Source organism: Apium graveolens, unplaced genomic scaffold, assembly GCF_009905375.1.
Source record: "Apium graveolens cultivar Ventura unplaced genomic scaffold, ASM990537v1 ctg4599, whole genome shotgun sequence".
Lineage (NCBI taxonomy): Eukaryota > Viridiplantae > Streptophyta > Magnoliopsida > Apiales > Apiaceae > Apium > Apium graveolens.
Window position 1 is genome coordinate 802 of NW_027418613.1, and position 71,520 is coordinate 72,321.

A 71,520-nucleotide genomic window follows, 5' to 3' on the forward strand; every position below is an offset into this window, starting at 1 on the left:
AATAACTGAGGCTCCCGTCCTCGGTCAATAACATATAATATGCTGAAGGAGAATATCTTTGTGGTGGCCTCACACTTTGCTAGATTTACTTACCACAGCATATGGAGTTACTGGAACCCTGTCATCAATATTCTCTGAACTCCCATTATTTCCTGCAAGATCTGTTTCTGTAATATCTTCAAGCAGTGCTTCCTCTTTCTCAGATTGTTCCTTTGTAACTCGGAATCGACTACAAGCTTATCCTTATACATTGTATTCTCAATATAAGTAACATCTCTACTTCTAATGACCTTCTTAGTCAGTTCATCCTAGAAACGGTAACCCATATCATCTGGATAACCAATGAAGATACACTTCTTTGCTTTCGGATCAAGCTTGTCCATGTCAGAATATTTAACACGCACATAAAAACACAACCAAAAATTCGCAAGTGTGAAAGATTTACCTCTTTTTCCTGCCACTCTTCTTTAGGAATCTTGAACCCCAAAGGACTTGAAGTCCTCTATTTATGAGATACGTTTTTTGCTAACTGCATCTGCCCAAAACATCTTTGGCAACCCTGCATGTAATCTCATACTCTTGGCACTCTCATTCAAGGTTCTATTCATGGCTCTGCAACACCATTCTGATGTGGTGTCTATGCAATAGTTGTAATCATTCTAATCCCAAATTTCGCGCAATAACTTTTAAACGCATCACTACTGTATTCACCACCATTATCTGACATCAAACTCTTCACCTTCAAACCGGTCTGATTTTCAACTTCAGTCTTCCATTTCTTGAAAGTAGAAAACGCTTCTGATTTATTCTTCAAAAAATAAACTCATACCTTTCTAGTGGAATCATCAATGAAAATGACATAGTATCGAGATCCGCCCAATGACACATTGTTGGACCATATACATCTGTATGAACTAACTCTAACTTCTTAGCCTTGGGGGTCCTCCCTGATTTTGCAAAAGTAACATGTTTCTGCTTTCCAAGAACACATGGCTCACAGAATCCAACTTCCACATTCTTCAACTCTGGAATCTTCCCCTTCGAAGTTAACAACTTCATACATTTTTCACTCATATGACCAAGCCTTTGATGCCACAAAGTTGAAGACTCAATCTCATCAGCAACTGCATTTGCTTCATAGCTAAATTGTTCAACAATGTATAAAGTCCCCGTTTTCTCTCCACGAGCAATAACTAGATTCCCCTTTATACCTCCCACTGTTCGTTTCCGAAAGTAACTCGATACCCTTCGTTATCTAACTAACCCACAAATAACAACATCTTCTTCAGTCCAGAATGTACCTTACATCTTTCAACATCCATCTAGTTCCCAAAGAGGTCTGAGATTAATATCTCCCATGCCCGCAATATCCAAAGTCTCATCATCAGCAAGACGAACTTTACCAAAATTTTCAACTCTGAAATTTAACGTTAAATCCTTGCAAAGGTAGCATGGAATGATGCACCAGAATCCATAACCCATGATTCAACCGAACAATCAACACAACAAATCAAAGTATCGTCATCCACCACTTCTTCAACTACGTTAGCTGAATTATCCTTTTTACTTTTTCCTTTAGGGGCCACGGGAGCCGTGCACTGATTCCTGAAGTGGCCCTTCTTCTGACAATTTCAACGAACAATATCCTTGCGATCTTTGGATTGTCCTCTCTTCTGTGACTTCGATCTGCTACGCCACTTATTCTGCCCCTTTTTGAACTTTCTGCCTCTACTCTCAGCACTCAATAAGGAACCTAACGACTCTCCTGAGTTTCTCCTACGAATATTTTCCAATAATTGAATCTCGAACTCCATCAAAAGTTATCTTACCGCTCCCAGATAATTATTTATAGTAGTGACAAATCCCGACCAACTGTCTGATAATGAGGATGCCAACAGCAAGGCCTGTACTTCAACATCGAATTTAATATCCATCGATGTCATCTTGCTAGGATAGAATTAAATTCATTCACACGATCAGCAACACAATCGCCTTCATTCAATCTAGTGGCAACTAACAAGCGAATCAAATACACCTTATTTGAAGCAGACGGCTTCTCATACATGTTGGAAAAAACCTTGATCAAACCATAAGTTGTCATTTTCTTGACGATATTGTAAGCAACGTTCTTCGCCAAAGTCAGCCTGACAACCCCAGAGCTGCATGTCCAAAAGCTTCCAGTCTTCATCCTTCATTGAAGTTGGTTTCTTCTCTTGCAGCGGTTCGTGTAGTTTTTTCTGATACAATCCTAAATTTGCATCTTCCAAAACCCATAATCTTTGCCATCAAATTTGTCAATCTTTACCTTCTCGTCTTCTGTCATCGCTCCCACTCGCCTGAAAACCTAGGCTCTTATACCAGTTGTTGAGTATTCAACAACGAAAGCAAAACCCAAAGCGAATGAATAAGAACGAGAAAATAAACGACAATCACACAAGACAAAAATTTACGTGGTTCGGAAATTCCTACTCCACAAGCTGCACTAATTTTGTATTGATCTCTCACAATTTGTTGTATTATGATTTTACAATTACATGAGTATTTATAAGAAAAGAAATTAGGCCTAAATCAAAATTCTAGTCCAAATCTGAAAAGTAGACTAATTTATAAACTAATCTGAATCTGAATAATCTATTTTCATGGATTTAATTAATAGACCCCGCAAAACCAACATATATAAATACTCCCTCTGTCCCTCCCATTTGTTTACACTTTCCTTTTTTGGATGTCCCTTCCAATTGTTTACATTTCAAAATTTTCGAAAAATAGTAAAGTTTTTATAATTTTAAAAATAACTACATCCACTACTTCCCTCCACTTATCCACTTTATAAATAATATTAATCGGTCCCACTACTTTACTCATTTTTTCAACTTTTCTCCACTACTTTATCATTTTTCTTAAACTCCGCGCTCAACCCAAATGTAAACATTTGAGAGGGACGAAGGGAGTATTTATTTATTTCATTTAACTTTTTTTTAATTAGATTCTCCGTCTATTGATGAGCCTTGAGCCTGGAAAGAAAGTACTAGTAGCTTCACAAGTAAGAAAATAAGAAGAATGCAACAAATGGCTACAACCCTCCACATTTATCTCCTTCCGGTAGTTTCTAGTGCTGGCTATAGATCACTTTAACCCGTTTGCAGCTCTGCCACATATAAGCTGTTGTTTCGAAACTTGGACCTTTTTTTGCTTGATATTCTCCAGCTTTCTCTCTAAAAATTCTGATCTCCTTTTCTGTAACCGCTTTCTCAAGTGCTGCACGACCATCATAAGCCCTGTATGTGATTTGTTTCATCCTCAATTCTTTAACTTCCTTGGTTGCAACCTAGAATTTGTAGTGGTGATTTGAAATAGTAGTAATAGTAATATACCAAGAATATTATGGCTTCCATTTATGTTATGATGTAACAACCTTTATATAATCCGTTATAGCTTCTTTTGTGTCGAGAATATGCCCTCCCAAGGTACAGATTCGAGTCACTGGTTCTCAAGGACTATTGCCACTGATCTTTTTTACTTCTTCCCTGGCTTGGTTGATTTTCTTATGAAGCTGTCTTTCCTTTACCAAGTTCTTACATCCATGTTGTCTTCCTTTGTGCAACTTCACAACCTAATTTTACATAACATGAAGACGAATAGCGTTTTAGATATTGAACTTAAATTCAAATTGCAATGAAGTAATGACAGAGATTACTTGTTCATGCATCAAGTCACTATCTTTTCTCTGGCGTGCTCGTTTGGAAACGTATAGTTCATAGAGAGATTGTTTTAATTCCTCGATTTCCTTCACTTTCCACTCAATCTTTTGTCTTGTGTTGAACCGTGTATATGCTGCTTCAGTATATGTGGAGAAGCATTTCTTTTTATGGTCTAGCTTGACTAGATTTAGCTGTCAGGAATGCAGAAAAAGATATATCCAATCAAACAAAATCTATACTATGAGAGTCGTTAAAGAGTATAAGATCATGTTGGGGCCTTCCTCTACCACCTTAAGGTTTTAGAGAGACTGGTTACAATTTTGTTCAAAAGTAGGCTTGTACCTTCAGCATATGTAGCTTCTGGATGATCTCCAGTTCCTCCTGCCACAGTTTTCTAAATGCCTCTGGACTTTCCGGAATCTTGAAATTATTACTCTTCTTTTCTATTGCTTGATAATACATTCTGACAGGTTTTTCGTCTTTATATTCACAATTAGACAAGCCTGTCTGTATTTCAGCATTCATCATACCATCTCCGAAGCATTCAATCTAAATGTTGGTTATGCTTTTAGTTACAAATTCAATTGCAGTTGGACGAATTTGAAATTTAAATTTAAAGAGTGAGTATGAAAGAATAATTTTTTTTCAATATTCATCACCTCCGGGCTCCAACCAATCTGTACTTGTAAATTTTAACATTCATCTAGTAATTTGTTTGTATATAATCATACAATTAGCTGAGTCTTGAAAGACAATCACGCATGATGCATGACAAACTTTGTGCATACTACTTCAACTACTAAACCAAAATTAAGAAAATAATTAATATAAGATGCTAGAAAGGGTCTTCTTCTAATACATTGAAATTTTAGAGCGACTGGTTGCTTAACGGATAGCAAATGTACCTTGAGTTTTTGTAGCTTCTCGGTGATATCCTGTTCCACTCGCCACAATTTTGTATAGATCTTTCTACTTTAGTCAACTATTGTAGTTTGATTTCATTCACCAATATTGAATAGTTTAATGTCAAATGTGTTGAGAAAATTTTTAATTTGTTTGAGAATGTCATCGCTGTCATTTCATTTCATTCATATATATTCTTCTAATGATATTACAACCATTTATCGCGTATAATGTCTTTCATGTCATTTTAATTTAATTATGCCAAGGACAAAAAAATTATGAAGCCTTTTTTTACGCAAGAAAAAAATGTCCCCAAGTACAACATGAATTCATAATTTATTTTAATATTGATGTAGTGTATACTGAAGCTAAAAAAGTTTCCAAATCTTCTCTTAGTTAGAGAAGCATTCGATGGGGAAGAGAAATTACTCCCTCATTTCCCATTTCCGGTGGGTTGTTTATATTGGGAAAACCAGGAATCGGTATGTATTTTTAGATTCCCGTATAACATGATTTTCTAAATAATTTTAAATATTTTTTTTTAAATAATATAATGTTTAAACTTTTATACAGAAAAAGAAAATTCTAAAAATAAAATATAGAACTATATTTTATAGTAGCCTTAAAATGCTTAGCATGACGAAAAAGTATGTAAAGAATTCAGTGGGACAGGAGAATATTATTAGGGATTATCCGTGGAGGATTGGAGATGGAAACGATGTCAAAGTTAATCTTGAAGATCCTTGGCTGCCATGGCCTTTAAATTTTAAAGTGGTTGACAAACTTTACTTCCTACATACACTCTATGTAGTGGATCTGAAACGTGGAAATGTGGATTGTTTTATAAGAATTCACTTCAGCAAGGAGAATGCTGATTTAGTTAGTATGCTGATTTAATAGGAGAAATTTAGGTACTGCTGATTTAGTATGCTAAATTGAACAGCTAAAAATGTACAGAAACAACAAAATAATTATGGATACAAGTGTTTGCAACTGCTTTTTTAAATTCGTAGGCTCAACAGAATTAGTTAAAGTGCAACTGTTTACAAATGAGACAGTCTCTTTTATCTTAGCAAATGAGACAGGCTGTAACTGAATGAGACAGATACTATATATTCAGTAGAATGTAAGTTGCAGAAATATAAACATGCAATGCTGGAAATATGTTAATGCAAGAACACCAAATCTTTTCACTTGGTTCGGCCCCTATACCTAGTCTATGGCCTACATCCAAGTCCCCATGCCAACTAGCATAGAGAATGTATTATATCCACTTAAATAAAGTACTTACAAACTTTTCTTGATTACAATCTTGGCCCTGAATGAAAGAACCATTTCCCTAGCACACAGCTACCTAGCACACAGCTACTTGGCCTTGATCTTGTAATCAATATTCCCACAACCCGGGACAAGTGATACAATACACCTTTCTTTCAAATACAAAGATAATAATGTGAAAGATTACAACTCGACTATAAACTCTTAATTAACTGGATAATCAATGAATGTAATTAAGAGGATGTTTTTCTCAGAAAGATATAAGATGGAAAGTGCAGAGAGTTGTATGTTTCTGAAAAACATCAAGTCGGTTTAAATAGAAAACATGTAACGGATATAATGTATTTCAAACTCTTTTAAAGATAATAAAAGATAAGATTAGGTTTGAAATATTTGAATGTATAAAACAAGTAATCCGTTAGTATGTTTCTTGAAAGAGATAAACCTGAGAGAGATAAGAATTTGAAATATGTTAGGTTTATCTAAGAAAGAGTTTGTTTTGAAAAGATAAGTCAAAGGTTATCCAGTTAACTAAGTTAACATTAAACAAAACTCTAATACTTATCTAACTAACTAACAATCTGATTTGCTGTAGACTTCTTCAATGCATCATCAGAAATCACGGATTAACATTCTCCCCCTTTTATGATGATGCCAAGGGTAAAGAAGTGTTATGCTCCCCCTATCAAAAACACTTTAATCTCCTGTTGCAATATGTTAGATAGTAACAGTGTATATATGCAACAATCAGTTGATAATCATGAGAATATGCAAATGAAACATAAGACTTATCAAATGAGACAGGTAAACAATTGGGACAGCAAATAAGATTAAAAACCAAGATTAAAAACCAAGCACTCAACAGTACTTAAAGTTATAAAACCTTAAATATTTAATCCAGCACATAAACCAGTGCTATCCAACCAAAATCATCCAATCATCCAGATAAATAAACCAAGAAGCAATCGTCTTAAATTAAACAAACAAACACATTAAAAATTCTCCCCCTCAACATCATAAAAGGCGCGTAAAGAAACTAGTCAGAATCATCAACATCGACAGGAGCAGATTCTCGAGTCTTTCGCTTTCCCTTGTTGTGGTAAACTGGAGAAGCACCATACTCGGAGAACAGTTTGTCTAACTTGCCTTCATCTGGAGCTTTCCCATCCCTCTTGCGAAGCCATTCTAGAATATACGAACGATATTCAGCACGAGTCATTCCAAAAGCTTCAGGTGGAGGAACTGCAGGCAGGGGCAAAGGGGAAGTAATCTCGGCCAGAGTCATATCACCAAGTCAGTCCTTTTTCTGGTGCCATGGCATGCTACGGGTAGAGACCTGCTGAGATATGTACTTGGTTTCTGTACCAAGTTTATAGAAGAGCTTGACAAATTCTTCCTCCCACGCCTTGGCAGTGGTAACCATCCCCTCATGAAGCACACCAAATTCAAAATCTATAGCCCTACTCACCTTCTTATCATGGACATGTAAAATCTCCAACTTAGCATTTATTGATTCAAGAGAAGCAGTAACAGATTTATTAAACATCTCATAGGAGGCACGCATCATACTGACTTGTGAAGTCAGGGATGCCAAGGACTCGATAGAAGCAAACTGAGTTTTAAGAGACTCCAAAAGATGGTTGTTTTCAGAAACTTTTGACAACAACGATTTCAATAAAACAGAGTCCTCTTGATCAGGATCAGACATATAGTGAGGAGACTCTGGAAACGAACCAAACGACTTATGACCCTCACCAAAAATAAGAACACCAGACTCAATAATCTCAATATTATTAGCAGACAGGACAGACAGATCAAACATAGTAGACACTGGCTCAGTGCTATCATCATCAGAAATAATAGAAAAATGTCTAAAGATCTTTGTCAACAAAGCAGGAAAGGACAAGTTCATAGACTCATGACGCACAATGACTCATGTATTTGATAATCAACGAAGCAATATCACAAGGAGTTTTAGTCATGAAAACCGAAATTAAAACAACATCTTGATAAGTGACACGGTCACGACGCTCTTACGAGGCAAAAGATTTGTATGAAACAATTTAAAAAGCAATAAAGCAAGTGGAGTAAGATCATGTACCATGGGCTTAAGAGAGGTACCGATAAAGTTCTCACCAAGAATCACTTTCAGTTGTTCTTCATACTGTAATCCTGGAAACTCCATGAATGCTGCATGCGTGGTATACGGACAGACACCACGAGATACCACAAACTCGAGACAACAGATTAGCATTGAACACAATCGGAAAACCTTGAACCTCAGAATAAACCATATCCTCCTTCATCATTGAGAAATTAGAATAAAATTCCCAAACCAAAGAAGGGTAAATAACATCTGGTGGGGATAAAAGAGGTTCACAACCTTGAAAAAAAGGACAGCATTTTTTAGAGGCTTGTGGTATGAAACGACGAAGGGCCGCTATCCATCTAGTGAGGCGTTGAACCTCTTTTATGGTAGAAGGGTCCTTCATTTCAAATATAGCTATTATTTGGGAGGGGTCAGCCTCAATCCCTCATTGGGAGAAAAGAAATCCCAACAATTTTCCAGATTTTAGATCAAAAGAACATTTTAACGGATTTAATCACATTATTACGACGAACATTCTCAAAGGTTTCTCGAAGGTCTAGGGTATGACCGCTTGAAAATTTTGACTTTGTTATCATATCGTCGACATACACCTCGAGGTTTCGACCCAACTGATTTTTAAAAATTTCATCCATCATACGCTGAAATATCGCACCGCATTGATCAACCCAAAACGCATGTTTCGATATGCGAAGATACTCGATGTGTGATAAACGCCGTTTGTTCCCAATCTTGATCATCCATCCTGATTTGATTATAGCCTGAGAAAGCGTCCATGAAAGATAGCATTTCATGACCCGCCATTGCGTTGATAAGTTGATCTATATTTGGCAAAGGATAATAATCCTTAGGGCATGCTCTGTTGAGGTCAGAGTAATCAACACACATTCTCCATTTTCCATTACTTTTCTTAACCAGGATAGCATTAGCAATTCATGTAGGAAATTTCACCGGTTCGATAAATCGAGCCTCTAAAAGTCGATCAAGCTCTTCGTCGATAGCTCGACGCTTTTCATCTGAGAAAGTCCGCCTCTTTTGTCTGACAGGATTCTTTTGACGGTTGACATGCAGAGAGTGTCTTGCAACGTCAGTTGGAATTCTAGACATGTCAGATGGTGACCATGCAAATATGTCCGAGAACTCCCGAAGCAACCTCGTTAATTCATCTTTTATTTGAGGATTTAAATCTTTTCCAATTTTAACCGATTTGCTGGGGGAATTTTCATCAATCGCAATCTCGATCGTTTCACCGACAGGTGAGAACGAGGGATCCCTTGGAATGTCGAAAATTCTACCGGCATCTATCTAAACGACTTCATTAATAGATTGAGTGTCATTATCTTGCTTCTTATGCACAACAGTAGTGAAGTAGCATTGTCTTGACACGGCTGGGTCGCCACACATCTCTCCCACTCCAAACTCAGTCGGGAATTTCATTTTTAAGTGAGGGATCGACGTAATGGCTTCTAATGCCGAGATTGTCGTTCTCCCTAGTATGGCATTGTGACTTGAGGTTGCACTTATTACGTGGAACTTAGCTATCTTCCATACTTGGCAAGGCATCGTGCCAAAAGCACCGGCAAGTCAATTATCCCGACCACTTTCACCTCATTACCTGTGAAGCCATAAAGAGGTGAATGGGTATTTTCTAGCTTTCTATCTCCTGTATCCATTCACGCTAAAGCATGATGATAAAGGATGTCGACAGAACTACCGTTATCGACAAGGATCTTTTTACTATGTTAGTGCAGATTTTGGCGGTGATAACCAGCGCATCTTGATGGCCTCGTATGATATTTGGGGCATTGCTCTAATCCAGAAGGATATGACGAGAGATGGAGAAGGCTTGTATCTTTTGGGACACTGAGGATTAACATTATACACTTCTCGAGCGTACGACTTACGAGAGTTGTTTGACATGCCTCCAGCGGCGTAACCCCCGAAAATTACGTCGACTATTCTGTCATCTTGTCTCTGATGAGTTTGGCCTTGTCCTTAGATATAATGGATGAAATGGCCTATTCTGATTTTGGATTCAATGTGATTGCTTAATTGGTAGCACTGTTCTATAGTGTGTCCAGTATCTTCATGATAGTCGCAAACTGTGAGTTTGGTAAACTCTTTATCTTTTCTGTCCCGGACCTGCCATTTTTGGTCTGAGAAAGACCGTCATTGATATTCATGACCCCTCGCGGTTCGATGTTCTTCCATCCTATTATCTCTTCTTGCTGCTGAACGTCGAGGGTATTTGGAATTATATCCTCGCGATCTCGGAGTCCGGGATTGTGAGCTTTTGACCTGTCATATTTGTAACTAGAGCATCTCAAAGATCTTATACTACCCACTGCCTCTTCGAGTGTCATACGGTGTTCAACAATTTGGAATGTTGCATGAAGGTGTTGAGGATGTTTTTCTATGAGTTCTTCTAGTAAAATGCCATGTCGGTTTCCATCAATGCCTGCTGCTAAATAATTCACCGCCAAAGGCTCCTCTAGGTCTGTTATCTCAGATATAGCTTGACGAAAGCGACCTAAATAGCTTTTCAGAGATTCGCTAAGCCGTTGTCTCATCGTAATCAAAGATTCCGTAATTTTCCCCCTTTGTAGTTGCTTGAAAATCTTGTTTGAAATTTAATCTTCAACATAGTCCAAGAGTCGATTGACCTAGATGGGAGATTGTTGTACCAACGTAGGGTTGTTCCTTATAAGCATGTAGAGAAGAATTTGCAACGGGCGACTTTTGAGTGTTCGTAAAACACCATTCGACTGTCAAATGTGTTATGGAAACCTGATGGGTCAGAGGATCCATCAAATTGATCAAGTGCCAGAGTTTTTAAAGTCATGTCTATTTTTGCTTTCTTAATGCTTCGAGAGAGAGGGCTTTCCACCGGGGCTTCGAACCTCGATTGAGTGCGAACTAGATCTCGCAACTGGTCCATATCTTCCTGTATTTTTAAGAACTCCTCCAGTAAGATTGAGTCTATTGACATCGACCCTTGCAAAGTTCCCCCTGAAGATATTGTCTTAGGATGTCGGGGTCTTGAATATATAGACTCAGTAGAAACCCCATCTTCATCATAATAGTAATCATCATCATCCTCCGAAAGCTTTACATAATCAAGTTCCTCATCACCACCTTCCTTAATCAACGTTTTTTCAACTCTTGCTGTAAACATTGAATCTCTCTTATTTTTTCCAATTTTGCCTCTAGTCTTTGAGTTTCAGCTTCTTACACCTTGAGCTCTTCATCTGAGCCTTCTACTCTTGTTCTCGTAAGAGTTTCTTCTACTGCAACTTTTGTAAATGCAACCTAGCATCACTGGAGAGCACCTGCTTCCTCTTTTCTGTTAAAATACGAGAGCGAGTATCCTTAATCATTTTCCTCTTGCGTTTGATTGGTTGTCTCTGCGCCTGAGATCCTTCAGGTGGGGGGTTTTCCTCCACCGGAAACAACCGTCTTGGTTTAAGGGTCGACGATATTTTATCATTTTCTGCAGGAGCAACATGTTCTGATTTTTGAATAGTTTGGATCTCTGTCGTGTTCCCATTTATCTGGATCTGTTTCTTCAATGATCATGTTGGAGTATCAAATTTAAGAGCTCCTTCTAGCATCAAATGATGACCCTAAGTTTGAGCCATGTTTTTATGAGGAACTATACTCTTTATTGATACTTATTTTTCCAACCTTTTACAAGTAGGGCAATTAGCCTATATTTATATGGAGCCTTTAATGGGCTTTTTCCCCTTATAATTGGGCTTCTATTGGGATTTTTATTACAAACATCTATTCTAAGGTTCTAATTTCCTATTCGAAGTCCTCTTCCTTTCCTTGGCCCAACACTGTCCAAAAGTACCATGCAAAAATCTGGATGTTAAGTGAAATCAATGGCTGTCATGCAGATGACAGATTCACTAGCTTGGTTTATATCTGATCCAACTTTTATCGTAATTATACTTTATTGGAAACATCTGCATGAGGATCTATGAAAGAAAAAGATCAAAGTTAGGATATGATTTTCATAATTTGATGAAAAAAATTACGAAGCCAAGGGTTACAGAGGACAAAAGTTGCAACCAACAAAGAAAAAAAGCATTATACAGACAAGACTCATGAATAAAGCAACTGATCTTTCCTGGAAACTGCTGTTTATAATGATCAAGTGAACCAGCAACTAAATTGACACAATACTACACTCTAAAAAACATATCACGATTCCCGGCCTAAATGTTGGACAACATATTACAATTTACATTAAGGTTTTTTGAAAAACACAAGCAATTTAGAGTGATGTTTGATCACATCTATGTGAGAAATCCTAAGTATGAAATTGATTACAAATTTTAGATTTTCTTTCCTCATTTGTGCTATGTGATTTGTATTTTTAGTATATAATTTTTTGATAACTACTTGGATTAAAAATATGAATAGTGTGTAGCCTTACTTGTAGACTGCAAATTTGTTGTATGGATGCATTAGAGGACATTTTACACATTAAATTGTAGGTAGGTAGCTAACTAATAGATGTGATGGAAGTTCATATACAATGCTGACCTTTTTATAAATAATTTTAATTCAAATAAAAAAATTAAAATTTTACCTCCAAATAAATGTAGACCTCACTTCTTTTGGGAGCACTTTCTTCATTGTTTCCTGTAATATAAATATTTAATATTTTAAAATTAAAAATGAAAATGATTCATGACTTCTGTTAAACCTTGTATATGGATCAATTTTTTCTTAAGGAAAAAAATTCATGTTAACAATTTTAGGCTATATCTTAATAAAAAAATCTAAAATCGAACTTAATGTAATTTGATTTACCGTAATATAATAAATAAACATAGATGTGTACATATAAGCATGTAACACTTAATCATGGTTTGAATCAAGTTCTTCTTCTGGTATGATTACACTAAACATAAAATAATTTTTTTTTGTTTAAGAAAATCTGAACACAAAAAATCAAGATGATTTAAAATGTAATCATAATAAAGTATACATTCATTACTTTGTAAAATGACCCATTTCTGAGCACAAATACACACACATATATATATATAAAAATTGATTCAGATGACGGGGTAAGTCGATTCATATTAAAATCAAGATGGTTAGCATTTTATAATTATAACTAGTTATAATTGGGAAAAGTTGGAAAAATTTACCAATATAGGAAATTTTTAATTGTATTATTCCTGTTTTTGATGATTTTATTGAGTTATAACTCAAAAATAGTATACGATTAGAACAATTAAGTCAATTTTGGTATAATAGGAATGATAGGATAGCAAATATATTTTAAAATTTTGAGATTATATTGTTCAATGATTTTATTGAGTTACAGTTCAAAAATAGTTAGAGTATTAGAACGGTGATTTAATTTTTAAAAATTTATTAGTTAAAGGATGGATGGATGATGCAAAGTGGTCACACGAGGACGTGGGAGCGACTTTCAGTACATAAACATAATCGAAAAAAATTAACACAAAAATTCTAAAATTCATGAAAAATACTTAATTCAGACGCTCATATTAATCTTAATAATTGATTGGAGTGGGTAATGAAAGATGCATGAATCCCAATACAATCCACTCGCACAATTTTTCTCTATTGCTATGTCCAATTAAGGTACCAATGAATGATGAAAAATGGTTTGATGAGGAAGATGTGGGATTTGAGCATATAAACACAAACAAAATGTTAAAAAACCTAAAATCTTATCTTCAAGGATTCATGAAAAAATTGTTAATTCAGAGGCTCAGAATCTTACGAGTTGATTGAAGTAGATACCGAAAGATCTACAGATCTGAACATATTCCATTTGCACAATTTATGTTTCTTTCTATATCCAAGCAATTGGTTGAGAATCGTCCAACAATCTACAACAAGAACGATTGACCGTGAATTGTCCAACGATCTGGAACAAGAACGATTATACAAACGTGTGCTCTCTCAGTGTTTCTCTCACTTGTGGGCGGCTAAGTATTTCACAGTATATGATATGAGTAATATTATTTTGAGAAGGAAATACATTTTGTGTGTATATAAAGGCAAGAGGAAAATCATATTTCCCTAAAGTGTTCAATAAAATTACTATTCCAACCCTCTATATCATATTTACAATTTTGTAATTAATTTATATAATTTTATCTAGTTAAATGTGAAATAATGTTATATTCGTAACTAGTATTTTTACAAACCATTTAGTACAATATATTTAACCAACTTGAAAGGCATGAAGAAATTTAAAAAAGGAAATATTTACTTTCTACTCTTTTTTGGATAATAACCTTGTAACTAATTTTTTGACATTAACTTAAACACGGTATATTAATATACATATTAAAAAAATTACGATGAGTAATGAGAAGAACTCCCTTCATCCAGTTTTTCCTTTTCATTAATCAGAATTCATATTTTATTCAATCAAACAAAAAAGGGTGATAATTGTGCTAATATAAAATTGAGACAATGATATTCACGCTCTATTTATCATAATTATTGGATCGGACAAATCATTTGGGATAAGAAAAAAATAGTAGAAATGGACAACAAGACTAAAATGGACCGAGTGTATATACCATTACAAAAAAAGTATAGTTCGGTGTAACACGTAAAATGGTCTAATATATGAAATTTACCAAATTCGATTCTCTAAGACATTAGACTTCTTTTACTTAGATTATATTCAAGAATATCGAATATCCTAGAGTTATATCACTATCTTCAATGGAAGATCAAGAACATAGGTATTCTACATAGTACTCATATTAATATACGACGTTCTTTTACTTTTTCCAAACTTTCTAATATTCTTTTAAATTGTAAGAACGATAACTACAATTTTATAAACTTGCAGGAACTTTGTGGAATCATGATTTAAAGAAAAGTCTACAGAACATAGGATTTCATGTTCAATTGTTAGGTTCAAATCACATATATTTGAGAGGTGAAGTTGTCTCTTGGTGAAGAAAAAAATGGTCAAAGGTAAAGAATAATGATTTTAAATTTCCTTATTTAGTTTGAAAGAGTATCGACAAGACTTGTTTTTTATCCTAAATTTCTAACAACTATTGTGTTCCTCCCATGTTAAGTTGTTCACTCATGGGTGTAAATTTATTAATGTGTTCTATTATGTTAGAATTAGGTGTGTAGATCTATTAAAGTATTTTGTTGTTCGTTTATGAAGATGTTATTGGTATTTCATGTTCATCAAGGGCATGGGTGTAGATTGATCATCAAGGTACTCTGTTAACGAGAATGTCCTATTGTTGAGGCTCTTTAAGCATATATATTTCTATTTACTACTAAGCAGGCACCCAAAAAATCTTCTAAAAATATTCAAAATACTACCCTGCTACTCTAAACAAACAAAATAAAGATATGTTTACACAAAATCCGAACCACAAGATCAAAATCAAATCAACCGTAATCAGTAGGACTCTCTAGTTCTCTCACTAAGCAGGGATTTCTTTTGAAATTCCTACAATTTATATGTATGTATTATATGAGTAAAATTCTATGAAGACCATGTTTTTCTTGGAGACCACGGAGACCACTTATGTTTTGATAACTAAAATCTTGCATAAACATTATAAAATGTAATATTTTACGAATTATGTTCTACAAAGATCATTATTTTATTCAAAATATTGAATATCATACATGTACTTGCATGTAGAACATTACAAAATGTGTTATCCTACGAAACATGTTTAGTTTGCAAAAAAAATTGTTTAGATTGCAGAATATACACATTATACTTATTAAACTTAAATGATATTCAATAATTTTAATAAATTAGTGATATTCATAAATACTTCAGAAAATAATATATTTCATAGGGTTTTGATTGCAGAACATAGGTGGTCTCCGTGGTCTACAACAAAAATGTGGTGACTCATATATATATATGCATTTTTTCAAATAGAAATAATCCTTAAAATGAAAACTAGAAAATAACTTTTAAAATTTGTATTAAGCTTTCTTTATTTTTAACACTAACATTTTACTAGTTCACACAATAACTTTCCTAATTTTAAAATTTAGCCCTCCACGTTAGTAGGGACCCACCACTACTAGAAATAGTGTCTACGACATCACCCTTTTAACATCGGTTAGAAATTTCACTGATGTTAAAAGCAGTTTTAACATCGGTCGCTTCAAAACCGATGTTAAAGGTATTGTCAGACATCGGTATCTTAACTAACCGATGTTTATAATCGTTTTTTAAAAAAAAAAAGGTCCGCTTGTTTCTTTCCCCCATTAATACACCAAAAATTCCCGGCTTAACCAAAAATTTTATTCTCAGTTTTTCCGGTGCCCCCTCCCTCTCTCATTCTCTCTTCTCTTTTCTCTCCTCTCTCTCACTGTCTCATCTCTTCTCTCAGTCTCTCTTCTCCCTCATCTCTCACTGCCTCTCTTCTCAATCACTCTCTCTAAACCTAATTATACCCCTATTTACTAACCTTTAATTAAACGTGATTAATTCCTAAATCGAGCTCGATTGGTGCTAAATAATCTTGAAAGAAGTTGGGTCTACTCAATTTATGTGAGAAAAGTAAGTTTATTTCGAATTTATTTCAAATTTTATGTTTTTATTTTAATAAAGTTTTGTTTACAGGTCTTTGGAGCTTTGTTAGTGTTAAAAGAAATTGGGTACTAGTTTTATTTTAATAAAGTTTTGTTTTACTCGAGCTTTCGCTCTTTTGTTTACTCTAATATTCATTTCACTACCACTAGTTTTGTTCCGTCGAGTAGGTCAATACAAATAATCAATGTAGACCTCTCTCGTACATACATTAGCTATGTTCCAGTTTAGTGATCCCTGTATCCGTGTTCTTTGTTTTTTGTTTTAAAGAATCATTAAGGTTTTGTTCAGCAGTATCAGTTCTGTTAGCATTGGTGTTTGTGGGGATATGCTCAGGAATGGCAATCTCAGCACTCTTAGAAGGCAAAACAAATACACCAAAGCTCATACCTCAGTTGGACAATCGAGCCTCCTTCTTTAACCTCTTCGCTTCATCTCCAGTCACCGTCACTACATTCACTTTTCACTTCAATGGTTAGTTCAACTAATAGAAACAAGTACTCTTATAAATGACACTAATTTTCTGAGGAAATTACTTATGAAAATGTTTTTAATTTCAGTTCATATTATTGGAGGGGCGCTTAGGGAAGCATCAGATATGACCTCAGTTGTTCGAATTTCTCTAGTACTTTGCTCAGGAATCTACTTTACCATTGGGATCTTCAGATACCTGTTGTTTGGGGATTCCATTATGGCAGACATACTTGTAAATTTTGATCAGGGTTGCCAGAAGTTAAAGCTACCCTTGTGATATGTCCTCTTGTTGTTGTGATTTAATGGGTAAATGAGATTGATCGATTTAACTTAAGAGGTAGCAACAAGGTGCTAGTGTGTCATGGAGGCAACAGAGGCAAAACCCTTCATGAATTCTCAGATTATGATTTTGTTATTACTACATATTCTATTGTTGAAGCTGAGTAGAGGAAAAATGTTATGCCAGCTAAACATAAGTGCATTTGGTGTGGAAAGTTATTATTTTATGAACATAAGATATCTATTCACCTGAAATATTTTGGCGGTCTAAATGCTATTAGAACTAATAAGCAGTCGAAACAGAAGAAGGGTAAGAATCCTGAACTAAACAGATCAGAGAAAGGCAAGGGTGTTGAGTCGGTGGATGAAGGAAAGGAGGAGTCTTCAAAGAAAGGGAAGCATTACAACAAGGATAAGACTTTTGGAGCTGGTTCTTCTACCAACAAGTCGGAAGGAGTTGAATATGGATCCTGTAACGGCAAATCTACTTTACACTCCGTGAAATGGGATCGTATTATACTGGAAGAGGTGAGTAGGTGGTTACTGTTAGAAATTATTTCATACTTGGCTGGTCTGATTTCTTATCTCATGTGTGTGGATATGTACATATTTAATTCATCTTTCTCACGGTTACTCTTTTTTGCATCTCTTTGAATCCAGATGATGTAGAATAAATTAGGAGCTGCTCTAATCATTTTTTTTGTCCAAATTTAAGCTTATAAGTGTATTTTTTCTGGTCAAGAGTGTCACCAAATTTCTTACTTATAGCTGCTACTACAGCAGGAAGCATCCATTGGGATGACTTTTGTTCGGATGGGATTTTTCACAACAAATTGTATGTTTGATAAATTCCTGAATCGGCTACTGGTGATACCCCTTTCTACTCTAGCAGGACTATCGAGAAGTGTTATTGATTATTTGTTTTGTCAGGAGCCACATTCCAAATTACCGGATTTTTTAGTGTTCATAATAAGGTAAGTTTCATATATTGCTTCGCTACACTATTATTTATATATTTTTGTAATTGAGATGAAAGGCTCTACAAACATATTGATGTGACACGACCCTGGCTAATTTGGTAAAGTTGTTTTAGATAGATTCTCTTCTTCTCACTCTAGCAGCTACAACCAAGCCTTAATCAGTGATTTTTTTCTTATCTTGAAAGCTCTTTGAATTACCCTATTTCGAATTATTGATTTAGTTGAGCTGAGAGCAATGGTTCCTAATCAAGGTCCAGGACACCCTACTTTAGTCATTATCCGAGCTGTTGAGCAAATTATGAGAGAGAATTTATTCAACTGTAAAAGTTTTAAAGCAATAGCGGCTAGAGATAACTTTTTAATTTCAGCTTTGTGCTAAATATTCGGTTGTATTGCTTTTAGACTGATTATTAACTCATATTGCTCTGCGACTAGAGAACACAAAGGCAAGATCTATGAAGTCATTGACAAAGCTAGAGCTTTTGTGGAAGTTGTACGTGATGCTACGAACTTTGCTTCAGCTGATACTATTTATGGTTTCGCAGCATATCCATCTGGGGAGAATTGCTTGGGGAATGCGCCTTTAGTGAGCTAGATAGGTTAGGAATGTAATTGTAAGTAGATAGTTTTTGATGTTGATGTAGATGTAGATATAGAAAAATGTTGTTTGAATGCTGATATATAAGTTTTTTGGTATATATTTGTTCTCTTTTAAGATTATTTTTTATTGATATAGCTTTTAATTATTAAATGGGTTATTCTAATTGAGAGCTTTGTTTCTGTATTCAATGGGTTATCCTCATTGAGAAACTTTGGAGGTAATTCTCCAATTTAAAGTTGTATGCTTGGAATCACTTACCTTGTAGTCTGGTGGATCAATTATCATGTAATCCGATGGATTATCGTCCTTGGTGGATAAGAGGGTAAGCCAAGGCTATACCTATACCTAAATTCAAGTGAGACATGTAATAATCGGAAATACCTAAAATCGTCCTTGCACGTGTTATATTCACAGAGTCTATTTACTCATCAAGAATCATGTATCTGGAAATTCCTACCATTCATTAGAGTTTACATTACCTATTTATGGCACCTTAGTGTGTGTATAAATGTCTAATAACATTTAATTGTGTTGTTTACAGGGGATGTATTATTAGGAAACCAGCCGGACAGACCAGTTCACTTGGGAGTACTGCAAGAATGGTTTGGCATCCACTGGTGGAACACTCGAGCTTTCGCTCTTTTGTTCACTCTAAAATTCAAGTGAGACATGTAATAATGGGAAATACCTAAAATCCCAATAACATATGTAGGCCTTGGTTCATTGTGACTAGGCCTTATTGTTTGGTATTTTCAGACCGAGTTGGAGTCATAGTTAGATTTGGAGTCGATTCGGGAGTTTTTGTATTAAACTTGGATTAAATAAAATTAAATTAAAAATATGATATTTTATAACCATACAAATTAATGAGCATGTTCAATTTTTAATTAAATTAATTTAATATCTAAATAATTAAAACAATAAAATTAGTTGTTGACCTCTAATTGAAGATGAAACAAAATTGAGTAATGAATTCATTGCTAAACTCTATTTCAATACGTCATTTTTATGTTAAGATTTTAGCGACACCAATGATTTAACCAATGTAAAAGTTTTACTTAATTCATTTCAGTTAATACTTTTTTCAGTTGGTAGTTCTACTCAAAATTTTGTTGTAATACAACCTCTATTTTTTTATATAACGCTTTAATTTTTGCACATATTTCAATCCGCTTATTTAGAAATATAATTTTTTAAATTGTTTTTGTGAATTAAAATACTTATCTATTTTTATTCACAGAAAGAAAATTGTGCAAATAAACTTTATCTGCCTAGTTAAAAAACAATGAAATGTGTGTAAAAGTTAAAGCGTCATATAAAAAGGGCGTAATGATTTAGCTCAATGCCAGTTATCATGTGAAAATTCCTTAGTATAAAAAACTAATAAGTTTACATAAGTTCATAAAGAGTTTTTTACAGTTAAGCATCGTGCGTGCATGAGTTCGTCACTATGTGAGTTATCATCAAGAAGCACTTAAATTTTACTTTATTGTATTTGACTGGTTAACTACATATCACAACCGGCGTTTCTTCAACACTTTACATCCTCCGCTCTTCTATTTTTTAAGTATGCAATACAACATTTTACATTCATTCAATCAATTATACAAACATGAGCAAGTTAGCTAGGCTACAGCTAATTTGTAATCCGCATCCTTCAGAGTTTCGATTGATTGTTTTCTCTATTGTATCAAGTTACACATGGACGGATTTAAGGTGGGCATGGGTGGCCATAGTCCCCTCAAAACCTCTTCATGAGCTTACAATGTTCCAAATTATGTATAAAAATTGATTAGATAGTGTATTTCGTCCTCCCATAAATTTATGATCCCCATATAAATTCACAATCTTGGAGCATCTCCAACAATGGATTGCCAAAATAGTTGTTAACCTTGTCAAATCATCATGGATATTAATATTTTATTTTCACTCAATTTCATATTAACTTGGCAACATTGTACTCCAATAGTTAGTAACATTTGTAGTCCCTAAATTAAAATTATAAATAACTCAAAAAACTAAAAAAAGTATATATATACACATTTTATGCTTATATATATAGGATCTTACTCCAGTGAGAACCTGTTTATTGTGAGATATGAGATTCAATCATAACGACTGATTCTTATACATTATTTAATACGTTACCACATATTAATTTTTTAATATTTAAATATTTATCACCATATTCTTTCTAATTCCACCACTTGCCGCCTCCAACCACCGCCCGACCTCCATTTCAGGCGACCAACATTTCCGGCGACCACCAATAATCATCACCGTCAAATATAATATCACTTACGACCAGAGAATGAAAAATCACCAAAATAAGAAATCACCATCATAATAGCAGAAATCACCTACTCTATCTGACCACCGGTAAACAGAAAATTACCGTCGGAGAAAAAAATCACCACAATTGATCACTTCCTCTACCACCAGATCCGGCCACTAACTCCATCATTAACTCCAATCACCATATCATTACCAAAACCCCAAATTTAATTAAAGAAACACCACATTTAAAAAAAAAATTATCACAATATCACTACCACGAGCATATATACAAACCACCAATTACATAAGAATCGCCAAATACAAGCCAAAATCACCACAATTAAATTAAATGACTAATACACAACAAAGAAAATGCAATTTTGTGATAAATTATATCCGTACATGATAAAAGGCTAGTGGAATTTTGTGATCAAAAATATAAATCGGAGGCTATGTATATCTTTGTAGTCGTTAATTTTAAGGTGAAAGACGTCGGCGGCGATGAGGATGGAGCTGGAGGTAGGGGATGAAGATGGAGAGAGAGAGAGAGGGGGGAGGGGGAGGTGAGAGAGAGAGATGAAGTCCGAAAATGAGTGATGGAGCGGCGACGGCCATCGGTGGTGGAGGTGGAGAGAGAGAGAGCAAAGGTTGGGGTTGTGTTGATGAGAGGGACTGATAAAGAAATTTTTGGGTTGGAACAATAATTGTGTGGTGGGGATTAAAAGAAATTATAAAAAATTTAAAATAGAGGGCTGAGATAGTTCTCATATCTCACGTTTCTCATTGATCAACTCCCTATATATACTATATAGGGAATTGCTCAAATGAGAACCTCTATTTTGGTGAGATATGAGATCTAATCTCGGCCCTTAATTTTTATTAATTTTTATAATCTAAACCACACATTTCTTATCCCTTCTTCTTCCTGCCAATTTCATCTCCTCCGTTTCTCTCACCTCTCACCTGCCACAAATCATTCACACACACTTATATACATACATAATATATCCACCTTCTACACTCTCCTCTCTCCACCGCCCCCACCCTCCGCCACCCGCCGTCGCAGCCGCCTCATCAAACTTCCACCATTTCTTTTCACCTCCGCCACCACCATCCACCATTGCCGCTGACCTCCTCTACATCTTTACAATACACATCACATACCTCTTTTTAAACTCCAACTCATCAACTCTCTACACTGCTTGTTTCTTTCCCACCAGAACATTCACCGTCGATTGCCAGAATCTCAATCCTTAACAACCACTTCAGTTTCAAAATCACTGATGACGGAGATTTACATGGCATCATCTATACCCCATTGTAAAAAATTCGTTCAAACCTGTACATATTTAATTTATCACCAACTTTTGTTTGTGTGTTATGCAACATCTCTGTAGTTTTAATTAGTTAATTAGAGTTTGTGATGATTGTCGGATTGATTGAGGTCGTCTAATGATTTTTCGGTTGTGTGATTCGATTTTGGTGCTTATAGTTTATTCGTTGGTGATTTAAATTTAAATATGGTGGTCGGAGTTTATGAAAGGAGCTGGTAGCCGGATCTGGTGGACATAAATAGTTGTCAGATGTGGTAATTTTAGGTTGTCGAAGGCGATTTTTTATATTCTGGATTTGATTTTTCAATTTTTAGGTGGTGATTTTTATTTTCCGGAGGTGATTTTTGATTTGACAGTGGTGATTTTGTATTTGACGATGGTGATTTTCCGGTGGCTGCCGGTGGTGGTGGTGGCGGTGGCGGTCGGCGACGGTGGTGGCCGAAAATGTTGGTTGGAGGGTAGTGGTAAGCAGAAAGAAGATATGGAAGAGGTGATAGTTAGAGATGATGAAATATAAAAGGAGGTGATAAGTAGATCTAGTAATTTTTGTGATGATATTGGTGATCATAGTCGATGAACGGAGTTGGTGGCCGGATCTGGTGGATAAAAGTGGTGACCAGTTGTGATGATTTTTTTCTCCGATGTTGATTTGTTGTTTACAGGTGCCCGGAGGGGTGATTTTTATGTTCCGACGGTGATCTCTTATTTTGACAGCGGTGATTATATGTTTGACAGTGGTGATTTTCTGGAGGTCGCCGGAGGTAGTGGTTGCGGAAATGGTGATGTTCGACGATTGGAGGCGGCGGTGGGTTGGCTGGTTTAGAAAGAAGATGGGGGAGGTGATAGTTGGTGAAGATGATGTTGAGATTTAAATGAGTGGTGTAGATTAAAAGTAGTTTTAAATTTTGTGTGGTGTAAATTAGATCTCATATCTCATTTTAAAATGAGTTCTCATTTGAGTAAGACCCTATATATATATATATATATATATATATATAATTGGAACAATGTAAGCTCGTGGGGAGGTTTTGAGGGGACCATGGCCACCCCATTCCCCCCTAAAATCCGTCCCTGTGTAGTTTGATACAATAGAGACAATGATCAATTCGGGAACTGTGAAGGATGCTGAGTACAGGCTAGCTGAGCTAACTTGCCCATGTTTATATAATTGAATGGATGTAAAAAAATGTTTGTATTGGATACTTAAAATGCAGAAGAACTGAAGATGTAGAATGTTAAAAAATAGTAAATTGCAAGTAAATTTGAACCTCAAGTAATTTTATACATTGGAGGGCTTTTTGATGGATAACTCACCCAAATGCATGTAAACTTTTTATAGTTTTACGGTTAAGAATTTTCACTTGGTAAACGCAATTGAGCTAAAGTATATTGTACTCATCAATCAAAATTTTCAAAACGACCAACTTAAAAAAAATATTTCATCAAATATTAATAAAGTATTAGTATTTACTGATCAGAAGTCCATGTCAGCTACATTCTCCACATCATCCACTCACCATTCTCCTGGATCACTCCTCCATCCTCTTGTCTTGCCTTTGGACCGATTAGGACCACCTTCATTTCTGGTATCCTTATAATTTTTGTTTTATCCTTGTTGTTGGAAAATTTCTGTCTTGGTGCTTATCATAAACTTTGTTCAACCTATTGAGACATGAATGAAATGTTAATAGAGATGTGCTTGTTTCTGTTCAACACTTGTGGTCTTGTCCGCATTTCTTAGATTTTGTCTATTAATCATCATGGTAAAAGAGCTACTAATAGCAGCACATTTCCTAAGTTTCTTTTGAGTTTTTTTAGTGCACTTTTTGCTTCTTTTTCATTCCTTGAAAGTATGAAGATGGAGAGAGAGAGGAGGGGGAAGGAGAGAGATATAAAAGTCCGGTGATGAGTGATGGAGCGGCAGCGGCGTCAGGTGGGTGGTGGTGGTGGAGGTGGAGGTGGAGAGAGAGTGCACGGGTTGGGGTGGTGTCGATGAGAGGGAGGGATAAAAAACTGTTGGATTGGAGCAATAATTGTGTGGTAAGGATTAAAAAAAAATTATAAAAAATTAAAATAAAGGACTGAGATTAGATCTCATATCTCAATATAATTAGGCATCTCATTTGAGTAACTATATATATATATAGATTAGATAATTTGATGTGCCCCGGATATATTCACAAACCTTACACGTTTTGAGGTTTATACACATAAATTCACAGTATGGTTCTTGCGAATCCATAATGTCTCAAAAATTTTGGCTTCAAAAGTCATGTTCTATATTTTGGCCTTCCAAAAAAAATTTCTGGTTCCGGCCCTTAGCTACACTGGTGGAAGTCGCCGCCTGCAGGTTGGGCAATCCATCTTTATATCCATCCACTTAAGTAAGCAATGTGAATGGAAGACATGTTCACATGGCGTTACCTGCACATATAGGTTCGGACAACGTTAGTTACATAGCCTTAAACTTCAAGCTGAAAGCTGTCCAAAAGTACCATGCAAAATCTGGATGTTGAGTGAAATCAATGGGCGTCATGCAAATGACACAGTCACTGGCATGATTTACATCCTGATCTGGCCGTTATGGTAATTATATTTTAGTGGAAACATCTGCATGAGGATCTATGAAAGAAAAAGATCAAAGTTAGGATATGATTTTCATAATTTGATGAAAAAAATTGTGAAGCCAAGGTTTACAGAAGACAAAAGTTGCAAGCAACAATGAAAAAAAGCATTATACAGACAGGACTCATGAATAAAGCAATTGATCTTTTCTGGAAACTGCTATTTATAATGATCAAGTGAACCAGCAACTAAATTGACACAATACTACACTCTAAAAACATATCACGATTCCTGCCTAAATGTTGGACAACATATTACGATTTACATCAAGGTTTTTTGAAAAACACAAGCGATTTAGAGTGATGTTTGATCACATCTATGTGAGAAATCCTAAGTATGAAATTGATTGTGCGGTTCCTCATTTATTTAAGAATCCTTTAAGCATTACAATTATTGCAGCTCCTCAGAATATTGGTTGGCACTCTCTTTACAACAATATACAGGGATTAGGCATTCTCTACCTTGATTTTATATAAAAATAACAGGGAAGAGTTACATAAATTAACAAAATAGAGAAGGGTTGCATGAACTAATATATTGTGAAAAGTTACATCAAACATGCCAAAAAATGAAGAATCGACATCCAAGATAGTGCTGCAGTAAAAGAATATTTGCTTGCAAACCCAGCAAAACCCACCAAATAGAGGCAACCAACTCCTTTCAGGCTTAATGTGCATGAAGTTGCGGGGACATCCAAAGATATATAAAGGAATTGCAAGCCGAGTTACACTCATTCCAATAATGTAACTAGGCTGTAGTGGCTTTCTTGGGTCACGGAAAAACATTTGTGGCAATCTGAGGTATCCAGTAGGAGGTGCACAACTAGAGTAATAACTGGAAGGAATTTAGGGAACTCGTACGTGATCAGAATACCTCCCAGAAGGATACCACCTGAAAACGTAAACCATAAAGATGTGTGAGTGTGAAGTAGCACTACTTCCCTACTAAGAATAATATCCATAACTTTTAGGTTAATATAATTGATACTAATGCTAATAAGTTGAAACATTTATTCCATAAAAAAGTTATACGCCATCAAATGTTTTTATCAGAAATCTTATTTTACAAGTACACAAATGCTTTTCTTTCAAATACAGAAGAAGAGGATAACTTAGGATTGCAACTGTTCTGAAGCAGAACTGGCACTATATATATCCTCTCAAAAGATTCATGATTATGTTTTCTGTATACTATTATCTTCTGTTACTAGAATGAACCTTACATTACTGCCAAACACTACAACAGCACAACGTTGCACAAGCTCATGCAATAAAATGATCATAATCTTAGCATTTCATGTAGGAATGTCAGAACAGGTAATCCAAGTAACAAAGATACATGTTAAATTGGGGAAGCAATTCAAAATTTAAAATTAAAAAAAAGGTATCATCCTATACAGAGTGGCCCGAGATTCAGGTATAAGTGCATTCATAGTGATAAATGTTCAATGTGAATCTCAAGTTATGAATTTCAAAGGTATGCATACAGGACAGAAATTCATTACAAACAGCTAAGCAAAAGTTTTACTCACAGAAATAAATACAAAGAACTGAAAGTTCACGCCTCGCTTCCACACTCTGTATGTAATTTGTAGGCCTATTTGCCTTCCATATATGGAGAAAAAATCTCAACTCACAAAAAGAGAAGACAACAAACTTGAAGAATGCGGCTGTGGCAAATGCGTTATACAATTGTTCTGCATACATGAAGAAGTGACAATTATGGAGAACACAAGTAGTGAGAAATAGTTTTTTAAAATAATAAAATTTGGTCAATGCCAAAGACAGAGAATAAGTTTTATTCTAATTACCAACTGTGATTCCTGCAGTCAGATGTAAAAGACAAAGGTATGCATCCATGATAGGCTGTGTCCAATTGTGAAACTTGAAACTTTGACAGCTCCCTGACAGTAGGATGGAATATCCATCAGCTAGTATATAACAAAACTGCAGATATCCATAAAATAAGAACGGTACAAGTGTCTCAAAACAACAAAACTGTAGTAGCTGATCACTGGCACAAATTGAGAATCCTGCAGAAGCAATAAATAGGATCAAGATGGAACCCTTACAGATTGCGTGTTGCTATGTTTCCTTTGCTGAATTAACAGGAGAACTTGAAGGAGAGAGATCTAATATATGGCAGACGGTTAAGGAAAATCAACCATTCTCAATCTATCAATACATAATGTTTTCCAGATCTCATTGATATAGTCCCAAGTTCTACAGCTTATCACGGTCCTGCTGCTGCATATGATATGCCAGTGTGCCACAAGTAACAGGGTAAATTACGTGAGAAGGAACCATACAATGGCAAATAACATTACTATTAATTTGTGATAACAATTACTGATATGAGATACTTTAATCAACAATTTACTATCAAGTATCATATGGCCAAAACAACATTCAATTCAAATTGTTATGATAATTACCGAGTAATATGGATTGGAGATATTGTAATCATCTTTGTATCCAGATTCTCCAGATTTTTCTCTGCAGTATAATTATACATATATCAGTACTGAACACACTATAAGATTTAAAACTGGAGTCACGGGTGCAAATCATATCAGTACGGGTAGGCTACTGCTCGAAGTAATCATAAGGGCCATATATAATCCCCTTCTATTTTGATTGTTGCACCCCACACTTTATGTTCATCTTCAAACACCTTATAGAATATAACCATCCCCTACCGATCGAAAAATGGAAACTAAATATGAGTTCTTTTTAAGGAGAAAAATGACAAAAACGAGCCACATCAAGATTAAATCAACAATAGCATAATACAAACATCCTAATTAGGCTAAACATGCAAGATGATAATGTAAACTGAAGTAAACAAGTATGTTGCCTACCCCATAGAAGAACACTATAAAACATTAAACAATTACAGATGAAATCACTAGGCAAAAACTTCAGCCACAAAAATCAAGCGAGGGAATAAGGACGAAAATCATAACAAGAAAAGCTTGACATCTAATCCAGTAAACAAAACACACAAAGTTTGTCAAACTGAATCACAAGGTATAGGAGTTGATGCAGGCTTTTACGGAAACTCAACATAAAGAGCCAAACAGCAGAGCAGTAATTAATAGTGATCAGAACACAAGAAGAAAAAAGGAAAGGCTCTTATATTTTCACTTAACAGGTGAGGCCCAAGTAAGGATCTAAATATTCTAACTTAAAGAACCTAAAGTTTTGTGCAATATATTCAAATCATAGTAGTCCTCGGTTCTGCCTTCCAATCAGCAGAAACCAATCCACTAGGCGATCTAGCCAATCATATTCAAAGCAACGTAGATTTGTTGAAGGTTTTCAGAAGTAACAATCCTTGTTGAAAGTGGTAGCTTGGTTTGCAAAGGTCAATAAGTCTGCTTCTCTATGGCAGATTCCTCCTAAAGGTTAAGAATGGAGTCATGGACGTTGAAATGCAAAACCATCTCTATCTTATAACACCATAAACCTGGCTTGATCTTGTAAAGAGAAACAGCAGGCTATTAACCGGGATCTCATATCAACCCCTTTTCGTTAAGAATAATTTTTATAGTCTGAAAGTTGACATTTTTCATTCTCACAATTCAAATAACTTAACTATTGATAATACTTCTTCAAGTGAATAGCATTCCAAGCATTTTTGATGGGTGTACCATCGAGCATAGACAGTCGGTAGGTTCCTGGCGCGACGAGCCCTGTTACTTGATAAGGTCCTTCCCATGGGGCTTTGAACTTTCTCGTGATGGTGGGTTGTGAAGCCGCCGACTCTCGAAGGACTAGATCCCCAACCAAAAACTGTTTAACTTTTACTTTCTTGTTGAAATAAGCTATTGTGCGCGCTTGCTGTTGGAGTACTGTCTTCGATGCCTCATCCCTAACTTCTTCCATAAGAACATTGTGAAGTTGGATTCCTTCTGGTGAGGCTTCAACATCAAAATACTCGACCCTTGATGAGTTAAGAAACATTTCGACGGGTAAAATTGCTTCCAAGCCAAAAGCCATCTTAAAAGGGGATATGTCCGTCGCACTTCTAGGGGTCATTTTGTAAGACTAGGGCACATTCGGCAACTCATAGACCCACGGTCTTGGTAATTCATCGACCCTTTTCTTAAGTCCTTGTAAGATTATGCGTTAGACACTTCAACTTGTTTGTTAGCCTGGGTTATGCCACCGAGGATTTGATGTGTTTAATCTTGATTTGTGAAAGTGTTTTGGTGAACTTTTCTCCTACAAATTGAGTTCCATTGTCAGTTACCACAATTCTTGAGACCCCAAACCTGAATATAATGAACTCCATTAGAAACTCGATCATCTCCTTCTCTCGGATTTTGGCTAATGGTCTTGCCTCGATCCATTTTGTTACGTAGTCAACAGCCACTAAGATGTATTGTGCCTGGTTTTTGGACTTCGGGAAGGGACCCACGATGTCCATACCTCATTGGTAGAAGAGATATGGGTTGACAACCTGGATCATTTCCACCGAGGGCTGATGAGATACCGCTCCATATATTTGACATGATTTACATTTTCGCAAGAAATCTTCACAGTCACTTCGCATTGTGGGCCAAAACAAACCTTACCTCATTATTTTAAGGGCTAAATTCTTTCCACCCAAATGATCCCCGCAAATTCCTGTATGGACTTCGATTATCGAGGTGTGAGACTCTTCTGGTCCCAAGCATCGGAGTAGTGGCTCCACGAGCCCTCGTCGATATAATTTGTTTTCTAGCACATAATAGTTTCTTGCCATGTATGAAATGGCTCTGGCTTCACCCTTATCTTGTGGTAATTTGTTCTGCAAGATGTACTTCAAAATAGGTTGACGCCAATCTGCAATAGAGGAGATTTCATTAACCTTCAGCATGTCGACGGATGGAGTATCCATATCAATAAAGGAAGCATTTCTTTCTTCGACATAAATTCCCTCTGATGTTGCAGCGACGGATGATGCTAATTTAGACAAGGCGTCAGCCCATTGGTTGTCTTCCCTGCAAATGTTCTTGATTGTCCATGACGAAACTTTCCCCAGCAAGGACATGACTAGATTCAAATATGTCGATATTCGAACATCATGTGCCTTAAACTCGCCTTACAGTTGTTTGGTAACAAGCTGGGAATCACCAAATATTTCTAAAACTTTCACTTCCAGCTCAATTGCTAGGCGTATTCCTGTTAACAATGCTTCGTATTCGGCTACATCGTTGTTACCGGGAATGAGAATTTCAAAGTTTGTTATATTTTGAAGCCCTCTGGACTGATCAAGATCACACCTGCACCCCCTGATGATGTTGTTGAGGATCCGTCGACATAAAGAGTACAGGCCTTCTGTGGGAACAGCGTTTTTTCAGTTGTAGATGTGTCAAAATTGCATTCTACAACAAAGACTGATAGGATTTGGGATTTTATTGCACTATGGGATAGGTACTTGATGTGAAATTGGCTAAGTTTGACCGTCCAAGCAGCTAGACGCCCTGTCATATCCGGTCTGTGCAAGATGCGCTTCAGGGGTTGATTAGTCATGACTTTTATAGGACGCCCTTGAAAGCAGTGACGGAGATTCCTGCTTGTTATGGCGAGAGCATAAACTAGTTTCTCCACATGTGGGTAGCGAGTTTCTGCATCTTTCAGAGTATGGCTAACATAGTAAACTGGGGCTTCACGTCCCTCGACGTCTTTGACTAGAACGGAGGCTACCGACCCATTAGAGGCTGAGATGTACACTTCCAAAGCTTCACGAGACAATGCTCTTGCTAAAATTGGTGGGCTTGTCAGGAAAGTTTTCAATACTTCAAAGCTTTCTTTACATTGATCATCCCACATCAACTTATTGTTCTTTTAAGCCTCTTTGATAACCTTGAAAAAAAGGACAGCATTTTTTAGAGGCTTGTGGTATGAAACGACGAAGGGCTGCTATCCATCTAGTGAGGCGTTGAACCTCTTTTATGGTCGAAGGGTCCTTCATTTCAAATATAGCTATTATTTGGGAGGGGTCAGCCTCAATCCCTCATTGGGAGAAAAGAAATCCCAACAATTTTCCAGATTTTAGATCAAAAGAACATTTTAACGGATTTAATCACATTATTACGACGAACATTCTCAAAGGTTTCTCGAAGGTCTAGGGTATGACCGCTTGAAAATTTTGACTTTGTTATCATATCGTCGACATACACCTCGAGGTTTCGACCCAACTGATTTTTAAATATTTCATCCATCATACGCTGAAATGTCGCACCGGCATTGATCAACCCAAAAAGCATGTTTCGATATGCGAAGATACCTCGATGTGTGATAAATGCCGTTTGTTCCCAATCTTGATCATCCATCCTGATTTGATTATAGCCTGAGAAAGCGTCCATGAAAGATAGCATTTCATGACCCGCCATTGCGTTGATAAGTTGATCTATATTTGGCAAAGGATAATAATCCTTAGGGCATGCTCTGTTGAGGTCAGAGTAATCAACACACATTCTCCATTTTCCATTAGTTTTCTTAACCAGGATAGCATTAGCAATTCATGTAGGAAATTTCACCGGTTCGATAAATCGAGCCTCTAAAAGTCGATCAAGCTCTTCGTCGATAGCTCGACGCTTTTCATCTGAGAAAGTCCGCCTCTTTTGTCTGACAGGATTCTTTTGACGGTCGACATGCAGAGAGTGTCTTGCAACGTCAGTTGGAATTCCAGACATGTCAGATGGTGGCCATGCAAATATGTCCGAGAACTCCCGAAGCAACCTCGTTAATTCATCTTTTATTTGAGGATTTAAATCTTTTCCAATTTTAACCGATTTGCTGGGGGAATTTTCATCAATCGCAATCTCGATCGTTTCACCGACAGGTGAGAACGAGGGATCCCTTGGAATGTCGAAAATTCTACCGGCATCTATCTAAATGACTTCATTAATAGATTGAGTGTCATTATCTTGCTTCTTATGCACAACAGTAGTGAAGTAGCATTGTCTTGACACGGCTGGGTCGCCACACATCTCTCCCACTCCAAACTCAGTCGGGAATTTCATTTTTAAGTGAGGGATCGACGTAATGGCTTCTAATACCGAGATTGTCGTTCTCCCTAGTATGGCATTGTGACTTGAGGTTGCACTTATTACGTGGAACTTAGCTATCTTCCATACTTGGCAAGGCATCGTGCCGAAAAGCACCGACAGGTCAATTATCCCGACCACTTTCACCTCATTACCTGTGAAGCCATAAAGAGGTGAATGGGTATTTTCTAGCTTTCTATCTCCTGTATCCATTCACGCTAAAGCATGATGATAAAGGATGTCGACAGAACTACCGTTATCGACAAGGATCTTTTTTACTATGTTAGTGCTGATTTTGGCGGTGATAACCAGCACATCTTGATGGCCTCGTATGATATTTAGGGCATAGCTCTAATCCAGAAGGATATGACGAGAGATGGAGAAGGCTTGTTTCTTTTGGGACACTGAGGATTAACATTATACACTTCTCGAGCGTACGACTTACGAGAGTTGTTTGACATGCCTCCGGCGGCGTAACCCCCGAAAATTACGTCGACTATTATGTCATCTTGTCTCTGATGAGTTTGGCCTTGTCCTTAGATATAATGGACGAAATGGCCTTTTCTAATTTTGGATTCAATGTGATTGCTTAATTAGTAGCACTGTTCTATAGTGTGTCCAATATGTTCATGATAGTCGTAAACTGTGAGTTTGGTAAACTTTTTATCTTTTCTGTCACGGGCCTATTCGCGGTTCGATATTCTTCCATTCTATTATCTCTTCTTGCTGCTGAACGTCGAGGGTATTTGGAATTATATCCTCACGATCTCGGAGTCCGGGGACTATGAGCTCTTGACCTGTCATATTTGTAACTAGAGCCTCTCAAAGATCTTATACTACCCACTGCCTCTTCGAGTGTCATACGGTGTTTAACAATTTGGAATGTTGCATGAAGGTGTTGAGGATGTTTTTCTATGAGTTCTTCTAGTAAAATACCATATCGGTTTCCATCAATGCCTGCTGCTAAATAATTCACCGCCAAAGGCTCCTCTAGGTCTGTTATCTCAGATATAGCTTGACGAAAGCGACCTAAATAGCTTCTCAGAGATTCGCTAGGCCGTTGTCTCATCATAATCAAAGATTCCGTAATTTTGCCCCCTTTCAAGTTGCTTGAAAATCTTGTTTGAAATTTAATCTTCAACATAGTCCAAGAGTCGATTGACCTAGATGGGAGATTGTTGTACCAACGTAGGGTTGTGCCTTATAAGCATGTAGAGAAGAATTTGCAACGGGTGACTTTTGAGTGTTCGTAAAACACCATTTGACCGTCAAAGGTGTTATGGAAACCCGATGGGTCAGAGGATCCATCAAATTGATCAAGTGCCAGAGTTTTTAAAGTCCTGTCTATTTTTGCTTTCTCGATGCTTCGAGAGAGAGGGCTTTCCACCGGAGCTTCGAACCTCGATTGAGTGCGAACTAGATCTCGCAACTGGTCCATATCTTCCTATATTTCTAAGAACTCCTCCTGTAAGATTGAGTCTGTTGACACTGACCCTTGCGAAGTTCCCCCTGAAGACACTGTCTTAGGATGTCGGGGTCTTGAATATATAGACTCAGTAGAAACCTCATCTTCATCATAATAGTAATCATCATCATCCTCTGAAAGCTTTACATAATCAAGTTCCTCATCACCACCTTCCTTAATCAACGCTTATTTCAACTCTTGCTGCAAACGATGAATCTCTCTTATTTTTTCCAATTTCGCCTCTAGTCTTTGAGTTTCAGCTTCTAACATCTTGAGCTCTTCATCTGAGCCTTCTACACCGTCTATCTCTTGTTCTCGTAAGAGTTTCTTCTACTACAACTTTTGTAAATGCAACCTAGCATCACTGGAGAGCACCTGCTTCCCCTTTTCTGTTAAAATACGAGAGTGAGTATCCTTAATCATTTTCCTCTTACGTTTGACTGGTTGTCTCTGCGCCTGAGATCCTTCAGGTGGGGGGTTTTCCTCCACCGGAAACAACCGTCTTGGTTTAAGGGTCGACGATATTTTATCATTTTCTGCAGGAGCAACATGTTCTGATTTTTGAATAGTTTAAATCTCTGTCGTGTTCCCACATTTCTTTGGATCTGTTTCTTCAATTATCATGTTGGAGTGTCAAATTTAAGAGCTCCTTCTAGCGTCAAATGATGACCCTAAGTTTGAGCCATGTTTATATGAGGAACTATACTCTTTATTGATACTTATTTTTCCAACTTTTTACAAGTAGGGCAATTAGAGCGGGGCCGTATCTTGCTGGGTAAGTGAAATCAATGGCTGTCATGTAGATGACAGATTCACTGGCTCGGTTTATATCCTGATCCAACTTTTATCGTAATTATACTTTATTGGAAATATCTACATGAGGATCTATGAAAGAAAAAGATCAAAGTTAGGATATGATTTTCATAATTTGATGAAAAAAATTATGAAGCCAAGGGTTACGGAGGACAAAAGTTGCAACCAACAAAGAAAAAAAGCATTATACAGACAGGACTCATGAATAAAGCAATTGATCTTTCCTGGAAACTGTTGTTTATAATGATCAAGTGAACCAGCAACTAAATTGACACAATACTACACTCTAAAAAATATATCACGATTCCCGGCCTAAATGTTGGACAACATATTATAATTTACATTAAGGTTTTTTGAAAAACACAAGCAATTTAGAGTGATGTTTGATCACATCTATGTGAGAAATCCTAAGTATGAAATTTATTACAAATTTTAGATTTTCTTTCCTCATTTGTGCTATGTGATTTGTATTTTTAGTATATAATTATTTGATAACTACTTGGATTAAAAATATGAATAGTGTGTAGCCTTACTTGTAGACTGCAAATTTGTTGTATGGATGCATTAGAGGACATTTTACACATTAAATTATAGGTAGGTAGCTAACTAATAGATGTGATGGAAGTTCATATACAATGCTGACCTTTTTATAAATAATTTTAATTCAAATAAAAAATTAAAATTTTACCTCCTAATAAATGTAGACCTCACTTCTTTTGGGAGCACTTTCTTCATTGTTTCCTGTAATATAAATATTGAATATTTTAAAATTAAAAAATGAAAATGATTCATGACTTCTGTTAAACCTTGTATATGGATCAATTTTTTTCTTAAGGAAAAAAATTCATGTTAACAATTTTAGGCTATATCTTAATAAAAAAATCTAAAATCGAACTTAATGTAATTTGATTTACTGTAATATAATAAATAAACATAGATGTGTACATATAAGCATGTAACACTTAATCATGGTTTGAATCAAGTTCTTCTTCTGGTATGGTTACACTAAATATAAAATAATTTTTTTTTTGTTTAAGAAAATCTGAACACAAAAAATCAAGATGATTTAAAATGTAATCATAATAAAGTATACATTCATTACTTTGTAAAATGACCCATTTCCGAGCACAAATACACACACACATATATATATATATATTAAAAATTGATTCAGATGACGGGGTAAGTCGATTCATATTAAAATTAAGATGGTTAGCATTTTATAATTATAACTGGTTATAATTGGGAAAAGTTGGAAAAATTTACCAATATAGGAAAAATTTTAATTGTATTATTCCTGTTTTTGATGATTTTATTGAGTTATAACTCAAAAATAGTATACTACTAGAACAATTAATTCAATTTTGGTATAATAGGAATGATAGGATAGCAAATATATTTTAAAATTTTGAGATTATATTGTTCAATGATTTTATTGAGTTACAGTTCAAAAATAGTTAGAGTATTAGAACCGTGATTTAAATTTTTTAAAATTTATTTGGAAAGAGACATAGATCGGAAGGATGGATGATGTGTAAAGTGTCAAGGCTAGATATAGATAAGGGATGGATGTAAGGGTAGATATAGATATGCGATGGATGATGTAAAGTAAGAGTAGATATAGATAAAGGATGGATGGATGATGCACAGGGTAGATATAGATAAAGGATGGATGGATGATGCAAAGTGGTCACACGAGGACGTGGGAGCGACTTTCAGCACATAAACATAATCGAAAAAAAATTAACACAAAAATACTAAAATTCATGAAAAATACTTAATTCAAACGCTCATATTAATCTTAATAATTGATTAGAGTGGGAAATGAAAGATGCATGAATCCCAATACAATCCACTCGCACAATTTTTCTCTCTTGCTATGTCCAATTAAGGTACCGATGAATGATGAAAAATGGTTTGATGAGGAAGATGTGGGATTTGAGCATATAAACACAAACAAAATATTAAAAAACCTAAAATCTTAACTTCAAGGATTCATGAAAAAATTGTTAATTCAGAGGCTCGGAATCTTACGAGTTGATTGAAGTAGATACCGAAAGATCTACAGATCTGAACATATTCCACTTGCACAATTTATGTTTCTTTCTATATCCAAGCAATTGGTTGAGAATCGTCCAACAATCTACAACAAGAACGATTGACCGTGAATTGTCCAACGATATGGAACAAGAACGATTATACAAATGTGTGCTCTCTCAGTGTTTCTCTCACTTGTGGGCGGCTAAGTATTTCACTGTATATGATATGAGTAATATTATTTTGAGAAGGAAATACATTTTGTGTGTATATAAAGGCAAGAGGAAAATCATATTTCCCTAAAGTGTTCAATAAAATTACTATTCCAACCCTCTATATCATATTTACAATTTTGTAATTAATTTATATAATTTTATCTAGTTAAATGTGAAATAATGTTATATTCGTAACTAGTATTTTTACAAGCTATTTAGTACAATATATTTAACCAACTTGAAAGGCATGAAGAAATTTAGAAAATGTAATATTTACTTTCTACTCTTTTTTGGATAACAACCTTGTAACTAATTTTTTGACATTAACTTAAACACGGTATATTAATATACATATTAAAAAAATTACGATGAGTAATGAGAAGAACTCCCTTCATCCAGTTTTTCCTTTTCATTAATCAGAATTCATATTTTATTCAATCAAACAAAAAAGGGTGATAATTGTGCTAATATAAAATTGAGACAATGATATTCACGCTCTATTTATCATAATTATTGGATCGGACAAATCATTTGGGATAAGAAAAAAATAGTAGAAATGGACAACAAGACTAAAATGGACGGAGTGTATATAACATTACAAAAAAAAGTATAGTTCGGTGTAACATGTAAAATGGTCTAATATATGAAATTTACCAAATTCGATTCTCTAAGACATTAGACTTCTTTTACTTAGATTATATTCAGGAGTATTGAATATCCTAGAGTTATATCACTATCTTCAATGAAAGATCAAGAACATAGGTATTCTACATAGTACTCATATTAATATACGACGTTCTTTTGCTTTTTCCAAACTTTCTAATATTCTTTTAAATTGTAAGGATGATAACTACAATTCTATAAACTTGCAGGAACTTTGTGGAATCATGATTTAAAGAAAAGTCTACAGAACATAAGATTTCATGTTCAATTGTTAGGTTCAAATCACATATATTTGAGAGGTGAAGTTGTCTCTTGGTGAAGAAAAAAATGGTCAAAGGTAAAGAATAATGATTTTAGATTTGCCTTATTTAGTTTGAAAGAGTATCGACAAGACTTGTTTTTTATCCTAAATTTCTAACAACTATTGTGTTCCTCTCATGTTAAGTTGTTCACTCATGGGTGTAAATTTATTAATGTGTTCTATTATGTTAGAATTAGGTGTGTAGATCTATTAAAGTATTTTGTTGTTCGTTTATGAAGATGTTATTGGTATTTCATGTTCGTCAAGAGCATGGGTGTAGATTGATCATCAAGGTACTCTGTTAACGAGAATGTCCTATTGTTGAGGCTCTTTAAGCATATATATTTCTATTTACTACTAAGAAGCAGACACCCAAAAATAATCTTCTAGCCTCTCCAATGTATTTGTAAATATCCATCTACAAGTCTAGTAAAAAAGTAATGTGTAGAATTAGAAGTGAAATTGGAAAATGAGGAGAACTTATCCAGAAAAGACCCCGCATGGGGATGGACAGACGGAGGATGATATCTATGCATCCAAAATTTGAAGAACTGCCATTGAGATGGACTGGACTCCTCTAGTCTTGTTTAAAATATTTTGTAACACAGTAGTCTATCGCATGGTTTTCAACTATTTCATGTCATTCTAGTGTTGTATGTTTAGTACACATTGTTACGTATTAATCATTAGTAAACGACTACCTACAAAATTTTTAATATTTCATCTTTATATAATAGTATAGATATATCAAAATAAATATTTTATTTTATTTTGAAATTCTTCGAGGTGATTTTTAAGATCTAAAAATATTCAAAATACTACCCTGCTACTCTAAACAATCAAAATAAAGATATGTTTACACAAAATCCGAACCACAAGATCAAAATCAAATCAACCGTAATCAGTAGAACTCTCTAGTTCTCTCACTAAGCAGCGATTTCTTTTGAAATTCCTACAATGTATATGTATGTATTATATGAGTAAAATTCTATAAAGACCATGTTTTTCTTGGAGACCACGGAGACCACTTATTTTTTGCAACTAAAATCTTGCATAAACATTATAAAATGTAATATTTTACTAATTATGTTCTACAAAGATCATTATTTTATTCAAAATATTGAATATCATACATGTACTTGCATGTAGAACATTACAAAATGTTTTATCCTACGAAACATGTTTAGTTTGCAAAAAAAATTGTTTAGATTACAGAATATACACATTATACTTATTAAACTTAAATGATATTCAATAATTTTAATAAATTAGTGATATTCATAAACATACTTCAGAAAATAATATATTTTATAGGGTTTTGATTGCAGAACATAGGTGCTCTCCGTGGTCTACAACAAAAATGTGGTGACTCATATATATATATATGCATTTTTTCAAATAGAAATAATCCTTAAAATGAAAACTAGAAAATAACTTTTAAAATTTGTATTAAGCTTTCTTTATTTTTAACACTAACATTTTACTACTTCACACAATAACTTTCCTAATTTTAAAATTTAGCCCTCCACGTTAGTAGGGACCCACCACTACTAGAAATAGTGCCTACGACATCACCCTTTTAACATCGGTTAGAAATTTTACCGATGTTAAAAGCAGTTTTAACATCGGTCGCTTCAAAACCGATGTTAAAGGTATTGTCAGACATCGGTATCTTAACTAACCGATGTTTATAATCGTTTAAAAAAAAAAGGTCCGCTTGTTTCTTTCCCCCATTAATACACCAAAAAATTCCCCGCTTAACCAAAAATTTTATTCTCATTTTTTCCGGACCTCCCCTCTCTCTCTCATTCTCTTTTCTCTTTTCTCTCTTCTCTCTCACTGTCTCATCTCTCTTCTCTCAGTCTCTCTTCTCCCTCATCTCTCACTGCCTCTCTTCTCAATCACTCTCTCTAAACCTAATTATACCCCTATTTGTACTAACCTTTAATTAAACTGGATTAATTCCTAAATCGAGCTCGATTGGTGCTAAATAATCTTGAAAGAAGTTGGGTGTACTCAATTTATGTGAGAAAAGTAAGTTTATTTCGAATTTATTTTCAAATTTTATGTTTTTATTTTAATAAAGTTTTGTTTACAGGTCTTTGGAGCTTTGTTAGTGTTAAAAGAAATTGGGTTTGCTTGATTAGGTAAGATTAACTTCTAATCTACTCAATTAAAAGTTGGTGTATGTATTGTTAATCTTGAAAGAAGTTGGGTTTACAGATCTTTATAAGCTATACTGGTGGCCTTGTTATTGTTACTGCTAGACAGGTGTTGTATTGATATTAATTTTTTAGAATTTCATGTTGAATCGGAATTTTTGGAGGAAAGCCTATTCAAATTAGAATTTACTGTTGTCATTTCGTACTTGCATAAATGATTTTATTTGTGTAGCTTATAGCTGAAGATTACATTGATGTTCTAACATTAGTGGGGGGATGCTGTGTTTTTCGGTGGCTGTGCAGGGTCCCAAATATTATATTTTCTTAATGATTTGAACTGTTATTTTATCCATGTCTTCAGAGTGCAGCACGTGTGTTGGTTCCTGCTGAATTTGGGGATCATGGGATTAAAGGAATGATACTGGCTGCTAATTATGTTCCATATCTTGGGATCTTCTTAGGAATGCAGATTTCTGTTATTGATTTTGCTCGATCTGTAAGTTAGAGTTTAATTTATAGATTTATTTATGTAGAACGTTCACTGAAAGATAATATACACTTAAGATTAACTGCATTGCTTCATGCATCTTGTAGGTGTTGGGTCTATAAAAGTTAAACAGTTCGAAATTTGATGCTCAGACACTAAATCATGTTGTAATTTTTATGCCAGAGGTACATGGCCGTTCATGATAATACTTAACGGTTATGACATCGACAGATGCCTTTTACATTCCTGAGCTCTAAATGCATCACTACAAAGCTATATGTTATTAGTCGCGGTTAATTAGTGCCATAGGATATCTTGCATGTTCCAACTAATTAAATGTATAAGAATGTTACAACTAAAAAGTTGATTGATGCTGGTCTGGATTGCGGAGCATGCCCATATTAGTATGTATATAAGACTGGACAAGAGAAATAATGCTTGTCCAGGTATTGGATGGTTCTGACGATATGTTGGTTCGACATCTTATCAGGGAAGAAGTGCTAAAATGGCAGCGCAAGGGTTTGAACATTTTGTAGGAATCAACTTACTTTAAGGTAACCTTGCACGTGTTATATTCACAGAGTCTATTTACTCATCAAGAATCATGTATCTGGAAATTCCTACCATTCATTAGAGTTTACATTACCTATTTATGGCACCTGAGTGTGTGTATAAATGTCTAATAACATTTTAATGTGTTGTTTACAGGGGATGTATTATCAGGAAACCAGCCGGACAGACCAGTTCACTTGGGAGTACTGCAAGAATGGTTTGGCATCCACTGGGGGAACACTCGAGCTTTCGCTCTTTTGTTCACTCTAATATTCATTTCACTACCACTAGTTTTGTTCCGTCGAGTAGGTCAGTACAAATAATCAATGTAGACCTCTCTCGTACATACATTAGCTATGTTCCAGTTTAGTGATCCCTGTATCCGTGTTCTTTGTTTTTTGTTTTAAAGAATCATTAAGGTTTAGTTCAGCAGTATCAGTTCTGTTAGCATTGGTGTTTGTGGGGATATGCTCAGGAATGGCAATCTCAGCACTCTTAGAAGGCAAAACAAATACACCAAAGCTCATACCTCAGTTGGACAATCGAGCCTCCTTCTTTAACCTCTTCGTTTCATCTCCAGTCACCGTCACTGCATTCACTTTTCACTTCAATGGTTAGTTACAACTAATAGAAACAAGTACTCTTAAATGACACTAATTTTCTGAGGAAATTACTTACGAAAATGTTTTTAATTTCAGTTCATATTATTAGAGGGGCGCTTAGGGAAGCATCTGATATGACCTCAGTTGTTCGAATTTCTCTAGTACTTTGTTCAGGAATCTACTTTACCATTGGGATCTTCGGATACCTGTTGTTTGGGGATTCCATTATGGCAGACATACTTGTAAATTTTGATCAGGGTTGCCAGAAGTTAAAGCTACCCTTGTGATATGTCCTCTTGTTGTTGTGATTTAATGGGTAAATGAGATTGATCGATTTAACTTAAGAGGTAGCAACAAGGTGCTAGTGTGTCATGGAGGCAACAGAGGCAAAACCCTTCATGAATTCTCAGATTATGATTTTGTTATTACTACATATTCTATTGTTGAAGCTGAGTACAGGAAAAATGTTATGCCAGCTAAATATAAATGCATTTGGTGTGGAAAGTTATTATTTTATGAACATAAGATATCTATTCACCTGAAATATTTTGGCGGTCCAAATGCTGTTAGAACTAATAAGCAGTCGAAACAGAAGAAGGGTAAGAAATGGGATCGTATTATACTGGAAGAGGTGAGTAGGTGGTTACTGTTAGAAATTATTTCATGCTTGGCTGGTCTGATTTCTTATCTCATGTGTGTGGATATGTACATATTTAATTCATCTTTCTCACGGTTACTCTTTTTTGCATCTCTTTGAATCCAGATGATGTAGAATAAATTAGGAGCTGCTCTAATCATTTTTTTTGTCCAAATTTAAGCTTATAAGTGTATTTTTTCTGGTCAAGAGTGTCACCAAATTTCTTACTTATAGCTGCTACAGCAGGAAGCATCATTGGAATGACTTTTGTTCGGATGGGGTTTTTCACAACAAATTGTATGTTTGATAAATTCCTGAATCGGCTACTGGTGATACCCCTTTCTACTCTAGCAGGACTATCAGAAGTGTTATTGATTATTTGTTAGGAGCCAAATTCCAAATTACCGGATTTTTTAGTGTTCATAATAAGGTAAGTTTCATATATTGCTTCGCTACACTATTATTTATATATTTTTGTAATTGATATGAAAGGCTCTACAAACATATTCTGATGTGACACGACCCTAGCTAATTTGGTAAAGTTGTTTTAGATAGATTCTCTTCTTCTCACTCTAGCAGCGACAACCAAGCCTTAATCAGTGGTTTTTTTCTTATCTTGACAGCTCTTTGAATTACCCTATTTCGAATTATTGATTTAGTTGAGCTGAGAGCAATGGTTCCTAATCAAGGTCTAGGACACCCTACTTTAGTCATTATCCGAGCTGTTGAGCAAATTATGAGAGAGAATTTATTCAACTGTAAAAGTTTTAAAGCAATAGCGGCTAGAGATAACTTTTTAATTTCAGCTTTGTGCTAAATATTCGGTTGTATTGCTTTTAGACTGATTATTAACTCATATTGTTGTGCGACTAGGGAACACAAAGGTAAGATCTATGAAGTCATTGACGAAGCTAGAGCTTTTGTGGAAGTTTTATGTGATGCTACCAACTTTGCTTCAGCTGATACTATTTATGGTTTCGCAGCATATCCATCTGGGGAGAATTGCTTGGGGAATGCGGCTTTAGTGAGTTAGATAGGTTAGGAATGTAATTGTAAGTAGATAGTTTTTGATGTTGATGTAGATGTAGATATAGAAATATGTTGGTTGAATGCTGATATATAAGTTTTTTGGTATATATTTGTTCTCTTTTAAGATTATTTTTTATTGATATAGCTTTTAATTATTAAATGGGTTATTCTAATTGAGAGCTTTGTTTCTGTATTCAATGGGTTATCCTCATTGAGAAACTTTGGAGGTAATTCTCCAATTTAAAGTTGTATGCTTGGAATCACTTACCTTGTAGTCTGGTGGATCAATTATCATGTAATGCGATGGATTATCGTCCTTGGTGGATAAGAGGGTAAGCCAAGGCTATACCTAAACCTAAATTCAAGTGAGACATGTAATAATCGGAAATACCTAAAATCCCAAAAACATATGTAGGCCTTGGTTCATTGTGACTAGGCCTTATCGTTCGGCATTTTCAGACCGAGTTGGAGTCATAGTTAGATTTGGAGTTGATTCGGGAGTTTTTGTATTAAACTTGGATTAAATAAAATTAAATTAAAAATATGATATTTTTATAACCATACAAATTAATGAGCATGTTCAATTTTTAATTAAATTAATTTAATATCTAAATAATTAAAACAATAAAATTAGTTGTTGACCTCTAATTGAAGATGAAACAAAATTGAGTAATGAATTCATTGCTAAACTCTATTTCAATACGTCATTTTTACGTTAAGATTTTAGCGACACCAATGATTTAACCAATGTAAAAGTTTTACTTAATTCATTTCAGTTAATACTTTTTTAAGTTGGTAGTTCTACTCAAAATTTTGTTGTAATACAACCTCTATTTTTTTATATAACGCTTTAATTTTTGCACATATTTCAATCCGCTTATTTAGAAATATAATTTTTTAAATTGTTTTTGTGAATTAAAATACTTATCTATTTTTATTCACAGAAAGAAAATTGTGCAAATAAACTTTATCTGCCTAGTTAAAGAACATTGAAATGTGTGTAAAAGTTAAAGCGTCATATAAAAAGGGCGTAATGATTTAGCTCAATGCTAGTTATCATGTGAAAATTCCTTAGTATAAAAAACTAATAAGTTTACATAAGTTCATAAAGAGTTTTTTACAGTTAAGCATCGTGCGTGCATAAGTTCGTCACTATGTGAGTTATCATCGAGAAGCACTTGAATGTATAATTTTACTTTATTGTATTTGACTGGTTAACTACATATCACAACCGGCGTTTCTTGAACACTTTACATCCTCCGCTCTTCTATTTTTTAAGTATGCAATACAACATTTTACATTCATTCAATCAATTATACAAACATGAGCAAGTTAGCTAGGCTACAGCTAATTTGTAATCCGCATCCTTCAGAGTTTCTGGATTGATTGTTTTCTCTATTGTATCAAGTTACACATGGACGGATTTAAGGTGGGCATGGGTGGCCATAGTCCCCTCAAAACCTCTTCATGAGCTTACAATGTTCCAAATTATGTATAAAAATTGATTAGATAGTGTATTTCGTCCTCCCATAAATTGATGATCCCCATATAAATTCACAAATCTTGGAGCATCTCCAACAATGGATTGCCAAAATAGTTGTTAACCTTGTCAAATCATCATGGATATTAATATTTTATTTTCACTATATTTCATATTAACTTGGCAACATTGTACTCCAATAGTTAGTAATATTTGTAGTCCCTAAATTAAATTATAAATAACTCAAAAACTAAAAAAAGTATTATTAATATACACATTTTATGCTTATATATATAGGATCTTACTCCACTGAGAACCTGTTTTATTGTGAGATATGAGATTCAATCATAACGACTGATTCTTATACATTATTTAATACTTTACCACACATTAATTTTTTAATATTTAAATATTTTATCACCCTATTCTTTCTAATTCCACCACCTGCCGCCTCCAACCACCGCCGACCTCCATTTCAGGCGACCAACATTTCCGGCGACCACCAATAATCATCACCGTCAAATATAATATCACTTACCACCAGAGAATGAAAAATCACCACAATAAGAAATCACCACCATAATAGCTGAAATCACTCTATCTGACCACCGGTAAACAGAAAATCACCGTCGCAGAAAAAAATCACCACAATTGATCACTTCCTCTACCCACCAGATCCGGCCACTAACTCCATCATTAACTCCAATCACCAATATCATTACCAAAACCACCAAATTTAATTAAAGAACACCACATTTAAAAACAAAATCATCACAATATCACTACACCGAGCATATATACAAACCACCAATTACATAAGAATCGCCAAATACAAGCCAAAATCACCACAATTAAATTAAAAAGACTAATACACAACAAAGAAAATGCAATTTTGTAAATATAAATCGGAAGCTATGTATATCTTTGTAGTCGTTAATTTTCAAGTGAAAGACGTCGGCGGCGATGAGGATGGTGCTGGAGGTAGGGGATGAAGATGGGGAGAGATAGAGGGAAGGGGGAAGGAGAGAGAGAGAGAGAGAGAGAGAGAGAGAGAGAGATGAAAGTCCGAAAATGAGTGATGGAGCGGCGACGGCATCGGGTGGTGGAGGTGGAGAGAGAGAGCACAGGTTGGGGTTGTGTTGATGAGAGGGACTGATGAGAGGGACTGATAAAGAAATTTTTGGGTTGGAACAATAATTGTGTGGTGGGGATTAAAAGAAATTTATAAAAAATTTAAAATAGAGGGCTGAGATAGTTCTCATATCTCACGGTTCTCATTTGAGCAACTCCCTATATATATATATATAATTGGAACAATGTAAGCTCGTGGGGAGGTTTTGAGGGGACCATGGCCACCCCATTCCCCCCTAAAATCCGTCCCTGTGTAGTTTGATACAATAGAGACAATGATCAATTCGGGAACTGTAAAGGATGCTGAGTACAGGCTAGCTGAGCTAACTTGCCCATGTTTATATAATTGAATGGATGTAAAAAAATGTTTATATTGGATACTTAAAATGCTGAAGAACTGAGGATGTAGAATGTTAAAAATAGTAAAATCACACTCAAGTAAAATTTGAACTCAGGTAATTATATACATTGGAGGGCTTTTTGATGGATAACTCACCCAAATGCATGTAAACTTTTTATATTTTTACGGTTAAGAGTAAACGCAATTGAGCTAAAGTATACTGTACCCATCAATCAAAATTTTCAAAACGACCAACTTCAAAAAAATCGTCAAATATTAATAAAGTATTTAGTATTTACTGATCAGAAGTCCATGTCAGCTACATTCTCCACATCATCCACTCACCATTCTCCTGGATCACTCCTCCGTCCTCTTGTCTTGCCTTTGGACCGATTAGGACCACCTTCATTTCTGGTATCCTTATAATTTTTGTTTTATCCTTGTTGTTGGAAAATTTCTGTCTTGGTGCTTATCATAAACTTTGTTCAACCTATTGAGACATGAATGAAATGTTAATAGAGATGTGCTTGTTTTTGTTCAACACTTGTGGTCTTGTTCGCATTTCTTAGATTTTGTCTATTAATCATCATGGTAAAAGAGCTACTAATGCAGCATATTTCCTAAGTTTCTTTTGAGTTTTTTTAGTGCACTTTTTGCTTCTTTTTCATTCCTTGAAAGTATGAAGATGGAGAGAGAGAGATAGAGAGAGAGAGGACGGGGAAGGAGAGAGATATAAAAGCCCAGCGATGAGTGATGGAGCGGCAGCGGCATCAGGTGGTAGTGGTGGAGGTGGAGGGAGAGTGCACGGGTTGGGGTGATGTCGATGAGAGGGAGGGATAAAAAACTGTTGGATTGGACCAATAATTGTGTGGTAAGGATTAAAAAAAATTATAAAAAAATAAAATAAAGGGCTGAGATTAGATCTCATATCTCAATATAATTGGGGATCTCATTTGAGTAACTCCATATATATATATATATATATATTAGATAATTTGATGTGCCCCAGATATATTCACAAACCTTACACATTTTGAGGTTTTATACACATAAATTCACAGTATGGTTCTTGCAAATCCATAATGTCTCAAAAAAATTTGGCTTCAAAAGTCATGTTCTATATTTTGGCCTTCCAAAAAAAAATTCTGGTTCCATCCCTATAGCTATACTGGTGGAAGTTTCTGATTTATGTTGATACTTACGTTGTTGTTAAATATCAAAGGTGGTATTATTATAGATGATTGATGTTGACTTCAGTTTGGGTGTTCCAAAAAAATTCAGTTTCTGATTTATGCTGATACTTACGTTGTTGTTAAATATCAAAGGTGGTATTAGTATAGATGATTGATGTTGACTTCAGTGTGGGTGTTATGAGCATCAAAGTTCGTATTGATATCTAATTTGATATGACAACAAAGTAAGTATTGATTTCAAGAGTTCGGTTTGAGTAAACTTTATGATTTATTCCATGATCATTGTTTCATGTTATTGTGGTTTACGATATTTCCGTAAACACTGTTTTATGAGTTTTATTCTCGTCAAGATTCAAAGTATTGCTGAAGAATTTCGCTCAAAAATATCAAAATGGTTTTCAATATAATTAAGGAATTAAATCTGGGATTCCTCAACTAAAATTTTATGATTCAGCAACTATGATTCTAAATGTTCTGCTCTAACGCAGATGTCAGTTTTATATCAAAATGACCCTATATATGTTATAATTATCTTGCTGAGCATTTCTTTCGCTCATACTTGCCTGTTTTCAAATCTAACCTCCAGTGAGGATTAGCTTGCGCTGTTTAGCTGCGTAATTCGAGGAAGCAAAGAAGAAGCTTTTGGGAAGGTGGTTGGTCCAGGGTTTGCGGACTAGTGTAAGTTTTATTGTATAAAGTTATTTATATTATATTATATTATAGTTGTGTATTTTATTTGGGCCTAGTATACTTCATTTCGAAGTTAAACTAGCGGGTTAAGTTTGGAGATTGAGAATTATTGAAAAGAGTTTTAAAAGGAAGAGAAAAAAATTTATTTGTGGAATTTGGATATCTTGTTTCTAGAACTGTAACCTTAAAAGATCTTGGATTAGTTTATGGTCATAGATGATAAATATCTTCCGCTGCCATTTGTTTATTGATTAAACAGGTTAATTTGGATTGAGGTTTCATAGTGACGACCAAATCCTCTGACCCCGGATTTGGGGGCGTTACAGGTTGGTATCAGAGCTGAGGTTATAGTAAACTAGAAACGAGAGTGTGTAGGAGTGTGTATAGCTATGTGAGGACGTTTGAGCTCATATCGAGTTCCTGTTGAACTATCGGATATAGTATCAACGAGTAAGTTAAAATAGGCGTATTCGTTTGAGATGGTTGTGATGAGCTGGATGGAACTCCGGGAAGCTACAAACTTCTATTGTGGAACCTTTCGAGGATACTATGATTTGACGACGATGAAGATTATCGATATCCCTGGAATATGAAGAAGTGTCGAGAATCGGATGACGAGTCAACAGAAGAATTCAAACAGAAGATAAGCATTAAGACTTTGGCAATACCTTCTCTTTCTATCATTTCTTTTGGCCTCTCTCAAAAGAAGTAATTGTTAGAGGATATATTCCCTAACACTCATTTTCAATCATAATTGTGTTTTAAATGTGCCAGAGCCTGTCATGAAGCCTATTTTTTAGGTTTTGATAGCTCTGTCAAGTTATGATAATTAATTCCACTTTTCTTATTTGGTGGATAGTTTCTTGATGATGTGACACCATTTGCTCATTTGGTGCCATAATTTTGTTCTCTGGATTTCATTTCCTTCAGAAATATCAGCTTTGAAATCTTGTCAGCTTTATTCATTTGATTTTCAATTTCTTTCATATTCTTTTATTCTGAATGAGATGAACAACCCTAACTATAGGGGACACAAGGTATCCCTGTCTGTGTGATAGGAGTTGGATGGGACACCATCACTTGTGTGTGTTGTGAATACATGAAGGTTAACAACCTTTTGTAGTGTCTTAATTTGGACACGCAATACCAAGTTCATTTGATCATATTGATCTCTCAGTTATTCTTTTATTTCAATAATACTTTTTCTCAAATTCAGATTTTGGTTCCGTTATGGTATCAAATTCTTTTCTCTTTGAAATTCTATGTTTCATCATCTCAAATATTCGAAGGTATGCCAATCAAGTTAAGCTAAGTTGTCCTGGTCAAGTCAAAGCAGGGTTATGTGATAGGATTACCAAGAGCAACAGTGGACTGCGATGCGGTTAGAATATCAGTGGCGTATAACGAAGTCAATCTGTTTCTTTATTTCTCTCTCTATCTTTCTTTCTTTTCTTCTCTCTATCTTTCTCTCTATTCTTCTTTCTCGCGATCAGTAAAAGTGATTCTATTGAGGAATTGGTCAAAGGATGTGGATGGAACAATGTTGCAGGGTGAAGCTTCAGTGGTAACTGTGTGGTATAAAGAATTGCAGTGTTATTGGAAATTCTAAGAAAAGTTGCATATGCAAGATTGGGAAGTTGGTTAGGAAACCCTTAGTGCTCTCTTCTGCTGATTCCGAGGACGGAATCCTTATAAGGGGGTAGATTGTAATATCCCATATATTCAAATATTATTATTATTATTATTTGGAATTATTAATTTGACTTTTATGTGAATTTTGGTGAATTATCTGATAAGTGGAATTGATGTTTGGGTGTTTAGATGTGACATTATTTGAATATTTAAATTTTTATATGTACACAATAAAATATAGATAATTGTGATATTTTTCTGGTAATTTTTGGACTGTTAGATGATTTTATATTGATTTATGAATTATTAATTATTTTCTGAATAATTACCAAAATTATTTTATAAAGCCGGGAATCGTCCGACTTCAACTGTTTTTGCGTTTTTACAACCCGAAACTCTTCCGAAAACTCCTTCCTAACCTAATCTGGTAATTCCAGACATTTTCCGTGTTTTGACTTTTTCAATCGGGATTACGGTTTGACCCGTGCGCGGCCCGGCGCAAGATTTTCAATACGATAGTTATTTCGGTAATCAATAAAACCCGTATTCTCGAGATACGTGATATTTTTACGTTATTTTCGTATATAGTGTTTTATAAAAAGCCCGGTTTTTATAATTATCCAATTCTGGTATTGAATTGTATCATTTTTATAGTTACTTAGCGGCTAAACAACTAATTTAACGATCCAAAACGATCCAAAACGATCCAATATTCCATAAATATAAATAGTCTATTTCTTATTTCGTTTATTCTGTTTATTCATTTGCAACCAGTTAAAATACCGTAAATACAGAGAAAAACCCGAGAAACAGAAACGTTTCCAAGAATCAATCACACGAATGAAGGCGTTATCAAACTCTGATTCGGGCGTGCAGCATATCAAAACGAAGCTCTCGAAATCCTCTTTCTGAATCAATCATCAGTTTCTTCCCAGAAATTATGGTAATTTTCTTATTTATTTATTTATATTCGAATTATTTAGTAATTAAATTATGAAAATTTGTTCTTGATGTTGTTGATATGATTTGATGCTTCCATGTTGTAGAGCATGTTTTTCTGGTCGATTTGGTATATTATACTTCAAAAATAGAGTTCAATATCATATAGAAATTAAGGTTTGATTTTCTGAAAATTTCTTGAATATGTGTTCTTGGTGTTCTTGGAGAATTCTGAAAATCAAAGTTAATTTTGAAGGTGTTATTGAACAGCAAATCACAAGTATGAATATCCGTTGTGAAGCTCTCAATCTATTCTATCTGATTTGAGCATCAAAATCAATTGAGGTTTGGTAATTTTCAAATTCGTAATTTTTGGGTTTATACCCGAATTTGGGGTTTTTATTTCTGCTAAACCTTGGTTGGATTAAATGATTTCAGTATATTACTCGTGACCTGAGCTTTGTTTTGAGATATATTTCATTAAATTTGGTGTTGGTTTGTGTAAAATCGGTGTTTGGCCGGAAAATCGGGCTTCAACGGCGGCGAGTTTTCCGTTGGCTTTTCCAGTTGATTCGTCAATGGTTTGAATGATTAGTTGTAGCAGATGAATTCCTGCAGGGTTGTAGAAGATTTTCCCGTGTTTTTGACTGGGTTTGGTTCACTATTAGGCTTGCCGGAAAGCTTGGTGGCCACCGTTAATGGCGGCCGGCCCCCGGAGCAGAACTGGGGAAGACGATGGCAAACTTCAGTTTAGCCATCGTTCTTTCGTCCTTTTTACAAACCAGCCCCTGGCTTTTTCAGAAGATTTAAAAATTGGATTTCTGTTTTTATTATTTACAAAAATTGTATTATCTTTTTATAATTACTTTCAGAAAATGTTTGTATTTATTTTAAATTCCAAAAATCAATATTTTTAATTCTGAAAATCATTTTTTTTATTTAAAAATAAATCTTAATTATTTAGTTAATTAATTTTAGTTGATAATTAATTATTTAATTAGTCAATTAATTTAAATATTAATTGATTAATTAATTTAATTAGTTATTAATTAATTTTAATTGATTATTTAATTAGATTTATTTATTTAAAATTGATTTAAAAATTCTGAAAAATAGTTCGAGCTTTAAAATATTATTTTGAATTATTTTCAGGCTCAATAATTCTTATAAAATTATTTTCGGGTGTTCGAGCCCTATTATTTAATTATTAAATGATTCGGAGATTGTTTTTATTCCGAAAAATGTTCAAAAATTGATAATAAATCAACCGTTCGTCCGTTTAATACAAAACGAACGCGTATAGACTCAGAAAAATATTCTGCTTTCAATAAAAATACTTTCGAGACCCAAATCCTTTTGTTTTGAAAGGTCGCTTGTTTTACGAATCATTCTGAGTCGATTATTGATCGAAAAATCATATTTTTGATCCGATTTCTGTTTTAAACGTACTGAGTCGACCCTTTTGATGAACCGAGTCTTATATGATATGAATTATGTGATCTATGAATTATGTGCTTATGTGCTATGTGAATTATGTGCATATGTGGATCAAGAGTCCTGTGATTGTCTGTTATAATTATGTGTGGGCTATCGTATGGGTAGATGATAGGATTTTGACGCGTAGTTCATCGAGTGATTATCATTTAGGCGATTAAAGTGTATCTTTTAATTATAGATGTGGATCGTTCGAGTTGATCAGGACAAGACGTTGGATAAAGAATGAGATGGAATGGCATTGGATATCTGGCTTCTAGCAATCGCAGGAGCAACATATTGATGGAGTGTTAAAAAGAAAGATGGTGATGTTTTGAGACAGAATGTCAGAATAGATGCGTCTTTACGAGTGTGACTAACCACTAAAACCCAAAGGCAAGTATCTCTATCATCACTTATTATTCAAGTGATATTTATTTTAAATCTTTTGATGCAAGTATTGCTTTCCCTTTTCTCAGTTTAGAATCGATAAATGTTTTACATATCGTTGAATTAAATAATTCTGTTTATGAAAGTATTCTTCCGCTATTCTATGTTGAGAGTAGCTAAGTGATTTTACTTATCCAATTATCGGATTTACAAATGTTTTGGATTTTGAGAAAAGTGATTTGGTTGCGAGTATTCCTGCCCAAGTGAATGGGAGAATAAAATTATTTAGGATGTCGAAGGATTCGGCTCCTTTTTCAATAAAAAGGTTTTAAGATTGGAATGGTTACTGGTTATTGGTTACAGCGTAGGTGATCGAGATATTGGTCCAGCTGTAATATCATTCAAGGCTAGTTATGCCTTTTATGGCGCCCTATAGGTACCGTATGTCTTCGGGATACGGGTAGTACCTATATTTACGGTATGGCTGCGGGATACCGGTGCTGTTTCGTGACTGATCATCAGGAACAACATAGTGCATAATTGGTTCCAATCTAAATAGATATCTAAAATTCTTTATTGTTTTGATAATCATAGCATAAATGATTTATCAACTGTTTCTGTTTTGGAATAATGGTGAAATGCAGTTTTGATTTAGATTTTGATTTATGCTGATACTTACGTTGTTGTTAAATATCAAAGGTGGTATTAGTATAGATGATTGATGTTGACTTCAGTATGGGTGTTGTGAGCATCAAAGTTTGTATTGATATCTAATTTGATATGACAATAAAGTAAGTATTAATTTCAAGAGTTCGGTTGAGTAAAGTTTATGATTCATTCCATGATCATTGTTTCATGTTATTGTGGTTTACAATATTTCTGTAAACACTGTTTTACGAGTTTTATTCTCGTCAAGATTCAAAGTATTGATGAAGCATTTCGCTCAAAAATATCAAAATGGTTTTCAATATAATTAAGGAATTAAATCTAGGATTCCTCAACTAAAATTTTATGATTCAGCAACTATGATTCTAAATGTTCTGCTCTAATGCAGATGTCGGTTTTATATCAAAATGACCCTATATATGTTATAATGATCTTGCTGAGCATTTCTTTCGCTCATACTTGCCTGTTTTCAAATCTAACCTCCAGTGAGGATTAGCTTGCGTTGTTTAGCTGCGTAATTCGAGGAAGCAAAGAAGAAGCTCTTGGGAAGGTGGTTGGTCCAGGGTTTGCGGACTAGTGTAAGTTTTATTGTATAAAGTTATTTATATTATATTATATTATAGTTGTGTATTTTATTTGGGCCTAGTATACTTCATTTCGAAGTTATACTAGAGGGTTAAGTTTGGAGATTGAGAATTATTGAAAAGAGTTTTAAAAGGAAGTGAAAAAAATTTATTTGTGGAATTTGGATATCTTGTTTCTAGAACTGTAACCTTAAAAGATCTTGGATTAGTTTGGGGTCATAGATGATAAATATCTTCCGCTGCCATTTGTTTATTGATTAAACAGGTTAATTTGGATTGAGGTTTCATAGTGACGACCAAATCCTCTGACCCCGGATTTGGGGGCGTTACAAGCTATGTGAGGAAAGAGACATTTTTTGACAAGTTTGTTGAACGGGTGGATGCTGAATTGAATGCTCAATCTGATGATTCTTTTGTAGTTATTATAGCAAGTGCTAAAGTTAATAAGTACGAAGGTACATTCTGGGAACTCTATCAAACCTTAATCTTAAAATTATAATTCATAGTTGTACCTGAGAATGAACTTCTAATTTCATTTTGTACTTTGATATTTAGGTGAACTTTATCTCACGAACTACCCGGCAACGAGATTCTATATTAACATCAACAACTATAGTGTAAAGGATTTGCAGAAAAAGTAATTACAATTGTAGTATAATAATATTTGCTTATACATTAGGATTGCTTCATTTATACCATATTATGAATATGTTAATTTAGTACTTCTAATATTAGTTCTGATATTAAAAACAGAATGATGGATCCTACTTTCCGAAGAACTCCAGATGATGTTGATGAAAATGACATTGTTCTCTTAAAGAATGTAGAACAGATTTGTAAGCTTGACGAAAATTTCAAAGGGGTAATTTGTTTAAATATATTATTTCATGAAGCATTACTGAAATATTGTTATTAGAAGCGCACTATCAAATTTCCATCCTATAACAAATTATGTTTTGTAGTGTATTGTCAATTGCCACCTTACCTTAAAAAAGGTAGAATATGAATCAAACTGGTTTGTTTACGTATGTTGGAAATGTGATCTTGATTTGGTCTTGGAAGATAAAAGATATACATGTCCTAATGTTGCATGCATGAGATATTACCCATACCCTGAGAAAAGGTATCTGCTGAGTATACTCTGAAGCAATTGACTTTTCATTTTATTTGAAACTTAAAATTTACTGAACTAATCGTGAACATTTAATATTAAATCAGGTTTAGAATTTGTGGGTTATTCTCCGATTCAACTGGAGTACTTCCTGTTGTACTCAAAGATGCTGAGTTGAAGAAGTTGACCGGCAAAACTGTCTTCAAAGTAATGTTGGATGAAGCAGAAGTACGTTCAATTTCCAGCTATTTGTTATTTGCATGAGCATTTCTTATTTTTAACATTGGAATCCACTGTGTTTATTATTTGGGAGTTCCACAATTTTTATAATTTTTTTAATTAAATGACGAACATGTTTTGCTTTACCTTTTAAGGATGATTGTTCTATATCAAAGTTACCTCCATGTATAAAACTGCTTGAGGGAAAAGACTACACTGTCACGTTATGTATTAAGGAAGAAAATCTGAAAGGTGCTAGCAAACTGTATGAGGCATGTTCTATTTTTGAAGGTTTTGAAATGGTTGATTAGAACAATAATAATGTTGATCCAAAGGCTTATACTGAAGAGAATGTGAATTCAAGTGTAAGAAACTTTACAGAATATGACCATATATTGTGCCCAACTAATGTTAAATTGCAGGAATCTTTATTTAAAATAACATAGATTGTTTTTCAGGAAATGGATTGTTTTGTGGTGGAACATGTTCCTAAGAATCAGAAGAAAAATGTACATGAACCGGGAAAGAAATCTAAAGCGCGCAAGAAGCCTCATACATTATCTCTTATTGATGATGAAAATGTTCCTTTGACAAAGTATAGGAGCATTAAGCTGGAGAAGGTATATACTATGGTACAAAAATTCTTTTTCATAAATGAAGACAAATTTTTTTGTATTCTGAATTAGGCTCATGTGTTTAATTTTGCAGTGATGATGTTGTTGCGTTTTGGTGAAATCGATGTTATGGAGATATATTTTTATATTTTTGTTAAAATCATTCTCGATGAAGGACGCTTTTGAAATATTGAAGGCCATATTTTGTAATATGTAATATGTTTATTTTCGGTACTATGAGAAATTTTTATTTTGCTATTTTGCTATCTCCGAAAACTTTGATTTAATCATCGTGTCGAAATTGTTGTGTTTTTTAAATCTTTATTGCAGTTTCATAGTTAATTCATAGAAAGTAAAGTTTATTATATTTATGATCGTTGAAATCGCTTTATTAAAATATTTCCTGTAATTCTATAGAGTATATCGTACTTTACAGGTTTTAGTTTTTTAATAAAAATGTTAAATGGAATCAAGTGTATTATAAAAAGACACTGCATGAACATTAACTTTTTCCAACAACCAGTTGTTCAATTCTTAAATATGAAATACTTATGTTCCATTCTACTATAAATGTCAAAGTAGTACTAGCCTATCCATACTCATTAGCTGTAATACATATTTTGCGCCAACAATGTCTACTATATTTCATGATTTGAGAATTGTTTCTCCTGGAAGTTACAAATGGAAAATTAAAGTCCGAGTTATAAGATTTTGGCGTGGAGTATCTTTGAAAGGAGAAATTTTTAAAGGCTTCAACTTGCTGTTACTTGATGATAAGGTTTGTTATTTATCGAGCATGTAGTCATCTATCAATTACATGTAATGGATATTGTGAATCATACGTAATCAACTTTTGTTATGCAGAATTATAGGATGCATGCTTTTGTTCTCGGAAGTATTTCTGATGAAAAACTGGAAGAAATTGTCATAGGAAGAATTTATATCATATCTAACTTCACTGTCAAAGAATATAGACCTGCTGATAAGTTTAGATGCATCCGTGCGGATAAACAAATCATTTTTACTGCTTATACCAAAATTGAAGAAATTGCTGAGAATCAGACTTTAATATAGGAGAACGTATTTGATTCTTTGATCTTGGCGATTTAGGACAGGTGGCAAAGCAAAATGTTTATCTTACAGGTACAATCTATTACACAAATTCTATTGCAGCCTATTTTCCATGTATGACGATTCAACTGATTTTATTGTAAATTGTATTCATCAGACATTGTTGGATTGGTTAAAAATGATCTCCCTTTGAAACACCTTATTAACTGCAATGGAGAAGCCCAGGTTCAACAAAAGTTTCGATTAACCGATGGAAGGTTGAAAACATGTTGATTAATAAACTTTCAAATGAAAACTGAAATTAGGTAATAAATGGTATTGTATGAACACTAAAAAATGGTTGATAAATATTTGATTTATTATGTAGATCCACTATTGATGTTATATTTTGGGACAAGTTTGCTGAGGAGTTAGATGAGAACTTACAGGATGATCTTACAGGATGATCTAGAGGAACCTATAATCATGATAATTGCTAGCGCAAAGATATATCTTTATGAAGGTACATGTGAACATAGCATATATTTTAATCCTTGACTTTTGATTAACAAACATTCGATCTATTTTAGAAAAAGTCCAGGTTGGACATGTATGGTCTACAAAGTTTTTCCTCAATTATCATCACCACAGTGTTGCTCAACTTCGTCAAAGGTACTTCAATAGTACTTGCATTAGTTTCATCTTAATTTTTTATGTTCAAAACATATGATTAATAGAAATGATCATCAGGTACAATAGTGGTGATTTTTCTGAAGAAGATTTTTCAAGTGTTAAGGTAGAGAAAGTCCGACAATTTAACTTGGAAGAAATATTGAATCTTGGTCCTGAATTTACAAAGGCAAGATTCATACTATAGAAAGTTGCAGAATTATGTTGATATATGATGCTCAGTAACTGATGTGTTATAAAATATGACAACATTTGTAGAAAGAGGTTATCTGTAATGTCAAAATCTGGAAAGTAGCAACAGGAATGGGATGGTTCTTTCGTACGTGTACATCATACTACCGTGAAAATGAAAATGTGGATGAGTTGTTCAAATGTGTTATGTGTAACTCTGACATTCCACATCCCCTGAAAAAGTAACTTCAATAATTATTAATTTTAATTATATTTTAAACATTTTATTTGCACCCTAGACTCTTTCTAATTGAAGTTGTTAATGCAGATTCAGGATATATGCGGAGACATTGGATTCCACTGGTGAAATTGGCATAATACTGGAAGATCGGGAAGTTCGTTCATTGATAGGAAAAACTGTTTATGACTTTATTGATGAGGTGTCATTCTAATTTAAAAGTAGACCTTTTATTCCTTTAAATTTAATCATGTATTAAATCCGATTGAATGCCAAATACTTGATAATATAGGAATGTAATGAGAAGATATTTCCGGAGATGTTAAAACAAATTGCAGTCAAGGAATATAGTGTGAAGCTATTGATTAAACAGGCTAACATTGAAAAATCATGCAAGTCTTACCTAGCTACAGATATTTATGAAATGACCCTATTATGTGAATCTGAAGAGATCAATCTTAGTTGTGAAATTGACAAATATCAAGACTCTCCACTTGAGGTAATTTTTAACATGTATCTGTTTGATTTAATTTTATTTCTTATTGTTACAAAGATTATAATTATCCTTATTGTAGCCATCTACATGAAAGTATCATTTGGATAGTTTGTCGCAACTCAAGTTCAAGACCCCCGAAACGTCAACAAAGAGCAAAAGGACTTCGGAAAAAATTTCAAAGACTAAGAAGTATATTAATTAATTTTCTTTTTTTATGCTATGTATTTGGGATGGTGAATGAACATCCAGAGTTCAAATTATTATTACCTTAAATTGTAGAATCTTCTACGTAGGTGTGTTCTACATTGGACTGCTAATTTATATGCTTCATGTTGGACTTATGTTATTAATGTATTTTGATATATTTTTTATATAAAAAAATATGAATGAACTAGGTAATTCAATGATGTTGAAAAGTGTGATAGTCCAATATATTGGAAAAAAAATTGTTGCGATGGAAGAATATTAAGCTATGGAAAATATAATATCAGCCCAGAAATTGAATTTTTTGAACAGTTGAACTTTGCAGTGTAGTTTTCACAATTCGTCAATGAGAGAGTTATGTTTTCTTCAATTTCTTGGCATGACCTAATGCTAAATGATATTTGTAATTCTTCAAATGTTATAGGTTGTAAAAATTTAAAAACTCACATTGTTACACATATAAGTAGAATATTAAATAAGAATTTTCTGTTCTCTGGATGACGAAAATGTATTGTTTAGAATGTTACACCATTTCCAATTATAATTGACCCTTTCTACAATACATGATTAAAATAATTATAAATCTTGAAGAATTTTTAAAATAATTATAAATTATTTATTAGTTTAACTGTCATCTAGAGTTTGGCGCAATTTAAAGTTGTAACTCCATCAACAGATCTAAAGTACCAAATTAATGTAAAATTACAATTGCTTTTCTACTTCCTCGAAGGAAATAATAAAGTAATAATTTTTTGTATCAATTTTACAATATTTCTATATTATATTATAGTATGTTATGAACACATATTGATAAGACGTTGACTTGCGAGATAAATTATGGCTTCTTACAATATTTTTTTGGACAGTCATAATCTTTAGAAAAAATGGTAGAAGTAAAATTTTGTCTTTAAATAAAGACAGTACTTACTACAAATTAAAGTTGAAAATTTATAACTTTAGGGACGAGAAAATCTCTAATTATGAGAATAGTTGCAACGACGAAAAAGTGATTAGCATCGTTTACTGGAAAAAATAAATAAATAAAGTGTAAAGTATCAGTATTTATTTAGAACTGTTTTCTCTAAATAATGTTGTTAAAATAATCACATTAATATATAATTTCCAATAAAGGATAATCAGATTAACCTTGTAATAATTAGGAGTCTAGGTATACCGGATATATGAAGAATTGGCCAAATTCTATCCCAGTATTGAATTTTTGTGACACCGCTAATAAATATTAAATTATTAAAAAAATTATACCGGATATAGCTCGAAGTCTTGACATTGAGCGTATTGTATATATATGTATATAGTATTGTCGATAGTAATGTTGCTTTACTTATATTTTCTCAGTCATTCTAATTAGGGAAAATGAAGTGGTAGAAAATATGTAGTATATTGTGGGTAAAATATTTATAATAAAGCAAACCATTTTTTAAGTAATTTTGTTGAAAAAGAAAAGATAATAAACTTCCAAAGAGTTTGAATACATAAAAAATTTAAAAAAAAATATAAAGTTAAATTTAGTGCAATAATTTGAACTGCACCAGTAGTTGTCGAAATATGCATCAACTAATTAGTTCCGGAAAACTGTAATATCATTATACAAGTAAAGAACTTAAAGAAATTTCAAATATCTGCAGTAGTTAAGCATATAAAATACATAGTAGTAGGTAAGACCTGCGGCAAAACTATGATTACTTTATGGAAAAAGCTATGTCATTCTCATATTAAGAACTACATCACACACGTTAGCCTCAGAAGAGAAGCAAACGTCAAGTTGATTGTTGAATAAAGTTGGAAGAAGAATACTTTTAACAAATCTTCAAAATATCATTTCTTCTTACCAGCAATAACATTACTATTTACCAGCCGTTTTATGATAGACAGTTATACATCAACTCAAAACTTGACAGTAGAAGTTAACTTTGACATTAAATAATGTAAAGTGGTTGATGCATGTATGGTTCTTCAGTTGACTTCATTTATTGTACAATATTAATTTTAATATGCCTATATAAGCTCAACTTTCAATACTTCTAACTGATTGTTATTTGTAAAAGTAAACTACTTAATTGTACAAAATGGCAACCCATGTTATAGGGGATCTAAGGCCAAAGCGAACATCCAATTGGAGAATCAGAGTACGAGTTTCAAGTAAGTGGTGTGATAGAAATTTTTCCACCGGACATCGCAATGCATTAAACCTGATCCTGGTGGATGAAGAAGTAAGTTCAATTATTTAAAAAAATTATAAATCTTTACTTTGATAATTTTCCATATTGTTCATTTTAATGCATCTACATTCGTTTTTTTTAGCAGCATAATCGAATTCGTGCATTCGTTGGTGAGACAGTGTTGCATTATTTTGATAAAAAATTCATTGAAGGTCATGCGTATGAGATTAGAAATTTTGTTGTCAAATATTATGAACCAACAGAGGCAGCAAGATGTTTCAAGGATGACAAGTTTATACTACTGTCTAACTTAACAAAAGCTACAGCGTTGCACAATGTACATGCAAATATTCCAACTAATGTCTGGTAATTTACGGAACTCGCGGCGATTAGTGAATTCCAGGAAAATGTTCTTCATTGCATTGGTATAACTATTACACGTATCTCTTTAAATAATTTTTTAAGATTAAAAATTTAATTTAGTTAATTAAGAATGTTACGTAAATAATTTGTAGATGTTGTTGGAATTGTTTACTCGGTTGAACCCGTAGAGAAAATAGCAATTCCAGGAAAAACTAATGTTTCGCGAATAAACTTCTGTATAACTGATTCAATGTAAGCATAATTTGCTCTACTATTTCTCATTTATCCTCCTAACATTGACACATATGCTTATATTTCATTATAGAACTGGATTATGCTTCTTGGCAGCACAAAAGTAAATGTTACATTCAAGGGTAAATTGGCTCCATTACTTGATGTTGCACTAATTGAAGCAATAGAACAACCCGTTGTACTTGCAATGACTAGCTGCAAAATTATGTTTGCCAAACAATTGAACGAAATATTTATGTGCAACACTCAAGCTACAAGGATTAACACAAATCCAAATACAGAAATTGCAGCTACACTAAGGAGAATGTATTTTACTTTCTTAAGATAGTAATTCTTTAGTTCTTCAATAAGCAGTATTGCAATATTAAACAAGTACTGTTTGTTTTGTACAAGATTTTGGGAATTGCATGGAGGATGAGCAATCAAATAATGTTGGAGATGCCAATATTTGTTGGCAGGCTACTCCTGTATTTTGTTGGCATGTAATGAAGAAATAGGTATAATTATGTAATACTTATCCCATAAGTGGAACATTTTGTTTAATCGCTCTACTATCATGGTTTACAAATGATGTAATGAGAAATTTATCAAAATCATGCTTTGTGAAACATGTTTAATCAGTCTACTAATATGTTTTTATGAATTTATAGTTACTTAGACCAATATTATTTTATCAAAGTTGAGAATTTGATTACCACAAACATAAAACTGTAAGTAGAATGATAACTTCAAACAGGTGACTTAAAATAATAATCAACATCCGTTACAATTTCAAATTCTTAGAAATATATCAATTTTACTGGAAAATATGAAGAAATCGAAAGATGTCTCTTCGTTGCATTCAGATAGAAACTAGACATGTAATCAAATGCATGCTTTGAAATTACTCTAAACAAATACTACGAAGGTGAAATTGCCAATATACTGAAAGGTTAGAATCTGACCAACAGTGAGATTGTTATCCCTTGTGAATTTATCCCAGCCCTTTGCAAACCTGCAACATTTCTTCATTTTCCGAACATCAACATTCCAAAGTGTTTCACCTACGGATAAGAAAACTGTAGTACGTCTACCCCATTTTGCATAAAAAGTTCTCATCCACCTTGGAATATACTGCATAAATGGAAAAATTCGATTTGAGTAAATAGATAAGATTTGGTATTTAAAAATTTTATATGATATAAAGTATACCACTCCATGACCACGCTGATCAACAAGAGAAAGTAACAATCGAACTCTGAAAGTATTGTCTTGATCAGGAACTAAGGCATCATGGTCTGAAATTTAAGATTGTTAGGTAATTGTTAAAATAATTTGAAGAAGACAGAGTATCATTTTATTGAGAAACTGCAGAACTGATGGTACAACTTTTATACTAACCTTCTTCTACATCATCATCTCCTTCCGCTTGAATCATCATTTCCATTTCATTATTTTCTGAAGAACAGATGCACTATGTAAAATTAAATGAATCAGGAAACATAGATTATGCTATATGTTCCAAAGTAAAAGTATATACCTTGAAGAATATTTTCATCATCTGATATGATAATAACAACATCATTTACAGGAGGATACATGAAATCCTCAAAGCGGAAATATTTTTCTATATCGCGGAAGTGGTTCATGCACTGGTAATCAAATACTGTGATGGCAAATGTAGAGTTTCCCAAGTACTTAAAGAAAATTACAAAGTTCTCATCGATATCATACTTCCCAAAGAATCGACGAAGCCCATAAATTTTACAGGTTCTAGGACAGTACTTGAATTTTGAACGATATCCACCTCCAAGTTCAATGTTTATAACATCACTAATGGTATCACCGTGAACATCTGAGAACATTTTCGGAAGTTCCTGAATGAGTAAAAAATGCAATTAACATATAATCATTCATATATCTCATTGGTAAATGTACAAGGTATTACCAATTCAGCTTCTTCAAGGACATAATGGCTGATAAATTTGAAAAAATTTGATCTTGAGTTCTGTAAAGACACATCTGTTGTATACGAAATTTCAGAACTCAAATATTTTGGTAATTGGAAGAAAGTTAAATGCAATTAAGGTCAATATACCTAAACTTGATCCTGTTGCACCTAAAGTTGCTTTATCAATAAAATGGTAGAGGAAGTTCCTACATAATAAATTACAAAAAATCATAATACCTCAGTGTACAACACATGCAGACATTTTTTTGCAATAATTTTACTTACAAGTTTGCCTTGCTCGAAGTGTGATGGATAATTGAGACATATGAAGTTTATTTCCCTATCTTGACTTTCCATCTGCAAAGAACAAATTGGAACAATAAGTCTGTGCCTGAAACCCTAGATATGTTATAAGTTGAAACAATTGTGCTACAAGCATTGTAACTATAATATGAGAAAAGGAATCGAGAAAAAGGAACACAAATTCGATTAAGACACAATAATTTAAGATCTGTGTATAAGAAGATTGGAGTATGAAGGTTGAATGAGAGTAATAAACCGTGAGTTTAGATTATATCTCAGTTGAAATTTTGAGTAATTAATTAGGTGGTTGAGGAATTAAAAAATGCAAAATAAGTAACATCTTTAATTTACATAAATGAATTAGTTGGGGTTACAAAACCGAGTTAATTAACAACATTAAGGTAATGAATTTAAAGTTAAAAATATAATATATAATTTAATGTCAAATAAACAATTCGAAACAAAATAAAGGTTCAAAGAATATATTTACTCCTGGATAGTATTAATGTTATAAACGCCGCAGCAATGCGGGCAAAAATCCTAATGTTCTATATTTTGGCCTTCCAAAAAAAATTTCTGTTCCCCTATAACTACACTGGTGGAAGTCGCCGCCTGCAGGTTGGGCAATCCATCTTTATATCCATCCACTTAAGTAAGCAATGTGAATGGAAGACATGTTCACATGGCGTTACCTGCACATATAGGTTCGGACAACGTTAGTTACACAGGGAGTGCCTAGCTACCTTTTAGCCTTAAACATTTTTAATTCGCTAAATTTTACATAGCCTTAAACTTCAAGCCGAAAGCTGTCCAAAAGTACCATGCAAAAATCTGGATGTTGAGTGAAATCAATGGGCGTCATGCAAATGACACAGTCACTGGCATGATTTACATCCTGATCCGGCCGTTTATGGTAATTATATTTTAGTGGAAACATCTGCATGAGGATCTATGAAAGAAAAAGATCAAAGTTAGGATATGATTTTCATAATTTGATGAAAAAAATTACGAAGCCATGGTTTACAGAAGACAAAAGTTGCAAGCAACAATGAAAAAGAGCATTATACAGACAGGACTCATGAATAAATTGACACAATACTACACTCTAAAAAACATATCACCATTCCCTGCCTAAATGTTAAACAACATATTATAATTTACATCAAGGTTTTTTGAAAAACACAAGCGATTTAGAGTGATGTCTTATCACATCGATATGAGAAATCCTAAGTATGAAATTGATTGTGGTTCCTCATTTATTTAAGAATCCTTAAGCATTATAGTTATTGCAGCTCCTCAGAATATTGGTTGGCACTCTCTTCACAACAATATACAGGGATTAGGCATTCTCTACCTTGATTTTATATAAAAATAACAGGGAAGAGTTACATAAACTAATTAACAAAATAGAGAAGGGTTGCACGAACTAATATATGGTGAAAAGTTACATCAAACCTGCCAAAAAATGAAGAATCGACATCCAAGATAGTGCTGCAGAAGAAGAATGTTTGCTTGCAACCCAGCAAAACCCACCAAATAGATGCACCAACTCCTGTCAGGCTTAATGTGCATGAAGTTGCGGGGACATCCAAAGATATATAAAGGAATTGCAAGCCGAGTTACACTCATTCCAATAATGTAACTAGGCTGTAGTGGCTTTCTTGGGTCACGAAAAACATTTGTGGCGATCTGAGGTATCCAGTAGGAGTGCACAACCAGAGTAATAACTGGAAGGAATTTAGGGAACTCATACGTGCACAGAATAACTCCCAAAAGGATACCACCTGCAAAACGTAAACCATAAAGATGTGTGAGTGTGAAGTAGCACTACTTCCCTACTAAGAATAAATATCCATAACTTTTATTCCACAAAAAAGTTATACTCCATCAAATGTTTTTATCAGAAATCTTATTTTACAAGTACACAAATGCTTTTCTTTCAAATGCAGAAGAAGAGTATAGCTTAGGATTGCAACTGTTCTGGAGCAGAACTGGCAACCGTATATATCCTCTCAAAAGAATCATGATTATGTTTTCTGGTATAATAATATCTTCTGTTACTAGAATGAACCTTACATATACTGCCAAACACTACAACAGCACAACGTTGCACAAGCTCATTCAATAAAATGATCATAATCTTAGCATTGCATGTACGAATATCACAACACGTAATCCAAGTAACAGAGATACATGTTAGATTGGTGAAGCAATTCAAAATTTAAAATTGAAAAAGGTATCTTCCTATGCAGAGTGGCCCGAGATTCAGGTATAAGTGCATTCATAGTGATAAATGTTCAATGTGAATCTCAAGTTATGAATTTCAAAACTCCAGTCAAACACATGCATTAAAGTTAGTTTTTAGAGAAATTTAACAATTATTAGATGACTAGTTTAACTAAAAGAAAGGTTAACAATGAGTAACTGAAGTCCCGTAGTTGCTAAATCTCATTGATATAGTCCCAAGTTCTACAGCTTATCACGGTCCTGCTGCTGCATATGATATGCCAGTGTGCCACAAGTAACAGGGTAAATTACGTGATAAGGAACTATACAATGGCAAATAACATTACTATTAATTTGTGATAACAATTAGTGATGTGAGATACTTTAATCAACAATTTACTATCAAGTATCATATGGCCAAAAACAACATTCAATTCAAATTGTTATGATAATTACCGAGTAATGTGGATTGGAGATATTGTAATCATCTTTGTATCCAGATTCTCCTGCTTTTTCTCTGCAATATAATTATACATATATCAGTACTGAGCATGCTATAAGATTTATAACTGGAGTCACGGGTGCAAATCATATCAGTACGTGTAGGCTACTGCTCGAAGTAGTCGTAAGGGCCATATATAATCCCCTTCTATTTTGATTGTTGCACCCCAGACTTTATGTTCATCTTCAAACACCTTATAGAATATAACCATCCCCTGCTACATCAAGATTAAATCAACAATAGCGTAATGCAAACATCCTAGTTAGGCTAAACATGCAAGATGATAATGTAAACTGAAGTAAACAAGTATGGTGCCTACCCAATAGAAGAAAACTATAAAAAATTAAACAGTTACAGATGAAATCACTAGGCAAAAACTTCAGCCACAGAAATCAAGCTAGGATCTCATTTTTAACCAAATCAATCAGACAGTTGTTACTCCTCAGTCAGTTGGTATCCCCTAATTAAATGAAAAGGTTTTATCACAGAGAGAGGGGAGAACGAATAATAGAATTACTTCCGATTGGTCGTCCATTGATAAGATCATGGACTTGGGCCCATAATATTTTGTACCAAAGCCTTTCAACATGGAAGAGCCATAAAATCATAACAAGAAAAGCTTGACATCTAATCCAGTAAACAAAACACACAAAGTTTGACAAACTGAATCACAAGGTATAGGAGTTGATGCAGGCTTTTACGGAAACTCAACATAAAGAGGCAAACAGCGGAGCAGTAATTAATAGTGATCAGAAAACAAGAAGAAAAAAGGAGAGGCTCTTATATTTCCACTTAACAGGTGAGGCCCAAGTAAGGATCTAAATATTCTAACTTAAAGAACCTAAAGTTTTGTGCAATATATTCAAATCATAGTAGTCCTCGGTTCTGCCTTCCAATCAGCAGAAACCAATCCACTAGGCGATCTAGCCAATTCAAAGCAACGTAGATCTGTTGAAGATTTTCAGAAGTAACAATCCTTGTTGAAAGTGGTAGCTTGGTTTGCAAAGGTCAATAAGTCTGCTCCTCTATTGCAAAACCATCTCTATCTTGTAACACCATGAACCTGGCTTGATCTTGTAAAGAGAAACAGCAGCCTATTAATATACTTCCATACAGGGACCAACAGGGTTTTTTGCAGCAACTAAGAATGACAAATCTGAAAACAACGTTAACTTAGGATTGAAAGTGGAAAAATGAATCTACAGACCACAAGCCGGGTTTGTTTAAATTGCAACAGTAACTAGTCTTCTTTTAGCCACCAATACAAGATACCAAGTTTTGAACTGGAACAGAGGAAGTGGAATGCAAGCTCTTTCTCTAGGTGGGCTGCATTCACAACGCAAATATTTGGCAAGCAAAAGGAATATCATAAATTCATAATCATGAGCTTAAAATCAAATTTCAGATTTTTTCACCCCCTTCATTCAGTTTAAAAAAGGTTCCAAAATTCAGCACGGTTCGCGCTGAAATTAGTTCAAAGAAAGAATAAAGACGTCATACACAACTCCAAAATACCCCTTATAGGATACTACTGAAACTTAAATTGGACTAATTTCCTAGTTAATTCAGCCGTAGTTGTTTATGTTCAAAGCCCCCACGCGGGGTAAAACACGTGGATGCATAATAAATTTAAATTCATGCACAAACTTTTGGACTTCTATTATCGCAACAATTCCTTTTCAGAACGTCACTGATGACGTTGTCAGGGTTCCGTTTACTTTCACATTGGATTTCGCATGACATTATTGCATCAGACAACATGCATCCATTTTAAGAATCATAAAGATTCAGACGAATCAAACATATTACCTTAACATGATATACCCCTTTACTTGTTGTTGGGGTACTGATCAATTCGAGGACAGAGTCACTGCTGGACTTTCTTATTATAGGATTGCTTTCTGTGGGATTCATTAAGCGCCAAGATCCTGCATATAAGATGCCATTAAAAACAACTATACATTGAGATCTAAAACCAAAGTTTCCAAAAGAGTTAATATGAACATACGGTAACTCGAGACCTTGTGTGATGACGTGCAATTACTGTGTGCAGACATGCATACAACGTATAGACTATAGTAGTATAGCACTTAATACAACACAGAAAGAACTGAAATGCTAAAGACTTGGGGAACATCCTCAAATTTGTGCACTCCAATTCTCTGCTTAACGCCTAATTGACCTAACAAAAAACCACCATTTTTTTTTGTTATTAAGTCCTACAATCTCCACTATTACCACAGTCCTCCACAAATGCAATACAACTACAAAGAAATTATTCAAAAATAAGCACTCAAACACACAAAATTGACAAAAAATATCATGAAGTAGCTGTAATAAACCTTCAACTGAACATTCATTTTAAACAGCAGCTGATCAATATATAGTCAGAAAACGATAACTACATAATCCAAAAAAAAACAAGTGCAAAAACCAGCCAACCTGCATACTTTCCGGTAATGTTCCAATCAAAAGGTGATGTTGGTTGCCACTGCAAAAAAACATCAAGCCAATAATTACTAAACCACAACATACCGGCCCTAATCAAGCCTCATCAAATAAAACTTAAATTGTCAAGCAACATCAAAGATCATCAAAAACACAATCTTTACTAACAAATTAAAACATAAACTAACCTGATCGTCGGTTGAATGAGTAGTATTTCTTATTGATTGCACCGCAGTGGCAAGAGGGGCAAAGAGAACTAAAACAACAGATAAACTTAGGAAAACTCTAATCAAGACAGTTGTGAAATGTAAATTTGTGATCACAGAGTCCATTTTGTAAAGTGAATTGAAATGAAATGTGGTTCTTATCAGGTGTGTGCTAGATTGTAGTAGCAGTAGATAAAGAGTAAGAAATGTTTCAACAACATAACCCCTTTACTAGCTAGTGTAACATTATAAGCATGCAGTTTCTTGACACGTATAGACATAGCTAAAAAAGCTTACGCATACAGAGGTGCATGTCTATCTTTTAAGAAATAGTGGTAGTTGTTCTACCGTTTATGGAGTTACCGACTTAAAATTTGTGTGTTCTTTGTTGGAGAATGTTTTGTTTAGATTTTATACTTTATGAAAGGGAAAAAATCAAAAAAATAAGCCACCCCACCAAAGTAAAATTTTTTAAATCTTAATTTTTTAAATCTTAATGTGTACATAAAAGGTTTGGTTATTTTTGCTCCTACATATATATTAATAATTTTCTTTAACTTGTTTCATTTTTATTTTATTCAAAATTATAGTTTTGAAAATATTGTTAAATAAATTTGTAATCATTTACAAATCAAATATTATATAATATTGATATGTAAATTATATAGCCTTTCTTTTATATTTTCACATATTTTTTGAATATTAGATTAGAGGTTTAAAATAATGTAACTGAAAAAATTGAACTTTTTTATTAATTTGATTTTTTTCCCTTCATAAATAAATTCTAAATTGTTTATCTTTTTAAAGTATCTCTAAAATTTAATCAAAGTTATAATAAGTTAGTATAAATATATTTAAAATACTCTCTCTATTTATAAATGTTTGAAAATAGTTATAGATAGAGGGAGAACGAGAAAGATAGGGGGAAGGACAGAGAGGCGGTGAGAGGGAGAGAAGTTAAAAAAATGGAATGAGAAGATGAAAATGATATTTTTGCAATTTAATTGTTTGTGTGTTTAAAAAGATAGTAAATTTGCAAGATTTTAAGTAAGGTAGTAAAGTTGCAAATAAATATCCAAAAGTTGGTATATTTGTCAAATTTTTTATATTTTAAAATCTAAAAACACTTTGATGGAACACAATAATACAACATACAAACGGTAACATTTGATATTGACTCACCTTACTTAATTGCAATAGTATTAGATTGGCTGCAGACACATTATATTGTTGAGTATCCAACAACGAAAGCAAAATTCAAAGCGAATAAACAAGAACAAGAAAATAAACGACAATAACACAAGACAAAGATTTACGTGGTTCACAAATTCATAGTTCACAAGCCGCACTAATTATGTATTGATCTCTCACAATTTGTTGTGTTATGATTTTACAATAACATGAGTATTTATAAGAGAAGAAATTAGTTCTAAATCAAAATTATAGTCCAAATCTGAAAAGTAGACTAATCCATAAACTAATCTGAATAGTTTATTTTCATGGGTTTAATTAATAGTCTCCACAAACCCAACAATCTCCCACTTGGAGTCTGGCCAATCTTCACTTCACTCTTGTAAGTCTAGTAAAATTAATTATTCAATCAATAACTCTAACTAGTGCAGCGCCTTCTCATCAATCAATTCTGAAGGTCAGTTAAAGTTACGCAAAGCTTCAACTTTCATTCATAACCACCTTAGTCAACATATCTGCAGGATTCTTTGAACAAAGAATTTTCATCAAGAAAAATGTATCATTGCTTATCAACTCTCTTGTAAAGTGATATTTCAGTTGAATATGCCTCGTCCTAGCATGAAACGCGGGATTCTTCGCAAGATGAATAGCACTCTGACTATCGCTATACAAAGCACTGTCCGCCTGTTTCTTGCCCAACTCCTCAAGAAAATTCTTCAACCAAATCATCTCCTTGCTAGCTTCAGAGATATCCATATATTCTGCTTATGTGGTTGAAAGAGCAACACTCTTTTGAAGTCGAGACATCCAACTAACTGCGGTGTAACCCAAAATGAACATATAACCCCTTGTACTTTTTCTTGTATCCAAACATCCACCCAAATCTGCATCAGAGAACCCTTCCAAGATAACATCTTTATTACTGAAACATAGTACAACCTTGGATGTGCCTTTCAAGTAGCGTAACAACCACTTGACTGCTTCCCAATGCTCTCTTCCTGGATTAGACATAAATCAGCTAACAAATCCCACTGAATGAGCAATGTTTAGCCTTGTACACGTCCTAGCATACATTAAACTGCCAATTGCAGATGCATAAGGAACTTTAGCCATATATTTCTTGCCTTCATCCGTTTTAGGTGATTGCTTCTTTGTGAGATTAAAGTGACTCGCCAATGGTGTACTTCTGGTCTTCGCATCCTGGACACTGAATTTCTGCAATAGTTTCTCAACATACTTTTCTTGAGATAATTTTAAAGTACCTTCAGCTCTATCCCTTATAATACTCATACCAAGTATCTATTTTGCTGCACCCATATCATTTATCTCAAACTCCTCAGACATCTATCTCTTTAATGTGTTGATTTCCTTCATGTTTGATCATGCTATCAACATGTCATCAACATAAAACAATAATATGATATAAGATAAATTAAACTGTTTAAAGTAACAACAAT

General features: G+C 34.1%; 5 protein-coding genes, 4 long non-coding RNA genes and 1 pseudogene across 16 annotated transcripts; 4 read left to right on the forward strand and 6 right to left on the reverse strand.

The window, feature by feature from the left end:
- Positions 1–16,679: 16,679 nt before the first annotated feature.
- LOC141702060 (uncharacterized) lies at positions 16,680–19,698 on the forward strand. 6 transcript variants are annotated; one of them, XM_074505761.1, is made up of 5 exons: positions 16,680–16,745; positions 16,850–17,053; positions 17,140–17,860; positions 18,113–18,306; positions 18,748–19,001. In XM_074505761.1, the coding sequence occupies exons 3-5, from the start codon at positions 17,513–17,515 to the stop codon at positions 18,905–18,907; spliced, it is 702 nt and encodes a 233-aa protein (XP_074361862.1). In that variant the 5' UTR covers positions 16,680–16,745; positions 16,850–17,053; positions 17,140–17,512; the 3' UTR covers positions 18,908–19,001. The 6 variants fall into 6 exon arrangements, with proteins under 6 accessions (XP_074361862.1, XP_074361861.1, XP_074361860.1 ...); XM_074505760.1 differs by adding an exon at positions 19,455–19,698 and having other exon boundaries at positions 16,686–17,053; positions 18,748–18,926; XM_074505759.1 differs by adding an exon at positions 19,455–19,698 and having other exon boundaries at positions 16,686–17,053; positions 18,748–18,911.
- Positions 19,699–25,701: 6,003 nt separating this feature from the next.
- LOC141702064 (transmembrane E3 ubiquitin-protein ligase FLY2-like) lies at positions 25,702–29,189 on the reverse strand (annotated as a pseudogene).
- Positions 29,190–29,724: 535 nt separating this feature from the next.
- LOC141702065 (uncharacterized) lies at positions 29,725–30,968 on the reverse strand. The gene is made up of 3 exons (XM_074505766.1): positions 30,419–30,968; positions 30,242–30,341; positions 29,725–30,136 (listed from the first exon to the last, which is right to left on the reverse strand). The coding sequence occupies exons 1-3, from the start codon at positions 30,966–30,968 to the stop codon at positions 29,725–29,727; spliced, it is 1,062 nt and encodes a 353-aa protein (XP_074361867.1).
- An 8,513-nt stretch (positions 30,969–39,481) lies between these two features.
- Positions 39,482–43,234, forward strand: LOC141702063 (uncharacterized). 3 transcript variants are annotated; one of them, XR_012566996.1, is made up of 7 exons: positions 39,482–39,829; positions 40,206–40,340; positions 40,439–40,516; positions 40,822–40,885; positions 41,040–41,192; positions 42,369–42,552; positions 42,996–43,234. It is a non-coding gene; the product is annotated as an uncharacterized LOC141702063 (long non-coding RNA). The 3 variants fall into 3 exon arrangements; XR_012566995.1 differs by lacking the exons at positions 42,369–42,552; positions 42,996–43,234 and adding an exon at positions 41,293–41,466; XR_012566997.1 differs by lacking the exons at positions 42,369–42,552; positions 42,996–43,234 and adding an exon at positions 41,317–41,464 and having other exon boundaries at positions 41,040–41,188.
- Positions 43,235–55,308: 12,074 nt separating this feature from the next.
- Positions 55,309–55,594, forward strand: LOC141702062 (uncharacterized). Its single transcript, XR_012566994.1, has 2 exons — positions 55,309–55,364; positions 55,458–55,594. It is a non-coding gene; the product is annotated as an uncharacterized LOC141702062 (long non-coding RNA).
- Positions 55,595–57,122: 1,528 nt separating this feature from the next.
- Positions 57,123–58,092, forward strand: LOC141702069 (uncharacterized). The gene is made up of 5 exons (XM_074505768.1): positions 57,123–57,186; positions 57,254–57,335; positions 57,414–57,522; positions 57,612–57,766; positions 57,853–58,092. The coding sequence occupies exons 1-5, from the start codon at positions 57,150–57,152 to the stop codon at positions 57,974–57,976; spliced, it is 507 nt and encodes a 168-aa protein (XP_074361869.1). The 5' UTR covers positions 57,123–57,149; the 3' UTR covers positions 57,977–58,092.
- Positions 58,093–62,101: 4,009 nt separating this feature from the next.
- On the reverse strand, positions 62,102–62,757 carry LOC141702061 (B3 domain-containing protein REM20-like). Its single transcript, XM_074505765.1, has 3 exons — positions 62,638–62,757; positions 62,449–62,534; positions 62,102–62,370 (listed from the first exon to the last, which is right to left on the reverse strand). The coding sequence occupies exons 1-3, from the start codon at positions 62,681–62,683 to the stop codon at positions 62,146–62,148; spliced, it is 357 nt and encodes a 118-aa protein (XP_074361866.1). The 5' UTR covers positions 62,684–62,757; the 3' UTR covers positions 62,102–62,145.
- Positions 62,758–62,856: 99 nt separating this feature from the next.
- Positions 62,857–63,636, reverse strand: LOC141702068 (uncharacterized). Its single transcript, XR_012566999.1, has 3 exons — positions 63,473–63,636; positions 63,335–63,393; positions 62,857–63,258 (listed from the first exon to the last, which is right to left on the reverse strand). It is a non-coding gene; the product is annotated as an uncharacterized LOC141702068 (long non-coding RNA).
- Positions 63,637–64,053: 417 nt separating this feature from the next.
- Positions 64,054–65,293, reverse strand: LOC141702067 (uncharacterized). The gene is made up of 3 exons (XR_012566998.1): positions 64,946–65,293; positions 64,311–64,439; positions 64,054–64,182 (listed from the first exon to the last, which is right to left on the reverse strand). It is a non-coding gene; the product is annotated as an uncharacterized LOC141702067 (long non-coding RNA).
- Positions 65,294–65,924: 631 nt separating this feature from the next.
- Positions 65,925–69,090, reverse strand: LOC141702066 (transmembrane E3 ubiquitin-protein ligase FLY2-like). The gene is made up of 6 exons (XM_074505767.1): positions 68,855–69,090; positions 68,661–68,709; positions 68,028–68,146; positions 66,317–66,432; positions 66,173–66,233; positions 65,925–65,983 (listed from the first exon to the last, which is right to left on the reverse strand). The coding sequence occupies exons 1-6, from the start codon at positions 68,996–68,998 to the stop codon at positions 65,960–65,962; spliced, it is 513 nt and encodes a 170-aa protein (XP_074361868.1). The 5' UTR covers positions 68,999–69,090; the 3' UTR covers positions 65,925–65,959.
- Between the last annotated feature and the right edge of the window lie 2,430 nt (positions 69,091–71,520).

Excerpts from the sequence above, each read along its gene's own strand:
- LOC141702060 (XM_074505761.1), top strand. The coding sequence starts at position 17,513 with ATGCCAGCTAAACATAAGTGCATTTGGTGTGGAAAGTTATTATTTTAT. Across the intron at positions 17,861-18,112 it reads ATCGTATTATACTGGAAGAG|CAGGAAGCATCCATTGGGAT; the intron begins GTGAGTAGGTGG and ends CTGCTACTACAG. Across the intron at positions 18,307-18,747 it reads TTTTTAGTGTTCATAATAAG|AGAACACAAAGGCAAGATCT; the intron begins GTAAGTTTCATA and ends CTCTGCGACTAG.
- LOC141702065 (XM_074505766.1), bottom strand. The coding sequence starts at position 30,968 with ATGTGGGATGATCAATGTAAAGAAAGCTTTGAAGTATTGAAAACTTTC. Across the intron at positions 30,342-30,418 it reads AACATCATCAGGGGGTGCAG|CCGAATACGAAGCATTGTTA; the intron begins GTGTGATCTTGA and ends ACAACGATGTAG. Across the intron at positions 30,137-30,241 it reads CAGCTTGTTACCAAACAACT|GGAAGACAACCAATGGGCTG; the intron begins GTAAGGCGAGTT and ends GAACATTTGCAG.
- LOC141702069 (XM_074505768.1), top strand. The coding sequence starts at position 57,150 with ATGATAATTGCTAGCGCAAAGATATATCTTTATGAAG. Across the intron at positions 57,187-57,253 it reads AAAGATATATCTTTATGAAG|AAAAAGTCCAGGTTGGACAT; the intron begins GTACATGTGAAC and ends GATCTATTTTAG. Across the intron at positions 57,336-57,413 it reads GTTGCTCAACTTCGTCAAAG|GTACAATAGTGGTGATTTTT; the intron begins GTACTTCAATAG and ends AATGATCATCAG.
- LOC141702061 (XM_074505765.1), bottom strand. The coding sequence starts at position 62,683 with ATGGAAATGATGATTCAAGCGGAAGGAGATGATGATGTAGAAGAAG. Across the intron at positions 62,535-62,637 it reads AGATGATGATGTAGAAGAAG|ACCATGATGCCTTAGTTCCT; the intron begins GTTAGTATAAAA and ends CTTAAATTTCAG. Across the intron at positions 62,371-62,448 it reads ATCAGCGTGGTCATGGAGTG|TATATTCCAAGGTGGATGAG; the intron begins GTATACTTTATA and ends CCATTTATGCAG.
- LOC141702066 (XM_074505767.1), bottom strand. The coding sequence starts at position 68,998 with ATGGACTCTGTGATCACAAATTTACATTTCACAACTGTCTTGATTAGA. Across the intron at positions 68,710-68,854 it reads CTCATTCAACCGACGATCAG|TGGCAACCAACATCACCTTT; the intron begins GTTAGTTTATGT and ends GTTTTTTTGCAG. Across the intron at positions 68,147-68,660 it reads CATTACCGGAAAGTATGCAG|GATCTTGGCGCTTAATGAAT; the intron begins GTTGGCTGGTTT and ends TCTTATATGCAG.